Source organism: Ursus arctos, unplaced genomic scaffold (assembly GCF_023065955.2).
Source record: "Ursus arctos isolate Adak ecotype North America unplaced genomic scaffold, UrsArc2.0 scaffold_14, whole genome shotgun sequence".
Taxonomy (NCBI): Eukaryota; Metazoa; Chordata; class Mammalia; order Carnivora; family Ursidae; genus Ursus; species Ursus arctos.
Genome location: NW_026622808.1, coordinates 23,526,123 through 23,598,211, shown reverse-complemented (window position 1 = coordinate 23,598,211; position 72,089 = coordinate 23,526,123). Strand labels below are relative to the sequence as shown.

Below are 72,089 nucleotides of genomic sequence, written 5' to 3'. Positions count from 1 at the left end.
TTACATGAAATAAGATAAGTATAAAAAATAGAAGAGTAATAATTTAGTGAATTCAACATGGGGCCAAATCTAAATTAGATTGCAAACGACTCAGGAATAAAAGAATATGAAAAAGTCTTTTCATGTGGAGAGAAAACAGTATCTAAAGTTTTACTTTCGTCTCACATAAAGAGATATGGGACAAGTGTGCTTATGGAAGGTAAAGGTGATTCTTGGTCAAACATAAAGAAGAATCCCTTCCAAGTGATGGCATTTTATTTTACAAATAGATCCAATAATAAAGGCCACAAGGAACAATAAGGACTACAGAGACATGAACACTAGTTGGAAATATGTAAAATTGGTGATTTGTGAGCACTAAGTAAGAAGAGGACATTCATTTTCATTTTTGGGAAAGCTGGTATTGACAAGTGAAGAATATTAATGTGACAGATCATTTTTTTCAGAAAAAAAATCCTAGAAAAACCAATGGAGTGAACATAAGATTAACTGAGACTTTACCACACAAAGGTTATACACTCTCACACATTCAACACAAATACGTGTACACATACATAAAAAATCACAAAGGCAAGTAGTTAAATTGGTGAAATGAAGAACAGTTCTTTGCTTCAAATAATGTAATAAAAAACAGGAATAAAACTACTCTGACCCCACTATGCAAATACCAAGGACTCCCACAGATAATTATCTTTTTTATAATAATATTTTTATTATATTATGTTAGTCACCATACAGTACATCCCTAGTTTTTGATGTAAAGTTCCATGATTCATTACTTGCGTATAACACCCAGTGCACCATGCAATATGTGCCCTCCTTAATACCCATCACAGGCCTATCCCATCCCACCCCCAAAGCATTCAGTTTGTTTCCCAGAGTCCATAGTCTCTCATGGTTCATTCCCCCTTCTGTTTACCAACCCTTTCTTCTTCCCTTTCTTCTCCTACCAATCTTCCTAGTTCTTATGTTCCATAAATGAGTGAAACCATATGATAATTGTCTTTCTCTGCTTGACTTATTTCACTTAGCAAGATCCCACAGGTAATTTTCAACCAAGAAAATGAGTGGCTAGCAACCCAGACCATATTCAGGCTCACAGGTAATGAGGTAATTGTAAAGGAAGCTCATTAGCAGACCATTTTTCACATAATACATGTAAAACATTACATTTGAATACTCGAGAGAGAGGAGGTACTGTGATATGTAGGTTTCATGTACTGCTCTTGCGAGGTCATGTACCTGCGAGAATTCTTGCCTCTGGATTTTTCTGCTCAGTATAGACACGTAGACTAATATGTCCCATCTTAAAAGAGAAAAAACTTATACTCACTTCACTGTATATCCCTCTACAGCTCATACTTGACTTTTCTACTCTGGTTAACTGCAAAGATCTCTGGTCTCATGTACTACTTTTATGCATCCTATCCGCTGTCTGATTGGGTTTCTGTTATTATCACTTAGTAGTTAAGTTTGAACCTTGCGTTTCTGAGTTCAATATTCACTTCTATTTTTAGCATCAGAAATACATAAATGAATCCATCAATGCATTTTTTAATCAAGCCAGCAAACAGCCACAGCAAACTCTCAGCTCTGGATTGGGCTGGATGGGTCCTCAGATGACTTCAGGTAAATGTTCTTGACTTTCATTCTCTTGACCTTCTCCTGCAGTCCCTACTGAGCAGTAAAACTTATCCAGATGGGGTCTCAGAGAGGAAAGTCTCTACATGAAAATCAGAATACCTGTCTGGTTTGATGGAGGACGAAGCTCTGTCCCCAGACAAGAGAGCAGGAATGAGTCAGACTTCAGTGCCCCATCCAGACTTAGGACTGCCCAAGAAACGACCAGGTACTGTCCAGCCCGAGGTTGCCTGTGCTGTGGGACTGCAACAGGAGAAGTATTTACAGCTGCTCTGGTCTGCTCATTAGGATCATTTCCCTCCTGTTCCTCCAACCTTTAAGCACGTGATTTCCCTGTGGGATGCTAGTGTGGACAGAAAGGAAAATTTTCCTGTTGAATTTCTGTTCACAGGATACCAGGTTATAGACAAGGTGAAGTCAGTTTTTCTTTCTCTTTTTCTATGACTTCTGCCATACAGAGATCTAAACTCCCAGAACCTTATCTCATTCTTGAGTGAACATTTTCTCCTGTTTAAGGCTGAGGAATCAATCCTGACTAGGTCCCTTCGGTCCTTCAAAGAATTGACCTGGGCTGCAGAAACACCCTTGGTATCTCCAGCAAATTACTTTCCCCTTTCTCAACGAAGATGATAAGTTTGTTCTTTTTTTTAATTTTTTTTATTATATAGTGTTAGTCACCATACAGTACATCCCTGGTTTTTGATGTAATGTTCTTTTAATATAAAACCCTGGCCTTACATTCCTTGGCTTCATGACTATTTTGCCAAAACAATTGGGAATTTCATACTTCTATCAAAAATTCAGAGCTAGGAATTAAAATGTCACTATAAAATTTTTGTTAATTGTAAGAGATATATATAGATATTTTATGTATCATAATCCAAGTTTAGCACTTTATAGCAATTTTCTGATGTAATTTTTATAAAAGTCCATTCTGTGAGGAAGTACTAGTGTGACTCCATTCCCTATGGAGACAGGAGGCTTGAAGAATTTAGTGAAATCTTCAAAATTATCATTGCAGAAAGAGATGGGTGCTGATTGTAGTCTCTCCAAATGCTCCCAGTTTTCAACCTCTGTGCCAGTGGTCCCAAGCAGAGGTGATTCTTTGCCCCTGGGCGTACAGGCAATGTCTGAGGGACGCTGCTAAACGCCTCCACTGAGCAGGACAGCTCCCAACACAGATAATGACCCTGCTTCAAAGGTCAGATTGAGAATGTGAGAAAATGTACTCTAGACCAGCACTTCTCTAACTTCAAAGTGCATGTGAATCACCTAGGATTCTAGCTCAAATTTAGATTCTGCTTTAGAAGATGCTGGTGGGCCCAGGAGTTCAGCATTTCTAACAAGCTCCTGAGTGACGTTGATGCTGCAGGTCGTGGTCTGTGGACCATTCTCTGAGTAACAAGACTGTGGCCCTGTGATAGAGTAAGGTGCAGGTGGTTCTTCTCACACACACACACACACACACACACACACACACACACACACACAATAGTGTTTGCATAAAGTTTTGAGAGACAAGTGTATCCAGTCATTCTCTGGGCTGTGATAAATTATGCATCTGTTTCTTTTATATAAGGACACTTGAGTGGCACCAAATGCAATACTTTTGGAAAAGACTTTCTAGTAGGCAGAATAAGAGCTTCCTGAAGTCGTCCACATTCTAATACCTACAAACTTTGACTATGTTATTTTGTATAGGAAGAGGGAGTTTAAGGTAGCAAATGGAATAAGGCTGTTAATGAGCTGTCTTTTAACTAAGATTGGCCAAGATTATGTAGAGGGAACTAATATTATCACCATGTTCCTCTAAATGTGGGAGAGGAAGGCAGAGTGGTTGGATCAGAGAGAGATGTGAAGATGCCACATCGCTGACTGTGAAGGTGGATAAGGGGCAATGAGCCAAAAACTCCTTGTTATGAGAAACTGCAATAGGAAAGGATAGTCTCTCCTGGAACATCCAGAAGGAACCAGACACTGCAGACATCTTGATTTTACCCCACTGAGACTTACGTCAGGCTTCTGACTTCCAAAACAGTAAGAGCATAAATTTGTTTCTTTGAAGCATCTACTATGGTAATTTCTTACAGCAGAAATAGTAATATAATATAGACATTTATCCAATATGATTGTTTTGGAGGAAAGAGAATTCTCTTGAGTAAGGGCATTTTGTTATGAAATCCAACTCTAATTATTAGGAAAAAATAAATAAAGTTAGTGTGAAGCCTTTGTTCCATTGCTTAAATGAATTTAAGCAATGGAACAAAGTGAATTTCCCATTTCTAAATTATAGATATGACTTTATGCATGTATGTATTTAAATTTATTTACTTACTTACTTAAGCTATGATGTTTTAAGAAATCTCAAAGCCCAGTGTGCAGCTTGAACTCATGACCCATTTCAAGAGTTACCGCTCAGGGTGCATGGCTGGCTCAGTAGGGGGAAGGCATGACTCTTTTTTTTCAATTAACCAATATGTAATTAATTTTTGATGTAGTGTTCAACAATTCATAAGTTGCGTATAACACCCAGTGCTCATCACAACATGTGCCCTTCTTAAACCCATCACCAGTTTCCCCATCTCCCCACCCTGTTCCCTTCTCTAACCCTCAGTTTGTTTTCTGGAGTCCAGAATCTCTCATATTTTGTCTCTCTCTCTAATGTATTCCCCTTCAGTTTTCCTTCCTTCTTCCCATGGTCCTCCAAATTATTCCTTATATTCCATGTATGTGTGAAACCATATGAGTATTATTTTTCTCTGTTTGACTTATTTCACTTAGCATAATGCCCTCCAGTTCCAACAATGGTAATGAAAATGGCAGGTATTCATAATTTCTGGTGGCTGAGTAATATTCCATTGTGTATATGAACCATATCATTTTATCCATTCATTTGTTGAAGGGCATCTTGGCTCTTTCCACAGTTTGGCTATGGTGGACATTGTTGCTATGAACATTGGGGTGCAGTTGTCACTTCAGATCACTGCCTTTATAACTTTGGGGTAAATACTTCATAGTGCAATTGCTACGTCATAGTGTAGCTCTGTTTTGAACTCCTTGAGGAACCTCCATACTGTTTTCCAGAGTGGCTCTACCAGCTTGCATTCCCACCAACAATGTTGGAGGTTCCCCTTTCTCCTTACCTTGCCAACATTTGTTGTTTCCTGTCTTGTTAATTTTTGCCATTCTAACTGGTGTAAGGTGGTATCTCTTTGTGGTTTTGATTTCTATTACCCTGATGACAAGTGATGTTGTGCATTTTTCTATGTGTCTGTTGGCTATTTGGATGTCTTCTTTGAAGGAATGTCTGTTCATGTCTTCTGCCCATTTCTGGACTGGATTCTTTGGCTCTGTGTTGAGTTTGAGAAGTTTCTATGGATCTTGAATACTAGCCCTTTATCTGATATATCATTTGCAAGTATCTTCTCCCATTCCATAGGTTGCCTTTTAGTTTTGTTGACTGTTTCCTTTGTTGTGCAGAAGCTTTTTATCTTGATGAAGTCCCAGTAGTTCATATTTGCTTTTGTTTCCCTTCCCTTTAGAAACATATCTAACAAGAAATTAATGCAGGCAAGGTCACAGAGTTTGCTGCCTGTGTTCTCTTCTAGGATACTGATGGATTCCTGTCTCACATTTAGGACTTTCCTCCATAAAAATTAGTTTATCTTTGTTTCTGGTGTACAGAATGGTCCAGTTTCAGTCTTCTGCTGTCAAATATTCCCAGCAGCATTTATTGAAGAGACTGTCTGTTTTCCATTGGATATTATTTCCTGCTTTGTTGAGGATTAGTTGACCATAGAGTTGATTGTCCATTTCTGGGTTCTCTAGTCTGTTCCATTGGTCTATGTGCCTACTCTTGTGCCAGCACCATACTGTCTCGATGATTACAGCTTTGTAATAGAGCTTGAGTCTGGCATTAAGATACCACTAGCTTTGGTTTTCTTTTTCAACATTCCTGTGGCTGTTTAGGGTCTTTTCTGGTTCCATACAAATTTTAAGATTATTTGTTCCAGCTTTGTGAAAAATATTGATGGTATTTTGATAAGGAATGCAACGAATGTGTAGATTGCTCTGGGCAGCACAGATATTTTGCAATGTTCATTCTTCCAATCCATGAGCATGGAATGCTTTTCCATCTGTTTTTGTCTTCCTCCATTTTTTCATAAGTGTTCTATAGTTTTGAGAGTACAGATCATTTACCTCTTTGTTGAGATTTATTTTTAGTTATCTTATTGGTTTTGGTGCAATTGTAAATGGGATGAATTCCTTAATTTCCCTTTCTTCTGTCTCATAGTTTGAGTATAGAAATCCAACTGATTTCTGTGCACTGATTTTGTATCTTGCCACATTGCTGAATTGCTGTATGAGTTCTAGCAATTTGGGCATAGAGATTTGAGATTTTTCTAATTTTTTGAGAGAGGCTTGTATTGCAACATACTTCCTCTTGGGACCACTTTTGCTGTTTCCCAAAGGGTTTTGAACAGCTGTGTTTTCATTTCCATTACTTTCTATGAATTTTGCTAATTCTTTAATGTCCTGGTTGACCCATTCATTCTTTAGTAGGATGATCTTTAACTGCCAACGGTTTGAGTTCCTTGCAAATTTCCCCTTGTGATTGAATTCCAGTTTCAACACATTGAAGTCTGAAAATATGCATGGAATAATCCCCAAATTTTGGTATCTGATATGACCTGATTTGTGACCTAGTATGTGATCTATCCTGGAGAAAGTTCTATGTGCTCTCAAAAAGAATGTGTATTCGCAGCTTTAGAATGGAATACTCTAAATGTATCATTGAAGTCCATCTTTTCCAGTGTTTCATTCAAAGCACTTTTTGTCTTGTTCTTCTGCTTAGATGATCTCTTGTGAATGGTGTGTTGAAGTCCCCAACTCTTATTGTATTATCAATGTATTTCTTTACTTTGTTATTAATTGGTATATGCAATTGGCTGCTTCCAAATTAGAAGCATAAATACTTATAATTGTTAGATCATCTTGTTGGGTAGACCCTTTAAGTATGATATAGTGTCCCTCTTCATCTCTTACTACCATCTTTTGTTTAAAATCCTATTTGTCTGATATGAGGATTGCTACCCCAGCTTTCTTTTGAGTTCCATTAGCATGATAAATGGTTCTCCACCACCTCACTTTCCAGTTGGAACATTTAGCCTATTTACATTCAGAGTAACTATATGAATTTAGTGCCATTGTATTACCTGTAAAGTCCCTGTTTCTGTAGATTGTCTCTGTTTCTTTCTGGTTTATGTTAATCTTGGGCTCTCTTTGCTTACAGAGTCCCCCTTAATATTTCTTGCAGGGCTGCCTTGGTGGTCACATATTCTTTCAGTTTCTGATTGTCCCAGAAGCTCTTTATCTCTCCTGCCATTCTGAATGACAGCCTTGCTGGATAAAGTGTTCTTGGCTGCATGTTTTTCTCATTTGGTACCCTGACTATGTCATGCCAGTCCTTTCTGAAGTGCCAAGTCTCTGTGTATAGTTCTGATGTCAGTCTAATATTCCTACCCCTGTAGGTTAGGAACCTCTTGTATCAAGCTGCTGACAGGATTTTCTCTTTATCTCTGAAATTTGCAAGCTTCACTATGATATGTTGGGGTGTTGATCTATTTTTATTGATTTTGAGAGGGGTCCTCTCTACCTCTTGGACATCCAGACCAGGATAGTTCTCAGCTCTGATTTGCTCAAATATTCCTTCTGGCCCTCTCTCTCTTTTTTCTCCCTCAGGCACTCCAGAAATTCTGATATTATTTCATTTTGTGACAATGTAGTTTTCTCAAAGCCTCCCCTCATGGTCCATTAGTTGTTGTTGTTGTTTTTTTTCTGTCTTTTCCTCAGCTTCCTTCCTTTCCACCAACTTGTCTTCTATGTCACTTACTCTCTCTTCTGCCTCATGATGGATAATCTTTTAATGTACTGTTAAATCCTAATGACTAGGATCTCACTGAGATTTTTGGTATCCATATTTATCAGGGATATTGGTCTGTAATTCTCCTTTTTGGTGGGGTCTTTGCCTGGCTTTGGGATGAAGGTAATGCTGGCCTCAGAACAAGTTTGCAGAAAATAGTATGGATGATCCTCAAAAAGTTAAAAATAGAGCTACCCTATGACCCAGCACTTGCACTACTGGGTATTTACCCCAGAGATACAAATGTAGTGAAAAGAAGGGCCACATGAACCCCAATGTTCATAGCAGCAATGTCCACAATAGCCAAACTGTGGAAGGAGCCAAGATGCACTTCAACTGATGAATGGATAAAGAATACGTGGTCCATATATACAATGGAATATTACTCAGCCATCAGAAAGGATGATTACCCAACATTTGCATCAACATGGATGGGACTGGAGGAGATTATGTTAAGTGAAATAAGTCAAGCAGAGAAAGACAATTATCATATGGTTTCACTCATATGCGGAACATAAAGAATAGCATAGAGGACATTAGGAGAAGGAAGGGAAAAATGAAGAGGGAGAGATCGAAGGGAGAGACTAACCATGAGAGATTATGGACTCTGGGAAGCAGGCTGAGGGTTTCAGATAGGAGGAGGTTGGGGGGATGGGTTAGCCCAGTGATGGGTATTAAGGAGGGCACGTGTTGCATGGAATACTGGGTGTTATATGCAAACAATGAATCATAGAGCACTACATCATAAACTAATGAAGTACTGTATGGTGACTAACATAACATAAAATAAAAATAAAAATAATAATAATAATAATAATAAATCAGAGGGTGTCACTGGTATGAAGAGAACAAGAGTGGGTATCAAGAAGAGAGGGGATATGAGTGTCATTTTGTAATTGGAGTTCAGACAAGACCAGTACAAAAGATGACATTTGAACAGATACCCTAGGGAAGAGAGGGTAGGAGCCACGAGCATGTCTGGGGTGGTGTGTGCTGGCAGAGGGAATGGCCTATGCAGAGGCCCTATGGATTATACTACTTTGAGCTATTGAGTCCAAAAGAGGAACCAAGTGTTCTAAGGGGAATAAGCAGGAGAGGGATGAAAGATGTCAGGCAATTTCAAAGATGTAGGTAACTTCGTTGCTGGTTAAACTTCAAGAAAAAGGAGTCACTCACCCGCACTATACACTTCTTGTATTTTTTAAATCTACTTGCAAAGGTGTCCTGTAAATTGAAATAGAGCCCCTCCTCAGTACCATCTGATGATTGAGTTCTTACGTTTGTATTATAAGAGTCATCTTGGATATATTACACTGTGAACACAAGATTTTGGACTCTTCTCACTCCACAAGGCACACACACATGCACACACACACACACACACACACACACACACACACAGACTTACACTCCAATTCATTGCTCCCTAGGCTGTGTTCTTACCATGACTCCTCATCCCCAGCCTCAGGGATGAACCTGGAGCGGCAGTAACTCAGGCTGTTCACATCACTGATCACTCCCCTAAACAATGTAAAATGCTACCTGACATTCCAATTTGCAAGCTTCCCATGGACAGACATATTTACCTATACAAAATTTAAAATTTTTATGAACAATATATCCAACCAATAGTCAATAAACAATAGTCTGTCAACTTCATTTGGAACCCTGGTAACTGCAGAACAGACATAGAGTTTATAAATATATTATAATTGGGAATTTAATAATGAACAAGGTGATCAAGTACGTAAATATTTGCTCAAATTTAGTAATGGTTTAAGAAAACAACAAGAAATCTATTGCACACTCATCAGCTTGTGAGACAATGTAAAGATCTCTTGTGCTGGTTTAGTTAGAATTCTTAAACATGTAGCAATAGAATTTTCTCTAATTCTGTTGGCAGAAATGTGAACTGTTACAATGGGGAAAACAACTAAAGACAGCTATAAATATGAAAATACACATATTCTTCAGCTCAGAAATTCTCAATCTCTATTGAGAATCACTATTGTCATCGAACTTTACATCAGAAACTGGGGATGTATTGTATGGTGACTAACATAATATAATAAAAAACATTAAAAAATAAAAATAAAAAATAAAATATCAAAAAATAAAAAATAAAAAAAATAAAAGAATAATTGTGTGCTATCAAGATGGGTCACTAATTCCAGATTTAATGTCCAAAGACTTGGAATAAAAAAATGTGACAGAATGACCTTTACAACTGGAGAGCAAGCACTCTGTAAGTGATAATTTTGTTCTTACATAAAGATATATGGATTAAAATATGCTTATGAAGTTAAAGACAGTCTTTGGTCAAAAGACAATCTTTGGTAAAGAAGAGATGATGGGCAAAGATGACACAACTGTTAGAAATGGATCTCATCGCAAAGAGACAAAAGGACCCCTGGGGAATGACAGAGATGCAGAAACAAATGGGAAATATGTATCAAGGTGATTTGTTAGCACTTAGAGTACAAGTTACCATTAATTTTCAATTTTTTTATCACAAGGATTGGCAAGTGAAGAATATTAGTGACAGCTCTATGGTTCAGGATCGATAATAAATCAAAAAAGCAATAGAGAAAACACCATATAACCAAGTGATTGATTTGAGTCCACACTACTAATACACAATTCCCCACATATACATCTATACATAGACACTAGAACTCAATGCAAACAGCAAAGTTGGTAAAATAAAAACAAAAACCAGCTCAGTTTCTTGTTTGAAAGAATGCAATCAACAACGGGAATAAAAAACCCCTAACCCCACTGTACAAATGCAAAGACCTGGTAAAGACAATGAACAATACAGAAAACCAATGAATAACTAATCCACAAATATGTTCAGCTTCTCAGGTAATGAAATCATTGCAAAGCAAAGCTCCTTCACATTGTTTTCCTCGTCAGATCATTGCTTTCATGTGAATACCCAGAGAAACAGGGGATGCTGTGAAAAGTATGTCTCATGAATTACTATTGCAAGGTCCTATCTGTAAGCAGTAAATCAGTATAGGTCTTTCTCATCAGTATGGAAACAGAATCCAATATGCCACATTTAAAGACAAAATGAAATGCCCTGACTTCATCGGACATCCCGCCATCCCTAATATTCCTATCCCCTTTAATTGCAAAACTCACTGGTTGTGTTCTATTTTACTGGAAGTACTTTATGCCTCCCGCCCCCTGACTTCATTGCCAACAATCACCCATGTGCTGCTGAGCTCAATGTTCACTTCTTTCTTTAACATCATCAATGACTCCATTAATCAGCTCATCAGGCAAAAAAATGAGCATAAAGATCTCTAGGTTCTAGGTTAGGCTGGTCATTGTCCGCTGACCTCAGGTCAATGCACCAGACTTGGATTGTCTCTGACCCTTTCCTGCAGGACCTGCTGGAGTCTGGGAGTCACCTGAATGGGAACTCTGAGGAAGGGGTCTCCGTGTGGCAGTCTGAATTCCTCCTGGGTGGGGATATTGGTGGCTAAATTCTGTCCCCACACAAGATGGCAGGAAGGAGGCTGCTGTCAGTCTCCTGGCCAAACGTAGGACTCCAGAAGCAACAACCAGGTCCCATCGAGGCCAAGGTGGCACAGGCAGAGGGACTGCAGCACAGGAGATATTTAGAACTTCCTCTGTCTGTTCATCAGGCACGTTTCCCTCCTGCTCCCCCAACCTCTAAGGACATGATCTCCCTATGGGACACTGGTGTGGACACAAAGGAAAGTATCATGGAGATTCTGTGTTCCCAACACACCAGCTTATAACCAAGTGAATCCAGAGTTAATTACTCCTTCCTTGGGAACTCCACTGCTCCCAGAGTTCAGACCTCCTGGCACCTTACCCAACCCTGACTTCGACTTTTGCCCAAAGTCTAGGACTGAGCAATCTGTCTGGATTAGATACCTTGGATCTCCAAAGTGTTGACTTGTGATGCAGATACTGCCCTACCACCTAAAGAAAATTGCTGTTTTCCTTTCCAACAATGAGAAGAACTGTTTATTTGATTTGAACCTTGAACCACTACACACCTCAGCTGTAGGACTCATTTGCCAAACAATTAGGAATTTCATGCTTGTAAATTAACAGCTGTCATTTAGTCCCTTGTTGTGAAGCATTTGTTAACTGTAAGAAATATATTTAGATTTTTTTTGCACTATAATATGATCTTGTAATGGTAAAGTAGATTCTTCCTGGTAGTCTCCAGAATGAACCAAGTCTTGCAAATGCAAATGTTTTTAGCCCAATGAGAGCCATTTCAGGCTTCTGATCCCCTGAATACTAAGAACATAAATGTGTATTAAAACACTAACATAATCCTTTTACATAGTAGCAGGAAATGAATGCAAACATTTATACAAAAAAAAATTGTTCAGGAAACTGAGATTAAGCAATTGTAGGCAAATGTTCAGTCCTTTGACAATTGGCCATGAAGTATGCTTTCACAAAGACTGCTTTCAGAGCCCTTTTCATGTCTTTGTTCCTCAGGCTATAGATGAAGGGGTTCAGCATGGGTGTGACCACTGTGTACATCACCGAGGCCACTGCACTTGCGTGGGAGCTCTGGGGAGCAGCAGAGCTAAGGTACACTCCTAGGCTTGTACAATAAAATAAGGAGACAACTGAGAGGTGAGATGCACAGGTGGAAAATGCTTTATACTTGCCCAGGGCTGATGATATTCCAAGTATGGTGGAAACAATCTTAGAATAAGAATAAAGGATCCCAGCAAAAGGCCCACCACCCAGCAGGACAGCTGCAAAATACATCACCACGTTATTAAGAAAGGTGTCAGAACAGGCAAGTTGGATCATCATATTGAGTTCACAAAAAAAGTGGGGGATTTGGAAGTGTGTACAGAAGGACAGCCGCAACATCATTAAACTTTGTAACAAGGAATTCAGGATGCACATGATCCAGGACAACAGAACCAGCAGTCCACAGAGCCGGGGGTTCATGACGACCGTGTAGTGCAGGGGGTGACAGATGGCCACAAACCGGTCATAGGCCATCACGCTCAGCATAAAGAAGTCTAAGACACCAAAGACTATAAAGAAATAAATCTGTGTGACGCAGCCTGCATAGGTTATAACTTTGCTCTTTTTCTGTATATTCACCAGCATCTTGGGGATGGTGGTGGAGGTGAAACAGATTTCTACAATGGACAGGTTGGCCAAGAAGAAGTACATGGGAGTGTGGAGGTGAGAGTCTGAGCTGGCGGCCAGGATGATGAGCAGATTTCCAAACACAGTGATCAGGTACATGGAGAGGAAAAGCCCAAATAGGAGGGGCTGCAGTTCTGGTTCCTCTGATAAGCCAAGAAGAAGAAAATCTGAAATTTGTGTATTATTGCCTGGTCCCATGTGATGGAGGTGACTTGAAGGAAAGAAGCAAACGGCATGACTAATTCTTATACAACCATTTATTAGTCATAGATTCCAAATGTTACTCTTTATATTTTGTAGTCTAGAAATTCATTTCAATATGTTGTGCATGGATATGGTCCCCTTCAATGAATCTCTTGTATTCCAATCCCTTTGTTCCCCAAAAGGCCATGTATTCCACAGTTTTAATTAAAAAATTATCCCCAATTTCAGAAATATAAATTGAGTGTTGGCAATGTTTTAGGCATTCTATAGGCAAGGAGTATAGGTTCTAGAAAAAAAGAAGTCCCTATCACGCAATGATGGAGAAAGAATAAATTAACAAATAAGAAAATAAATTATATTTCTGATGGTAGCAGGTGGTAATATGAAGAAAAGGAAAAGAGGGATAAAGCAGAGAGTGAATGGGGCATGTTATTTTCATGAGCATGGAGACCAATTCTGCAAACAAGGTGACATTGGAACACAGACCTCAAGTAAGAGATGGTGGCAGATCAAGGATTATGGGAAGTGTGTTCCCAGCAGAGGGAATGGCCAGTGCAAAGGCCCCAAGGAAGGCACTTGTTTCCAATGTTCAAGTCAAAGAAGAAAAGTCTATGCTGCAAGGGAAATGAACAGGAGAGGGACACTGAGGAGAGAAGCTTTCAGACTTGCTGAGGAGGGAAGTGGCCTCTCTGCTACCTCTGAATCTTCAAGGCACAGGGACTTTCCTGTCCACACTGCCTGTCCCACTGCATTCATCATATTGCAAAGGCATCCCATGAATTGAAGAAGATCCCCTTCTTAGTGGCCTCTCTTGATTGAGTTCTGGCCACTGTGTTGTGTCACCTTGGGATTTATGAGTCCTGGCATCCTGTTGTGGGGACTGCTCACACTCTAAAGTCACACACGCACAGGACACCATGGCCCCCTTTGTTGCTATTCCCTGTCTTTCTCAGCCCCCGCCATCTTGATTATACCAGGAATGGATCTAATCCAAGCAGCCAGATCACCAATCTTTCCCCTGTGAAGTGCAGAAATGCTGATTCTTAAGCCTCCCATGGATAAATTATATATATATGTTAAGAAATATATATTAATAGTGTACACCCCCCAAAATGAGAAAACAGATTAAGCAACACTTCACAAAAGGAAGTATACACAATACAACAAATGTTGGGCATTTTTATATCCAACATAGAAGACTTATTTTTCCTATATCTCCTGCATCATTATTTGGCTGATTCATTTCTATGGGGTCTGATAGGAGATGAGGTTAGCCCCTTTTTCCCTTTTCTTATGTGACATCTCTTATTGACATTCTTGGGCTTTGGGTATTGATCTCTCCTTTGACAGACCCAACGGGCACACTCTAACCCTCATTCTGGATTTCATCCAATGTGCAAAGGCATTCCCAGACATTGGTCTATAAATCCTGCCCACACCATGACAATTCTATCTTTTTGTTCTCAATAATTTGCTTCATATCATTCTGTCTGTGGACAACATATCATACACACATTTATTTCATTGCGCTCTGTCCTCACTGTTACGATTCATGATTCAAAAGTGCAGGGAATTTGTCTTCTTTGTTCACTTGGTTTTTTTCAGTAAGTTATGTGGATATATGTGTTTAATTTAAAAAGACCCACAATATCAAAAGTTATAGAATGAAAAGTATGAAGGCATCACAAAACCTGGTTAAAATGTAAAATGAGTAGTTTTAAAACACCTGTCCTAGGTGAATTTGTATGAAAAACCAAAATGGACTGAAATAGGATATAAAATTGCAATCATTAATGATATCAACATGAATTAATAATTAAATTGCTCAAGTCATAAACACAAAAGAATGTAACATATAATGTTCCTAGAATTCTCAGTTTTTACTTGTTAAATGAGTTGGAAATTAGGTCTCAATGTATAAGGACATTTACGACATGGCAAGGTTGTAATCCAATTTCACTGGAAAAGGTTGAATTGTTAAATAAATAATGGCATAAGGGACATCTATCTGGAAGAATATGAAATCCATCAGATCTTACCAAAAAAAAATTAATAACTTAATCAGGGAAACCAAAAAACATAGGGATCCCTCACTCTGAGCTAAGTTGAATTGGCTGTCAGGTGATGACAGGTCAATGTTCTTGGATTCCATTCTTTCTGACCCTGTCATCCATGGTCTACTGGGGTGTTGGACTCACCTGGCTGGGGTGTCTGACAGGAAGGTGTCCTGTGGAAGTCTGAATTCCTCCGTGGACAGCAGATGATATGGCCTAAAGCTCTGTCCTCAGCCAAGACAGCAGGAAGGAGTGAAACATAGGCCCCCAGTCAGAATTAGGACTTGGAACAAACAGAGGAGAAGCATGGTCCTTCCCGTCCAAGGTTGCACAGGCTGACGGACTGGAGATGAAGAGGTATTTTTAGCTCCCGGTATCTGCTCATTAGGCACATTTCCCTCTTGTTACTCCAGCTTCTATGCACATGATTCCCAAGTGGAAAAGTTCTCTGGACAGAAAGTATGCTTTCTTAATGAATCTTGGTTCTCAAAAGACTAGATTAGACATCATGTGAATCCAGCTTTTTTTTTTTTACCCCTTTTTCCTTGATCCCTTTTCCTTGTTCTCTTCTTGCTCTGTGAATCTCCTAGCATCTTACTTACCTCAGCTCAAAGCTATAATTTTCTCCAAGTCTGAAACCCTGTAACCCACCTGGGGCACCTGGGTGCCTCAGTTGGTTAAGGAACTGCCTTCAGCTCAGGTCATGATCCCGGGGTCCTGGGATCGAGTCCCACATTGGGCAACCCCTGCTCTGCGGGGAGCCTGTTTCTCCCATTACCTTTGCCTGCCACTCGGCCTGCTTGTGCATGCTCTCTCTCTTTCTCTCTCTCTCTCTGTCAAATAAATAAATAATTTAAAAAATCTTAAAAAAATAAAACCCAGTAACCTGCCTGGATTAGGTTTCTTTATCTTCAAGGCATTGACTTCTGGTGGGGACCCAGCCCTGCTACCTCCACACATGGTCTGTTCTTCTTCTCAAGAAGGCAGAGAAGTGGGTTCTTCTGATAACAAACCTTGGCCACAACGCACTTGGTTTCAGGAGATGTTTGCTGTTATAATTAGGAATTTCTTACTTTATACAAGTTAAGAGCTGCCACATAGTCCTTTGTCATAAAGTCATTGTTTATTATAACAGGTGTGTTTACGTCTTCTCATGTATTACAACATGACCTTCACATCTCATATGGATTGTTTCATTTAATTTTAATAAACATCTTATCCCTGAGGAAGTACATTTATGAACTCCATGCTTGGTGCTGTCTAGTGACCTGTCCACATTTAATATCCAAGTATGTGGTGGCCTTGAGTTCATTCTGTCAGGATGCTTCCACTTCTCAAGCTCTGGGGCAGTGGTTCTCAACCGGAAATGAGCTTGCTTCTGGGGAAATCAGGCAATGTCTGAAGGGGTGTTGCTAAACACCTATAATCCACCTAAAATACGCAATTTTATTATCCTGCCACAAATGTCAACCATGAACACTGAGAAATCCATCCAGACCAGCATCTCTCCAACTTCGGTGTGCCTGTGAATGCACACGGATCCCACAGCAAGTGTAGAATCTGATCACAGGTCCCTGGGTGGCCCAGAGATTCTGCATTTCTAACAAGCTCCCAGGTGATGTTGCTATCTTGGTGTTAGGAGTTATTGGACAGTTAGGTAGTCTGGGCCAGGGTCTCCAACAATAAAAAATGGAGTCAGGACAGCTAAAATAAAATAGCACTGAGATCCTGTTCTCCAGCTTAGACAGAACCTCACTGACATTCTTCTTCACAGCCCTTGAAGAAACAACTTCTTCAAAATGTCCTAAATAAGACAATTAACCACAAAGCATTTGTCAATATCATAAGGGTAAGGGGAAATTAGGCCATATGCCCCCAGAGGACAGGAAAAAAAAAAGACCCATCTTTTGGGTTTTCAACATAGAGTATCATGTCATCTGCAAAGAGTGAGAATTTGATTGCTTCTTTGCAGATTCTGATGTCTTTCATTTCTTTTTGTTGTCTTATTGCTGAGGCCAGTACTTCTAGTGCTGTGTTGAACAACAGCAGTGATAGTGGACATCTCTGATGTGTTCCTGACCTTTGGGGAAAACCTCTCAGTTTTTCCCCATTGTGCATAATATTAACCGTGGGCTTTTTGTATATGGCTTTTATGATATTGAGGTATGTTCCCTCTATCCTTACACTGTGAAGAGTTTTAATCAAGAAAGAATGCTATATTTTTTATTATGTTCAGTTATCCACTGTATAGTACATCATTAGTTTTTGGTGTAGTGTTCAATGATTCATTAGTTGCTAAAATACCCATTTGCATCGGCATGGATGGACCTGGAGGGGATTATGCTGAGTGAAATAAGTCAAGCAGAGAAAGACCAAAAACAAAACAAAACAAAACAGATGGTAAAGCACACACATAAAGTAAATACCTGTAATTAAAAAATGCATACAAATGAATTGTTCCAGAATGTGAAAAAGTATTATCAGAGCCTGGGAGGGGTTTTGTCTCTCAAGATATAAAGAATATTTTCATCTGAAAAAAAAAAATAAAAAAGAACGCTATATTTTGTCAAAGGCTTTTTCTGCATCTATTGAGAGGATCATATGGTTATTTTCCTTTCATTTATTAATACAGTGATCACATTGATTTGCAGATGTTCAACCACCCTTGCCACCCAGGAATAAATCCCACTTGGTTGGGGTGAAAAATCCTTTTAATATATGTTGGAACCTATTGGCTAGTATCTTGGTGAGAATTTTTGCATCCATGTTCATCAGGGATCTTTGTCTGTAATTCTCCTCTTTGGTGGGTTCTTTGTGCAGGCTTTGGGATCAAGGTAATGCTGGGCTCAAGGGAAAGAGTTTGGAAGTTTTCCTTCCATTTCTATTTTTGGAAACAGCTTCAGAAGAATAGGTAATAGTTCTTGTAAATGTTTGGGAGAATTCCCCTAGGAAGCCATCCAGCTCTGGACTCCCGTTTCCTGGGAGATTGATTATTGCTTCAATGTTCTTGCTGCTATGGTTCTGTTCATGTTTTCTATTTCTTCCTGTTTCAGTTTTGATAGTTTATATGTATCTAAGGATGCATACACCCCCAAATTCCTAAAACTCATGCAGGAATTCAGCAAAGTGGCAGGATATAAAATTAATGCACAGAAATCAGTAGCATTTCTATACACTAATAATGAGAAAGAAGATAGAGACATTAAGGAGTTGATCCCATTTGGAGTTGCACCAAAAACCATAATATACCTAGGAATAAACCTAACTAACAAAGTAAAGAATCTGTATCAAAAAACTGTAGAACACTCATGAAAGAAATTGAGGAAGACCAAAGAAATGGATAAACATTACATGCTCATGGATTGGAAGAATAAATATTATTAAAGTGTCTATGCTACCTAGAGTAATTTATACATTCAATGCAATCCCTATCAAAATACCATCAACTTTTTTTTTTTTTTTTTTTTTTTTTTTTTTACAGAGCTGGAACAAATAATCCTCAAATTTGTATGGAAGCAGAAAAGATCCTGAGTAGCCAGAGGAATGTTGAAAAAGAAAACCAAAGCTGGAGGCATCACAATGCCTGACTTCAAGCTATATTACAAAGCTGTGATCACCAAGACAGCATGGTACTGGCACAAAAACAGACACATAGATGAATCGAACAGAACAGAGAACCCAGAAATGGACCCTCAACTCTATGGTCAACTAATCTTTGACAAATCAGGAAAAATACCCAATGGAAAAAAGACAGTCTCTTCAATAAGTACTGGCTGGGAAAATTGGACAGCTGTATGCAAAAGAATGAAACTGGACCATTCCCTTACACCATTCACCATCAGAAGGAATGGTTACCCAACATTTGCAGCAACATGGATGGGACTGGAGGAGATTATGCTAAGTGAAATAAATCAAGCAGAGAAAGACAATTATCATATGGCTTCACACATTTATGAAACATAAGAAATAGCAGGAAGATCTGTAGGAGAAGGAAGGGAAGAATGAAGGGGGGGTAAACAGATTGGGGAATGAACCATGAGAGACTATGGACTCTGGAAAACAAACTGAGGGCTTCAGAGGGGAGGGGATGGGGGATTGGGATAGGCTGGTGATGGGTATTAAGGAAGGCACCTATTGCATGGTGCCCTGGGTGTTATATGCAAATAATGAATCATGGAACATTACATCAAAAACTAAGGATATACTGTATGGTGACTAACATAACATAATAAAAATTATTATTAAAAAAATGGATGAAAGACCTTAATGTGAGACAGGAATCCATCAAAATCCTAGAGGAGAGTATAGGCAGTAAACTCTTTCACATTGGCCACAGTAACTTCTTTCAAGACATGTCTCCAAAGGCAAGGGAAACAAAAGCGAAAATGAACTTTTGGGACTTCATCAAGATAAAAAGCTTCTGCACAGCAAAGGAAACATTCAACAAAATTAAAAGGCAACCTACAGAATGGGAGAAGATATTTGCAAATGACACTACAGAAAAAGGGCTGGTATCCAAGTTCTATAAAGAACTTATTATACTCAACATCCAAAAAACATATAATCTAGTCAAGAAATGGGCAGAAGACACGAACAGACACTTCTCCAAAGAAGACCTGCAAATGGCCAACAGACACATGAAAAAATGCTCCACATCTCTTGTCATCAGTGAAATACAAATCAAAACCACAATGAGATAACTCCCTACACTGGTCACAATTGCTAAAATTAATAAATTAGGAAACCTCAGATGTTTATTTTTTTAAGGATGCAGAGAAATGGGAACCCTCTTATACTGTTTTTGTGAATGCAAACTGGTGCAGCCACTCTGGAAGACAGTATGGAGGTTCCTCAAAAAGTTGAAAATAGAGCTACCCTATGATCCAACAAATGTACTACTAGGTATTTACCCCAAAGATACAAATGTAGTGATCCTAAGGGGCACCTGCACCCCAATGTTTATAGCAGCAATGTCCACAATAGCCAAACTATGGAAAGAGCCCAGATGTCCATTGACAGATGCATGGATAAGGAAGATGTGGTACATACATAGAATGGAATACTCCTCAGCCATCAAAAAATAAATTCTTGCCATTTGCAATGACGTGGATGGAACTAGAGGGTATTATTCTAAGCCAAATATCTCAGTTAGAGAAAGACAGTTATCATATGACCTCACTCATGTGAATTTAAGAAACAGAACAAGAGCATAGAGGAAAGGAGGGAAAAATAAAACAAGATGAAATCAGAGAGGGAGACAAACCATAAGAGACTCTTAAGTATAGGAAACAAACCAAGGGTTGCTGGAGGGGAGGTGGTTGGGTGTTGGGGTAAGTGGTTGACGGACATTAAGAAGGGCTGGTGATGTAATGAGCACTGGGTTTTATAGAAGACTGATGAATTACTGAACTCTACCTCTGAAACTAATAATACATTTTATGTTAATTAATTGAATTTAAATAAAATTAAATTTAAAAAAATAAAATCTCCAAATTCTAGCATATGCTATACACATCCTGGTGATATTAAGATAGTACTTCAGAAAAGGAAATGAGTTGGAGAGAGAAAGACAGAGAGATTGAGAGGGAGTGATTGACATTTTCCTTTCCAACTAAGGGTAATTTTCAACAAATATGATTTCTGATTCAGAGTGACCTAGGTTCAAATCCTGTTTTGACTACTTATTAATTGTGTGGTGTTGGGTAGCTTAGTTAAAATTCCTGAATGTACTTTTATAACTGCAAAATTAGGAAAAGATTGTCTCCCTCTGTCGGGGGTAGGGAGAGGGAGAGGAGATACAAGGACCTGGAACACTGTAAGTTCTTGATAAATATTGCCTGCATTTTATCTCATTCCATCAATGATGTAGGCTTATTGTGAGCAGAGTGAGAAGAAACAAATGACCATGAATTAAAATACAGACTTTTGGTGGTCCCTGGGTAGCTCAGTCATTTAAGCATCTGACTCTTGATTCTGGCTTAAGTCATGATCTCAGGGTCCTGAGACTGAGTCCTGTGTTGAGAGTGGAACTTTCATAAGATCCTCCCTCTCCCTCTGTCCTTTCCCACCCTGCTTGTACACTTGGACCTGCTCTATTTCATGAATGAATGAATGAATTAATGAATAAACAAACAAACAAACAAATAAATAAATAAATAAATAAATCGTTAAAAAAAAGAAAGGACCATCATCATAGAGCCAATAACCTAATAAGTAAACAGATGCATGACCAAGGCCTGATTGGCATGACTCACCACACCCTGATTACTTAAGATAGCTCTGCAAAAGAGCTCATAAAACCCCTTAACATAGAAACTCTGGGTCCCAGCCTCTTGTGCTCCCTCACTCTCTGGGAGCTTTATACTTTATATTGAGTTTATGCTCAATAAACTTTGCTTTGCTGTCTACCACTCTTTGTCTGGCCTACCTTTTCATTCTTCAAAGTGGTGTGATAGGAACTGCAGGGAACTAAGGGAATAGAGATGCTGTAACACTGGTGTGTGGATCACTCTTTGATTAACAAAGCTGTGATCCTGCATTAGAGGTAACTATGGGGAGTTTTAGGTATTTGTCACCAAATATTGTCATTGCAAGAAATTTCGAAGAAATGGTATATTCACTCATTCTCGAGGCTGTGTAAATTCCGTGTTTATTGCTTTCATAACTGAACAGAATAATTCACTTATGATAAAGACTTTGTAGTAGGCACAAGATGGCCCTCCCAAATATGTCCATGTCCTAATCCCCAGGGCCTTTAATGTGTTATTTGTTGTAGCAAAGAAGGGTTAAGGTAGCAGATTGTACAGGTTGCTAATCAGCTGCCATTAAGATAAAAAGATTAGATATGATTGTACAGGTGGGACGAAGGTAATCACAATTGTCCTCCAAATGTTGACAAGGGAGACAGAAGAGTTGGTGTCCGAGAGACATTGAAAATGCTGCCCTGCTGTCTCTGAAGGTGGAGGAAGAGCCAGGAGCCCAGGAATGCAGATGCCCAGCAAGAGAGACTGGAATTGGAAAGAAAACGGATTCTCTCTTAAGCCTCTAGAAGGAACTCAACCATGCGGACATCTTGCTATTAGTCCAATGAGACTCCTTCCAAGTTTCTGACTCCAGAACTGTAAGAGCACATATGTGTTTGTTTTAAGCAAATAGTCTGGGGATATTTTACAGCAGCCGGAGGATTCTCATACTGACAGTCAATAAAATTATTTTAGAAAACTGACTTTAAGCCTCTCAATTCACTCATCAACTTCCCTTGGGAAAGGGCAGTTTGTATTTAAGGAACCCAAATAAATAGAAAAAGAGAATTGAATCAATTTGGCAATATTCTGCCCCATCAGCTGGTACAGTGAATTCCTCATGGCATGTGTGGTCTGACACTGAGGCCTTTGAAGCAGTGACACGGGAAAGGAGCTTATGATCAAAATTAGGGTTACCCATTGTAATTTACAATTTTATGTCTATATTTCTGTATCGTTTTATTTCATGTTGATTCAACTGTTCATTCATTTCACAACCACTGAACTGGAATGTTTTCTTTGGAGTAAAAATTAATTTCCATGCATTTCATTATTTTCTTACAACATTCAAATGAAGTTACTTTTAGTATTCCACACTGCTTTCAGAAATAAGGAAAGAGACCCAGAGATCTGAAATTTTTAACAATTACCTAATAAAGCAGATAAAGCTTACAAACAGCCCTAAATTAGAGACAAATAGAAACTTACACCATGTGCTCTTCATTTTCATGTAGCTCCTATAAGTCATCAAATTGTACCCATTAAAATTGCAGTTTATTGTGTGTAATTACATGCCAATGATTTAATTAGATGGGCAAGTATCTATGGTGCATGGCTAGGGAAGAATCTAGAGCACAGGTGGCTGACTCTCCATTGAAGGTTTGGGAGAGAGCTCTTCTAACAGGGAAGGAAAGCAAGTGTTATATGGATATAGGAACAGTGACATAAAATTCAAATAATTCACATCAGTTCATTTAATTCACAAATAGAAGAATAACTTACATATAGAAATGTAGTAATAAGACCATAAGTTGACTGGTACAGAGAAACACTACAGCCAGGTACAACACCGTGAATGAGCCTTAGAAACACATGTAGAGATTCACTCCTGACCCCAGACCCACGAGGAGCCCTGCAGAGATCAGAAATGCCTCCCAGAATATAATGCTAATTGATTGTGAAGGGATTACTGATGAGGAGAACAAAGGCAAGAGAAATGTAGCTAGAAGGCAATCTCCTTACAACCCACAGCCCCTGATGAATCCCTGAGACACTCAGAGTGTGACACTCCTCCAGGAGCTCATGGCTGCCTTGATGTTGATGTTTTATCAGAGACTAAAAGCAGCTGTATCTTGACAATAGCCAGACTTCCAAGGTCCTGTAAACTAGAAATTTACATTATCTCCAGCTCCACCCTCCACAAACTCCAAAGTACAGAATCAGTCACAGCTCACAATCCTTGTGTGTCTCTCTCTACCCACGGGTCCTGTCCCTGTGCTAAAGTAAAAGCACCTTTTTGCACTGTAAAATGTCTCAAGAATTCTCTCTTGACTTTCGCACTTGGCCACCCACATGATAGGGGTGTCCCATTTGACAAGGACAGCTTGTTATGTACCATAGGTGACTGACACAGTAATCCAAGTGAACAGATCTGAGGCAGTTAAAACAAGGGCTGCATTTTATTTGTGGCACATGATCTGACAAAAGAGGACAGCAGTCGTGATCGTTCTGTTACTCAAGTTTCTTTCCATTAACGTTATGAACAAGTGATTGTATGTGGGCTCCCTTCTGAGTCACTGGGAGAGTTTGAAGGACATGCATGCTTGTGCAGAAGAACTGGTGATTCTGAATCACAAGACCAGCAGGGCATCAGCTCTCCCATGAAGTGTCTTCTGGTCATGCAGTTGGAAGAGATTTCTGAGCAGGAAGGAGGCAGAAAATGGATGATACTGATACTGTTCGTTTGCCATCCCTTAGCATTTGTGACAAATTTTAGGAAAAGGGAGACATTTTGCGGACCAATAGAGTCATATTAGCCCGTAACATTGGCAGTGTTCAAGTAGGAAAGGAAGATAATTCAGTGATGAAACATACAAGACACTAACCAACCCTTCAACTCAATAAATAAAGAAGCCCCCTCAGTTGTGGACACCAATCTTCCATGCTTCAATAAATAGATGCAAAGCATGAACTTTGATGTGAAAGAAGAAAAAAGTAAAAAAAGGAATATTTTGTTTAGTAACGAAATGAGTGTTTTGAAATTTTTCTTCATAGTATTTATAGTCATCCTGACACTTAGAACATATCAGGTCGATCTGTTTATTGAAATTTGACTTTCCGTAGACTCCACTGGGAGAGAAATGTTTGCTCATCAGTGTTGGTGGCTACCATAGTCTTTCTGGACACTGAGCTGAATCACAGGATAAAATCAGGAGACCAGTCAGGAAACACAGGAGAATGTTTATAGAGTAGGTGCCTGACTTTAATCTTTGAACTTCTGAGGCATCCATTTCATAGACAACCATGTTGAATAGACATATTGTCAGGTGTGGGATGCTATTATCAGATAAGCCCTGAGACTACCCCAGCCATGAAGTACCTCTTCAGAAAGACCTGGGTCACCTCCATACGGACATATGAATGACTCTGCTTTCCTCTTCAGCACCCAAATTCTACTCATATAAAATTGTCCTGGAAAATGTGAAACCAACAAATCCTTAACCACCCTGGCCATGTTCCCCAATAAAGACAGATCCCTCCGCACCACTCTCTTTCCCTCTCAATGCCTCTCTCACCCCTCTGAGACCTCTCTGAATGGTCTTTGGGATCGCCTGTGCCCTCCAGGACCTGTGAAGAATAAACCTGGTTTTGTTAGAGTCTCTGATGGGTGATGCTGAGGCCTATCTTGCAGTCACAGTAGGAGCCCAAGGGCTGGTGCAGCCACAGCAGAGGCTCTGGTCAGGGAAGCATCTGTGAGAATGTCCACAAGCACAGGTCGCAGGGGGTGCCCAGGCTTTCCTAGCCTTTGCATCCCTGTCAGGAGCCTGAGATGTAAACAGAACAATGTTAGAGTCCACATTCTCAGGAAGACTAATGAGGGCAGATACGTAAAAAGGTTGACAGACTCAAGGTAAAACTATGGTTTTGTATTTCCATCTTCAAATACATTATGTGAAGGGCTTAGTGGCCAAGTATAGTTTCTTCCACATAAAAAATATAATTCATGATTATTCTTTTGTGAAATCTGGAGAAAATTTACTTGGCATGGTATAAGTCATTTGAAATGAAATTATTTTTAAGAAATCCATCTTGCCCTATGTAAGATACAGAAATATCTAGCCATTTGTGCCCAAAGTTGGAGAAAATATTGGAAGTTTATGAAAATAGATAAATGGGAAACTGTCTGTATATCATACATAGCAGAAGCTAACTAAAGTGAGTTACTTAAATGTATGGAGAAATTGAATTCAAACAAATGGATATCCAGGAAATAAGTAGGAGAAGCAGATTCCACTTCCACAGCCTGATGGGAGAATGGGAGTTCCTCACTCTGAGGATGTGAGCCCTGCAATCATGGGCACTTCTTCAGCCTCAGGACAATTGGCACATACATCATTGGAACCCTAATGATTCTTTTCAGAGCCCTCTTTATGTCTCTGTTCCTCAGGCTGTAGATGAAGGGGTTCAGCATGGGGGTGACCACCGTGTACATCACCGAGGCCACTGCACTTGCGTGGGAGCTCTGGGTAACAGCAGAGCTAAGGTACACTCCCAGTACTGTGCATGCAATAAAATAAGGAGACAACTGAAAGGTGAGACGCACAGGTGGAAAATGCTTTATACTTTCCCTGAGCTGATGGTATTCTGCATATGGAGGAAACGATCTTAGAGTAAGAGTAAAGGACCCCAGCCACAGGAGGACAACCCAGAACCACAATTCCAAAATATATCACCATGTCATTAAGAAAGGTGTCAGAACACGCATGCCCGACCACCTGATTGATTTCACAGAAAAAGTGGGGGATTTCCATGCCTGTGCAGAAGGACAGCCGCAACAGCATTAAGCTCTGTAACAAGGAATTCAGCACACGGATGATCCAGGACACCAGAACCAGCAGTCCACAGAGTTGGCGGTTCATGATGACTGTGTAGTGCAGGGGGTGACAGATGGCCACGAAGCGGTCATAGGCCATCACCATCAGGAGTAAATTCTCCAGGAATCCAAACACACTGAAAAAAAAATCTGGTTGATACAGCCTGCATATGTTATGGTTTTGTCCTGAACCTGGATGTTCCACAGCATCTTGGGGATAGTGGTGGAGGTGAAACAGATGTCTACAGAGGACAGGTTGGCCAGGAAGAAGTACATGGGGGTGTGGAGGTGGGAGTCAGACCTGACGGCCAGGATGAGAAGCAGGTTTCCAAACACAGTGATCAGGTACATGGAGAGGAAAAGCCCAAATATGAGGGGCTGCAGTTCTGGTTCCTCTGATAATCCTAGGAGAACAGACTCTGAAATTTGTGTATCATTACCTGGTTCCATCTGGTGGATGTTACTATCAAGGAAGAAAAAAAAAAAATAACAGAACAATTTTCAGCAAATGGATGTAATTTTTTTTTTTTATTACCCTTTATTTTTTTTCATTATTTATGTTTCTATTTAAATTCCAGTTAGTTAACATGAAGTATAATACTACAGTCAGGTGTGCAATATAGTGTTCAAAACATCCATACGACACCTGGTGCTCAGCACAAGTCCTCTCCTCAATTCCCATCAACTATTTTCCCATCCCTCACCATCTCTCCTCTGGTAACCAGCAGTCTATTCTCTGTAGTTAAGAGTCTGTTTCTTTGCTCGCTCTCTTTTCTCCCCCTTTGCTCGTTTCTTTTGTTTCTTAAATTCCACATATGAGTTAAATCATATGGTATTAATCTTTTTCTGAATGACTTATTTCACTTAACGTAATACTCTTTACCTCCAACTGTGTCGTGTAAATGGCAAGAATCGTGTTCTATGGATGACTCTTATTTCATTATATATATATAAAATATACCACGTACTCTTTATCGATTATCAGTTGAAGGACACTTGGGCTGTTCCCATAGTTTGGCTATTGTAGATAATGCTGCTATAAATATTGGGGAGGATATATGCCTTTAAGTTAGTATTTTTGTATTCTTTGGGTAAATACCTAGCATTGAAACTGCAGGATGAAAGGGCAGTTCTATTTAACTTTTTGAGGAACCTCCCTACAGCTTTCCAGGATGGCTGCATTAGGTTGCATTCCCACCAACAGGTCAAGAGTGTTCCTCTTCTCCACATACTCACCAACAATTGCTATTTCTTTTGTTGTTGTATTAGCCATTCTGACAGGTATGAGGTGATCCCTGGTAGTTTTGACTTGTAGCAAATGGGCATTATTAACAAAGTAACATGCTACAATTTATATTTTGCAATCAGTAAGAAATTTATATTCTTTGTATAGATCTGATCCTATTTAAAGTATGTTACCTGACATCTCCAATTAGGAATTCCTGTCCATTCAGCCTTTGCCCTAAGAGGGCAGGTATTACAGTTTTAATGAGAAATGCTTTCCTGCATTTGAAGAATATATGTTGAGCACTGACATCTTCTAGACAAAGAGCAGAGGGTGTTGAGAAAGAACAGTCCATACATCCTTTGGGTAAATACCTAGGAGTGCAATTGCTGGATCATAGGGTAGTTCTATTATTAACTTTTTGAGGCAACTCCATACTGTTTTCCAGAGTGGCTGCAACAGTTTGCATTTCCACCAAGAATGTAAGAGAGCCCCCTTTCTCTGCATCCTCACCAACACCTGCTGTTTCATGTGTTGTTCATTTTAGCCATTCTGAGGGGTGTGAAGTGATATCTCATTGCAGCTTTGATGTGTGTTTCCCTGATGATGAGTGATGTTGAGCATCGTTTCATGGGTCTGTTAGCCACCCGTATGCCTATTTTGGAAAATTGTCTCCTCATGTCTTCTGTTCATTTCTAACCGGATTATTTGTTTGTTTGGGGTGTTGAATTTTTAAATTCTTTATATATTTTGTATACTAACCCTCTATAAATATGTCATTTGGAGATATGTCCCCATTCTGTAGGTTGCACTACTATATATTTACCCAAAGGATACAAAAAAAAAAAAAACTAATTTGAAGGAGTACGTGCACCCTGATGATTTGCTTAGCAGCATTATCAACAATAGCCAAACTATGGAGAGAGCTCAGATGTCCACTGACCGATGAATGGATAAAGAAGATGTGAGATATAGATAGATGATAGATAGATAGATAGATAGATAGATAGATAGATAGATAGATAGATGATAGATAATAGATAGATGATTGGTAGATGATAGATAGATAGATAGATGATAGATAGATAGATAGATAGATAGATAGATGATAGATATTACTCAGCCATCAAAAGGAATGAAATCTTGCCATTTACAATTACTTGGATGAAGCTACAGTGAAATAAGTCAGTCAGAGAAAGACAAACACCATATGATTTCACTCATGTGTGGAATTTAGGGAAATAAAGCAAGCAAACATAGTGGCTAATAAAAGGTAGGCAAACCAGTAACAGACCCTTAAGTATAGAGAACAAACTGAGGGTTGCTGGAGGGTGGTGGGGAGGGTGATAGAGGTGATGGGGATGAAGGAGGGCACTTGTGGTGATGAGCACAGAGTGATGTATAGAAGAGTTGAATCACTAAATTCTGCACCTGAAACCAATATGGCACTGTTCGTTAAATAATTGGAATAAATAAAAACTTGGAGAAAAATGAAAACTCCAAACAATCCAATGATGGAGAAAGAATATATATTTAAAAAATCACATCCCATATGAGGTGGTGACAGGTGCTGTGAAGGAAAAAAAAAAGTTGGTAAAAAAGGAGTGTATGTGGAGGATGCTGTTTTGATAGGAGTTCAGGAAGACCTGCAAAGAAGGTGAGATTTTAATAGAGGCTTGCAAAAAACACTAAGCAGAAGCAAGGTGGAAATCTGAATCAGGTGTGTGCCCTGCAGGGAAAGAGGAGCAAAGGCCCTGCAGAAGACACTTACTGCAGATCTGCAGATCTCAACATGCAGTCAGTGTGGTGAGGGAATGAGCAAGAGGGAGAGAGAGGAGAGGTGGTGGCAGAGAATGTTGAGGACCGAGGTGGCTTTCCTGCTACTGATAGGACTTCAAGACACAGGGAGTCCTTCCTTCACATGGTGTTCTTTGCATCTTATTAATTGTGTTCCAAGGTATTCTGTGAATAGAAATGAATTCATTCCTTATTTCCATCCATTTTTTAACAATCTGGCATTTAAGGGTCATACACTGGAGTATATGAACTTGCGTACCATTGTCCTGAGGACTGCTCATGCCCCACAACACACACACACGCACACACACACACACACACACACACACACACACATCACTGGCTCACACATGAACACAGTGCAATACGGCCTCCCGCCACTATGCTACTCTCATGCTTTTCCCGCCTTTAGCCACAATACTGTTGAAAGAAGCGGTAGAAGGCAAGCTGTCAACACGAGATTACCTTTACCCTGAAGACTGTGTAAACAGTACTTAAAATCTAGTTAGGAAGCCTCTACTGGACATGGAAACATGAGCTCCATTTCAATATGATTATCATGTGTTCTGCATTTCTTTTTTCTTTTTTTAATTGAAATTCAATTACCCAACTTACAGTACATCCTTAGTTTCAGACCTAGTGCTCAATAAATTATCAGTTGCATATAACACCCAGTGCTCATCCCATCACATGCACACCGTCATGCCCATCACCAGTTGTGGCCTGTATGTAAAGAAACATAAGAAAGCAGTTCCAAAATCACAGCGAGGAAAGAAATGGACACAAGAGGGAAAAGAGATCTAATAAGCTCAGGCAGTCCCTGAGAGACTGATGAGCAGAGAGCTTCCCTGGTGCTGGCAGCATTCCAGCCCCAGTCCACATCCCCTGATGCCCAGAATAATTAACAAAGCAGGAAAATAACAACGTTTCTAAACAACAAAGCATTGGTATCATCATGATTTCAAGATATTTTACTGATTGAATAACCTTCTAGAAAAAAATGTGCAAATGGAATAAATCACAATTCACAACAGAAAATATACAATGTACGACAATAGAAGGGGATTTTTAAAGATGAAATAATAAAAGACTTTTCAGAATGATTTTAAAGGCAAAACGTTTGGAATCAGAAAACCAGGTTTTTTGTTTGTTTGGTTGGTTTTGTCTTTTTTTAAAGATTTTATTCATTTATTTGACAGAGAGAGACAGCCAGCGAGAGAGGGAACACAAGCAGGGGGAGTGGGAGAGGAAGAAGCAGGCTTCCAGTGAAGCAGAGAGCCTGATGCGGGGCTCGATCCCTGGACCCTGGGATCATGCCCTGGGCCGAAGGCAGACCCTTAATGACTGAGTCACCCAGGTGCCCCAGAAAAACCAGGTTTTGAATGTCAGATCTACCACATATATGCTGCTTGAACTTGGGAGAGACAAGCAATCCATTCCAAATGAGAATATCCTCACTCAGATAGTGGGGATAGCAGCACCCATCCTCCTAGGGTGGCAGACAGCAGTCGTCAGTATGTGTAAAAAGCTTACAGTACATTTCCTTCCTGTCACTGAGTGGGTGATTACAACCAGTGAAAAGATTTGGCTGAGTTTTTCTTCTACCTTACAAATCTCTCCATCATTTTCACACCTCCTGGTAATGAAGTATTACAAAGTGAAGCTAGTTAGCATATGGCTATTTGTATATGAAATACAATTTTTCATGTGAATACTCAGTGTGAGAGAAGATGCCGAGAAATGTATGTCTCAGGAACTGCTGTTGCAAGGGAACAGCTACCTGCACGGGTCTGGGTCTATCTATAAATACGGAACATGCTCAAAACTAATACTCTGTTTTCCTGCTCCCGTTAACTGCAGACTCCTTGGATATGTTCTAATTTCACTGGAACCACTTTAGGTCCTCCCCATTTCTTCCCCCGTCTCATCCAACTGCTCTTTCATTCCCAGCACGTATTGTCAACAATGATGACTGTATTGCTGAGTCCAATGGACACTTCTCTTTTGAACACATAAGTTACAAATAATTGAGTCTACTAGTCTCAGGTGACCTCAGGTAAAAGTTTTCAGGTTCCATTCTCTCTGATCCTTTCCTGAAATACCTGCTGAGCTCTCAGACTCACCTGGGTTCAATCTATAAGATGAAGGTCTCTGTGTGGAGGTCTGAATTCTACTTGGATGATTGATGATGGAGACCAAAGCTCTGTTCCCAAACAGGACAGAAGGAAATAAATGCAGCATGGGTCCCTCTGCGAGACTTAGGAACCCAAAAGCAACAACCATGTCCCGGCCAGTCCAAGGATCCATGTGCTGAAGTTCTGAAGCAGAGGAGATATTTACAGCTCCCTGTGTCTGCTCACTAGGCGCTGTTTCCATTGTTACTCCCACCTCAGAGCACTTCATTCCCTGTGGGCCACTGGTCTGGACAGAAAGGAAACTTATCCTACTGAGACTCTGTTCCCAAGAGAAGAGATTAGAAGTGAATCCAGTTTTGTTTCCTCATTCTCATGAACTTGCCAGCCTTCCAGAGATCTAACATCCTTGTACTTTACCTTAACCTTGAGTTGATATTGATTTTATTTAATTGAAAGGTTACATTGTCATTTGTAGGTTTGGGGAGATGTTAATAAATAATCTATGTTGTCCTCTTCATGTATGGTTTTGAAAGAAAATCTCAATTCTCATGTAGACTCTGAAATAAATTCTGTCTTTGATTCTTCAAAGGGAGGGCCCATGAGTTGACAGTAAATATACCTCTGACAAAGTCTTTTAGTAGCAGAATAATGTCCCCAAAACATTTCCACATTTTATCTACAGAATCTTTGGATATACATTCTGTCATGGCAAAGGAGAATTTAGGTTGGAAATGGTATTAACACTGCTAGTCAGCTGACACTAGGGTAAACTTATTCTGATTATCCAGGTGAGCTCAATAGATCACAAGGGTCCTCCAACCGTGGAAGAGGGAGGCAGAAGATGGAGTCAGAGAGAGATCTTGAGGTGCTATATTTTGACTTTGAAGAAAAAGGGAGGACAATGAGGCAGAGAGTATAGGTGGCTCTAAAGCTGGAATAGGCAAGAAAACCTATCCTCCCCAGACCTCCAGAATGAACTCTTCTCTGCAGACAGTGATTTTAGCCCACAGAAACCTATTTCAGACTTCAGACTTCCAGAACTATCAGAAAATAAATGTATTTGTTTGAAGGCAGCAGCATGGTCATTTGTTACAACCACAATAAAAATCTAATCCAGGGGCATCCAGGTGGCTCAGTCGGTTAAGCATCTGCCTTTGGCTTGGGTCATGATCTCAGGGATTTGGGATCAAGCCCCTCAACGGGGCTTTCTGCTCAATGGTGATTCTGCTTCTCTCTCTCTCTCTCCCTCTCAAATAAATAAATAAAATCTTTTAAAAATCTAATCCAGACCCTTATCTAATATAACTTTCTCAAGGGAAAGGAATCAAGCCTTGGATCTTATTCATTTATATTCTCTTGGATAAGGATATTTAGTATTGAAATCCTGCTTTAGGTAGAAAAAGAAATATGAAGTCACTTTGGAGTTGTTCAACCCCAATAGCTGATATAGAAAATGTCCCATGCCCTGAGCCGTTCTGACCTAAAGGCACTAAGGTAAAAAATATTGAATCATTAAGGCCACTCATTCCGTATTAAATTTCGTGTTCAAATTTTTACAGTACTTTACTTTCACATTAATCCAAATGTTCATTCTTTTCATTCTTATCCTCTCCCCTTTTCTCTCAAGTTCACCTGTGACACAAAAGATCACCTAATAATGAGTCTATGTGTGTATGCATATGAGTACCCATGTTTACTTGAAAGAAAAATGTGTATAAACACACACACATTCATACCTCCCACCTTTGAACATTTTATTAGGATTGTACAAAATACGACCACATATTTGTTTATTCCAACAGTATGCCTCTGAAATTAGTCTTATTATCCCATTTTATCTTCAGAAATAAGAAAACTGAGGCTCAGGGGCATTAAATTTTAATTAGTTAACAGAACCAAGTAGTTAAAGCTTATCGTGCACTTCTGGAATTACATACAAACAGAATCACATGGTTTCACTTATATGAGGGACATAAGGAATAGCATGGAGGACTTTAGGAGAAGGAAGGGAAAAGTGAAGGGGGGGAAATTAGAGGGGGAGAAGACCCATGAGATACTAGGGACTCCAGGAAACAAACTGAGGGTTTCAGAGGGGAGGTGGTGGGGGTGGGTTAGCCTGCTGATGGGTATTAAGGAGGGCGTGTATTGCATGGAGCACTGGGTGTTATACGCAAACAATGACTCATGGAACATTACATCAAAAACTAATGAAGTACTGTATGGTGACTAACATATCATAATAAAAAAGAAGTTATTAAGTTTAAAAAAAATAATGTGCTCCTATATTTTATATGACTCCTTTAATGCAGCAAACTGCACACTTTATTTAAAAATTATTTTAATTATAGTTGACACACAATATTACATTAGTTTCAGGTGTACAACATAGTCATTCAACACTTTATTTTATGCTGTGCTCACCACAAGTCAAACTATATACTTTAAATAGGTGCAGTATTGTATATAATTATACTTAAGTGGTATAATTAAGAGGAAAAAGTCTAGTGGAACATGGATCTAGAGCACTGGTATAGCTGATTCACAGTGAACACTGATGGAAGATATCTCTCCTAACAAGAACGAAAGCAGTGTCTAGATGGATATGGGACCAATTAAATTAAATTAAAATTAAATTAAAGCAATTCACGTTAGGTATTCCTTCTCTAAATCACTATCAGGTACTGAGTTTATATACGAAATAACAAACAAAGCCCAGCATGAGTAAAAGAAGAGGAATAATAAAGATTAGAGCAGAAATCAATGACACAGAGACTTAAAAAAGGAACAGAAACAAAATCAATGAAAGCAAGAGTTGGTTCTTTGAAAAGTTAAAGCAAATTGACAATCACTTAGCAACAGTCATGAAAAAAAGAGAGAGAGAAAAGACAAATAAAATCAGCAGTTAGAAACAGAAGTAACAACTTTTGCCATAGAAATACAAAGAATTGTAAGAGAATACTATGAAAAAGTGTAGGTCAACAAAATGTACAACCTAGAAGAAATGGAGAAAGTCCTTGAAATATACCATCTTCTAAAGCAGAACAGGAATAAATAGAAAATCTGAGCAGAACAATTATAAGTAACAAAATTGAATTGGTAATTCAAAGCCACCGATAAGTACAAGTTTGGGACCAGATGGATTCACGGGGAAAGTCTACGAGACATTTAAAGAAAAGTTAATACCTAGTCTCCTCAAACTATTCTAAAACACAGAAGAGGAAGGAGAGCTTAAAAATGCATTGCATCAGGCCACCATTACCCTGACACCAAACAACACTAGGACACCACACACACATAATGCCCCCCCCCACATACACATACATGCACACACACATGCACACACAAGCAATGACAAAAACAAAAACAAAATCCTCTAGGCCAACATCCTTGATGAAGACAGATACAAAAATCCTCAACAAAATGCCAGCAAACTATGTACAATAATATATTAAAAAGATCATTCACCACGATCAGGCAGGATTTTTTTCAGGGATGCAAGGAGGTTTCAATATTTGCAAATCAATCAATGTCATACACCACATCAACAAATGGAGGCTGAAAAGTATATGATCATCTCAATAGATGCAGAAAAAGCATTTGACAAGATTTAACATTCATTCATAATAAAAACTCTCAACAAATTAGGGATAGATGGAGCATACATCAACATAATATAGGCGCCATATATGAAAAACCCACACCTAACTTCATACTCAATGGTGAAAAACTGAGAGCTTTTCCCCTAATGTCAGGAACAAGACAATGATATCCACTCTCACCACTTTTATTCAACAGAGTACTGGAAGTCCTAGCCAGAGAAATCAGACCAGAAAAAAGATTAAGGGCATCCATATTGGGAAAGAAGTTAAACTGTCACTATTTGCAGATGACATGATATTAAGCATAGAAAATCTAAAGAATCTACCAAAAAAAATGCTAGAAGTAATAAACAAATTCAGTAAAGTACAAGTTACAAAATCAATACCCAGAAATAAGTAACATTTCTATAGACAATGAAGTAGCAGAAAGAACAACAACAACAACAACAAAAAAAACAAAAAAAAAAAACCACCATTTACATTTGCACCCAACAGAATGAAATACTTAGGAATAAATTTAACCAAAGATGTAAAACATCTGTACTCCAGAAAGTATAAAAAACTGATGAAAGAAGTTGAAGATGACACAAACAAATGGAAAGATGTACTACACTCATGATTGGAGATTAATATTGTGAAAATGTCCATATTAAACAAAGCAGTCTACAAATTAAATGCAATCTCTATCAAAATACCAATAGCAGTTACACAAAACTCAAATTAATAATACTAAACTTTGTGTGGAACCACGGAAGACCCTGAATAGTCAAAGCAATCCTGAGATAGAAGAACAGAGCTGAGGTATCACAATATGAGGTTTCAAGATATACCACAAGGCTGTAGTGATCATAACAGTACGGTACCAGCATAAAAATAGACAGATAGGTCAATGGAAAAGACTAGAGACCCCCGAAATAATCCCATGATTATACAGTTAACTGATATGTGACAAAAGAGGCAAGAATATGGGGAGAAGATAATCTTTTCACTAAATGGTGATGGGAAAATTGGACAGCTATGTAAAAGAATGGAAGTGGACCATTCTTTAATTACATACACAAACATAAACTCAAAATCCATTAAAGAACTAAATGTGAGACCTAACACCATAAAAATCTTAGAGAGAGCATAGGTAGTAATTTCTCTGACATCAGTTATAGCAAAATCCATCTAGATAAGTCTCCTAGGATTTGGGAAAGAAAAGCAAAAATAATTGGGACTACATCAAATTAAAATCTTTTACACAGCAAAGGAAACAATCTATAAAACAAAAAGACAACTTACCGAATGGGAGAAGATATTTTCAAATGATATATCTGACAAGGGGTTAATATCTAAAATACATAAAGAACTCCTACAACTCAACACCAAAAACAAACAATCCAATTAATAAATAAATAATATGTTATTTTTGTGTTGTTTGCCTGCTTGTTTGTTTGTTTGTATGTTTTAGTAGACTCATTGCCCGACATGGAGCACAAAGAGGGTTTGAACTCATAACCCTGAGATCAAGACCTGAGCTGAGATCAAGAGTCAGTCAGTTAACAGACTAAGGCACCCAGGCATTCCAAGAAATTTGGTTATTGATATGGATATTGATAACAAAAAATAATAATTGTACTCTGCCGTCACTGTTTAAGTGTTTATACACATTATCTCATGTAAGTTTTCTAATAACATTTGTGTGATTAGTATCATTCCGCATTTATTAGGGAGGAGGAGGCGGAGCTTATGGTAACCAATTGACTCAGTCAAGGTCCCAGCTGTGGTGAAAAGGCTCACCCCTTCTGAGGTCTGTGCAGGGCTGCCTGATTCAGATGGTCTCTCAAGCATCAGGTTATGTTGCCTCCAACCATAGCTTAGTATCATAACAGTTTAATCCCTAACACGTAATTGCACACTTCTAGAAGTCAGCTCCCCAGCTAAGAAATGTTCTGTCTCTGGGGGCCAAAGCCTTAGAAATTAATCACAACCTGCACTGAGATTTATTATGGTTTCCTTAATATTATAATTTCACTTCATTTGATTGCTACAAAGTTTAGCACATTTTCATATTTATACCTTAATTTGCATGTATTCTTTCCATATTTTTGGTTTGCATCCTCAGATCATTTCTCATCTTAGGTATTTATATTCTAATTTGTTTAAAAGAAATTTTTGCATGTCTGCATTTCTTATTTTGTAATAGGCAATGTGTTCAACATATTTTCCCTAGTTTCACTTTGTTTTGAAATTTCTGTTATTGTCAGACTTACACGTTTTCATGCCCTGGGATTCCTCAATTGTGTCCTCAGTTCTTTTACTTCCAACTGGTATATGTTCAGAAGATTAATCTAATCTTTCTTCAAGAATTCCGATGATATTTCACATTTAGTCATTCACATTTTAGTCATTTTATTTTTCTACAAGTTCACTTTTTTATGCCAACAAGTGTTGGTGTTAAGATAAAATTTAATGTAACTAGTTGTTACTAGTTACAAATGATCCAGCATCATTTCTTTCAAATGCCTTGCTTTCCTCATTGATTTTGATTACACTTTTATATGACAGGTTTTTATTTTATAGGATTTTTGTTTTCTTATTCTCATATCTTGACACCAATTTAGGCTTAAGCCAATTTCACAATGTTTTGATAAACAGAATTTCATTACACTCTTTAGTCATGAAGAGGTTAGGTTGTCTTTCCAACTTTGATAATCTGCTTTTTCTAAGTGTAGGACACTGATTTGATAAGAGTGGCAATATACTCAGATTAAAACATCAATATAGGGTGATCAAGTGCCTTGGCTTACTGTTGCTGTGGTAACAGTGACCACAGACTTAGTGGCTTAAAAAGAGCACAAAGATATTACCTTGCAGTTCTGGAGATCAGAAGTCCATAACAACTCTCCCTGGGACAAAAATCAAGATGTCTGCAGGGTTGCATTCCTTTGTAGAGACTCTAACGGGTAACTTGCTCTCTTGCCTTCTCCAGCTTCTAGACACTGTCCCCAACCCCTGTTCCATGGCCCCGCCCTCCATCTTCGATGCCTGCAGTGGCTGGCTGAGTCTTTGTTATGTCTCATTTCTTAGACTCTTATTTGCTGCCTCCTTTTCCTATTCATGGACCCTTGCCATTACATTGGCTTCCTATTGATAACCCCAGATAAGCTCTATTTTAAGGTTAGGGGAGTAGCAATCCTAATTCCTTCAAGAACTATAATTCATTTTCCCTTGTAACCTAATATTTTCACAGGTTCTGAGGTTTGGGATGAGGACATTTGGAAAGCCATGATTCTGCCTAACATACAACATAACACAAATTTGCCAAGATGTATGTGAGCTGAAATATGTTAGTGGAGCTTCTAGGAAAACATGTATTTTATCCGAATGGGGGAAACAAAGTTTTCAAAATGGCGAAAGAGGAGATTTTTCACACCTTTTCCCCAAGGAGCACCAGTTTTGACAATAACTGATGATGAGAGTCCTTCGTGGAAGTACAAATGTCCAACAAAGTAACTCAAGCCCCAAGTTGGAGCAAAATACACCCAGCATTCATCTAACTTTACATCAAAAACCAGGGATGTACTGTATGGTGACTAACATAATATAATAAAAAATATTTAAAAAATACACCCAGCATTAAACACACTGAAGAGAGTAAAAGGAACAACTACACTTTACCCACATACCCTCTATCCCAGAGCAGCACATTCAGTGCCACAGGAGCTCTTCTTGGCCAAGGACTTCTCCTGGGGATGAATGTGAGAGTGTGCAAGTGAGCGCCTGGCTCCCCGCCCATGCAGGATGCTGCCAGTGACACCCACTTCATTCCCAAAACACCCAAAAAACTATCCCAGAGGCAGAGCAATCCTGGACTCACTTCCTGTCCCAAGATACCTTTTGTGGTGTCATCATGAGCTTGGGAAATGTGGAACTTAGATGGTCCCAATAGTCCCCATGGATGGAGCACCTGCTCTGTGCCAGAGAATTTCCTGTGAGCTCTAAAATATTACTAAGTTCTCAGACTGAAACCTTAGATGGAATTTCTCCTGTTTAGAGATAAGGGAATAAAGGCTTGGCAGGTTCATTTCCTGTTATAAGAGAAAAGAGACATGGGTAAATTTGTCTGACCACCTAAGGTCAAACCTGAGGTGTACAGGGGATTCTGGGAGAAGAACACATCTGACTCTGACACTGGACCAGAGCCACACAAAAGTGACTACAGACCAAGACAGGGAATATCAATGGCTGGGAACTTCAGATTCAGACTCTCTGGGCCACCTTAGACATACCAAATTAGTAACAGCACTTCCCAAGTTATGACAGTCAAAAATTTCTCCAGATAATTTCAAGTGTCCCCTGGAGGCCAAATCATGTCTGGCTGAGAAACACTGTCCTATATTGTAACATTCCAATCAAAACACATCATTTCTTAATGATGCAGTTCGTAATTCTGGGTCAAGCACTCAACACTTCCAAGTCACATTTCTACAAATATGCAATGAGGCTCATCATTTTATGGTCCTCATAGAATGGCTTTTGCACAAAATAAATCAGGTTATCCATATAAGATTGTGAGCTCAGCCCATGGTGCATTAAAAGGTCTAAATTGATCCCTTATAACTACCAAATCTTTTATAAGTGAATGACTAGATGTCAACTTTTAACTTCTATTCAAACACTGAACTTCTAATTGATTTGTCAAAAGAATTATGAATCCAAAGATTGTTGTACCCATGGTTTTGTAGCAAAGTAACATGCTTTTGCTTTTTGGAGAAGGAAGAACAATTTTCTGGTGCTATCGGGAGTTGTGCTCCCACCACAACTCAATATTTTGGAGACATAGGGAGCATAGCCAAGAGAGGTGTCCTCAGTCTTAGATTAGGAAAAAGCAATCACTCAGGTCTGTGGACAGTTTCAATCTTAGAGCCCTGGAAGCCAGGCAAGTTCAGGAAGGAGTAATAAACATTGCATGTGTCTGAATTCTAACCTGGTCTCATGGGAACAGAGAATCTACAGGAATTAATTCCATTCAGTGCAGATAAGTTCCCATGGGTAGATGTGCTCAGGGGTTGGAGTAACAATGGGATATGTGTCTAATGAGGAAGGACAGGGTACAGATACAGCAAACATAAGGAGCTGTAAATATCTCCCCTGTTGCAGCCCCTGGGCACGTTCAACCTTCAGGTGGAGGAGACATGGTTTTTGTGTTTGGATTCCTACATCTGCTGGGGGACCCATGCTTCACTCCTTCCTGCTGTCCTGTCTGGGAACAGAGCTTCATTCTCCATCATCAACTATCCAGAGTAGAATTTGGACCTACACATAGAGACCTTCCTCTCAAAGACCCCATCTGGGTGAGTCTCAGAGCTCAGCAAGTATTTCAGGAAAGGTCAGAGAGAATGGAAGCTGAAAGTTTTTACCTGAGGTCACTTGAAAGCCTAAACAGCCTAGCCATAGCCAGTTTGTTGGCGTGGTGAATTCATTCATTTATATTCAATTTTTTGAATATTTTAAACAAAGAAATGTCTGTGCACTTAGCAATACAAGGATTACCGTTGACAATTAAGTGGTGGGAGTAAAAGTCCAGTTGGATGAGACTAGAGAAGGAATGGGAGGCACTCTCTTTAGGAAAATGTGAACACTTCCAAGGAGATTTGCAGTAAAAGGGAATATGAAAATAGACTACTAGGTATGGAGGTGGGTGCAGTGCAGTGAGGACATTTAAATATATTTTTTAAATGGTGTATATTGTAGCATGTTCTATATTCATTAGAAAGACTGTGGACTCTGGGAAACAAACTGAGGGCTTCAGAGGGGAGGGGGTGGGGGATTGGCATAGGCCAGTGATGAGTATTAAGGAGGGCACATATTGCATGGAGCACTGGGTGTTATATGCAAACAATGAATCATGAAACACTACATCAAAAACTAATGATGTACTGTATGGTGACTAACATAACATAATAAAAAAAATTAAAAAAAAAGAAAGAAAGAAAGTTCCAGACCTGGATTCTTAACTCTAGGAAACACTGAGGGTTGCTGGAGGGGAGGTGGGTGGGGGGATGGGGTAACTAGGTGATGGGCATTAAGGAGGGCACATGACATAATGGGCACTGGGTATTCTATGCAACTGATAAATCACTGAATTCTACCTCTGAAACTAATAATACACTGTATGTTAATTAATTGAATTTAAATAAAATAAAATTATTTTTTTTTAACGTAAAGAATGTCCAGACCAGTGGAGGGAGCCACTACCTTGCAACAGCTGTTCTGGAAATATACATCTCACAGAATCCTCTCTCACATTAGGTATTCACTTAAAAAGTTTATTTACAGCACATAAAGGCAAATTGTAAAGGGCTTTAGTTTGCACTTATTTCATTACCTGGAGGTGGATTATATTTTGGGGTTTATTAGCCATTTACTTTCTCCGTCCCAAATCGCCTGTTCACGTTTTTTGCTTTGTATACTGGGGTCTGACCATTCTCGTTGTTGTTTGTTTGTTTTTCTTGCTGAATCATTTTTTTCTTCTGTTTGATTGCATTCTTTCCAACAAATAATTACAAATGTGTAAGCTGAGTTTGCTATTTGATGTTTAATTCTTGTGTGTATGTAGAGATGTATTTGCTGGGTAGTCTGAGAGTTTATAAACTTTGACCAGTCCAATCTATCCATCAGTCATGTTTTGTCCCCACCCATTGCTTTTTATTTGCGTCTAAATAAATTGCCTTTTGGTATGCATTGCTTTCTAAGTTCACATCTGTGCCTGCTTACTGCTGCCCTTTGCCTTTTCTGGTTAGATCTGATTTCTAAACTAGCACTCATCTTCTGCCATCCTGTCCAACCAATTCTTCTGCATTCAAATTACACATTTTCACAAGCATGTTTGACTCTATTTAAGTTTATTTAGGATGACATTATAATTTTAGATACTGCTCTCTGCCTATTTTTAGGATAAATTATGATTTTAAGGTATATTGTCCTATTCTTTTCATTAGGTTTTTGCCTATCCCATTTTGATTTAGAGATCTGCTAATGTGGTGAAATTGTTATTTTAGATCTTTTCTTGAAGAAGTTAGTCTTTTTATTTTTATTTCTTTAAAGTTGTTTTATTTATTTTAGTAATCACGGCACCCAATGTGGGACTTGAACCCATGACCCCGAGTTCAAGAGGTACACGCTCCTCAGACTGAGCTAGCCAGCACCCAGAAGGTAGTCTTTTTAAATTCAACTGAGATTAATAAGATTGTTTTGAATCCACCGTATTTTTGCCAGCTTTTGTTACCCTTCTTGTTTTTATTTTATGAATTTATCTTCTAAAAACGTGTTTCTATCTAAATGCACACCTTTTCCAAACAACAAAAGTGCACAAAGGAGGTGAGGTCCTGCTCATTTGGATCCTGTGTCAAACAAAGCAAGGAGAGTGGGTGACATAAATGTGTGTGTGACTAAGGTCCTCAGCAATATTCATATGAAGGATGGAAATAGGTTTCTGAGGTGTGTCTGATTTTATAGAGTATATTGTAGGGACGCCTACACGTGTGGGACCAAAATCAGAAACAGGAGTGGAGCGTGCCCAGGGGTTTGTCAGAGACTGAAACTCAAAGCCCAGGAATTACAAAGCAAAGATGCCCCAGGGGTGCCTGGCGGGATCAGCTGGAAGAGCATTCAAGTCTTGCTCTCAGTGCCCTGAGTTCCAGCCCCACATTGGGTTTTAAATAAATAAAACTTATTTTTTTAATTAAAAAAAGAAAAGATGCCATAAAGACATGTGAGAGAAAGGCTAGCCTCATCTGTTCCTTCTTGAACCATATGAGGACAAGGGTGGTCAAACACATAGGAATAAATATGGAATAAAAACCAGAACAAGGGCCTGATGTGGGTACTGTAACAAAGCAATTGGGGAAATAAAAGTACAGTGAGTGTGCGGTGCCTGAATCTGGGGGAACCCCAGCACCCACACTTGGCTGCCTACTCCCTCTGCATCCTGGACGTTCTAATGGGCTCTTCATTCACAGTGCTTTTCCATCATTGCCCGGAAGGGCCATCCTTTTATTTTTTTTATTTTTTTAAAGTATTTTATTTATTTATTCTGGGGGTGGGGGCAGGAGCAGAGGGACAGGGGCACACAGATTCCCGCTGAGCTGGTAGCTGGACTCAGGGTTCCATCCTAGGACCCTGGAATCATGACCTGCTGAGCCACTCAGGAACCTTGGAAATGCCCTTCTTTTTAAAATATTCTTGCATTTACTGATATGGATAAGTTTCTTTTGATTTTATCTCAGAGCAAAGCATGCCTTTTACATGTGATCCAGCAGCTGTGCACAGGCAAACACAGAAATAAACACATTTGTGCACACACACACACACACACACCCATGGGACTCAACAAGGAGAACCATGAAATGCTTTGGTATGAACTCCGACCACGTATGATGCACTCTTATATTTTCCATTGTGCCTTATTTATCTTATTCTATTTATTCTTATGAATCACAGTCTGACCCACAAATGGTCCCAACTGAGGATGTGGAAAACATTTCTCTCCCATGTCCTCCATTCCTGTGAGTAGCTCCCTGCTTCTGTTCTCTCTCTCATCACTGGCAACTTCTGTGAGCAGAGGTTCTCTCATTCCTTATGAACATTTATTTATTCCCACTGTTCCCAACCAAACTATGTCTGGGGATAAAGTGTAAGAGTCTGTATAACGTGCCCCAGGGCACCCATAGTCTAGCAGAGAAACATACATGGAATTAAATAAAAGTTACACAGTGATAACCCTTACATCTAAATTACTGCAAGAGGAAGCATCCTTTTTCTGTGGGAATGTTAAAATAACAGAACAAAAACAAAGGATTCATGAAGGAGATGACTCCTTATAGTTTGAAAGAGGTGATGGGATTTTGAAGATAGAGAGGAGGTGAGTGATCCCAAAGAGACCAGTGGGCAACTCCCAGCAAAGGGCAGCAGGTGTATGGAGGCTCTGAGCCTGGAGACTGGGGCTTCAGGTGAAGCTACAACTCAAGTTCGGTGTTTGTGACATTGATGTCGATGAGGCAGTGGGAGTGGGAAGCAGGTAGATGGGCCAAGGGAGGCAAGCCAAGTGTTGGAAGTTATGGAATTTGGGGTTACCTCTCCAGTGGGGAGTCACCAAGAAGGGGTTAAGATGCAGAGTTGGGACAGTAACTTAAATGCAATATAAAAGATTTCTCTGGGTAAATGTGAATATTGGCTAGAGGACGCCAGCCTGTGATAGGTGGAGAGATGACAAGGGGCTGAAATAAGGGGGTGGAACTGGGGACCCAGAGGTGGGGAAGCAATGGAGACATTGAGAGAAGAAAAAACTCAGCCAAATCTTATCACCAGTATTAACCACTTATTATCAACAGGAGGGAACTATGCTAAGGACTTTCCGTATGTTCACTAAATCTCTCAACCACCTGAGAAGGATGGACAGCTCAAGCCCTACGATTTGGGGGAGGATATTAACATTTATTATAGTTTGGTTGGTGCTCTAAATTCAAACAGCAAATATGCATAGATCCAAAATTCAAAACCCTAGTTTCTGATTATAAAGTTTTGCATTTTTTATCATTTAGAAAATTTCCTTTACCAAATCATCTTTTAAAATCCCCCACTTCTGTTGTACTGTGTGTGTTTCCTTTAGTGAACTGTGGGTGTCTTCCCTTTATTTATTATTCTGGTGGGATGTTCGATGGGTCAGATGTCTTGATAACGTAAAATCCTCCCTGCCTTTTCTTTTGGATAAATGGCCTTTTGCTTCTTTATTACTCTGGGCATCAAGACACTGTAACTGGGGTTGGAGTGTTGCCAGAACCAAGGACATTTGCTCCTCCTCACCATCTCTAGGGGGTCACATGAGCTTATTGGATCTTTGTCCCTACTTCCTTCCTCTAAGTTTTTGGAACTGACTTTTTATGTTTCTTTAACTACTGGGCATAAAATGATCACATTAAAATGGAAACACATGTTTACATGCTCATAGGAGACATTACTACTAGAATTTGGATGCACATTCACATTTTCTTTTTAGTTTTTTTAATTAATTAATTATTTTTTTATCATATTATGTTAGTAACCATACAGTACATCATTAGTTTTTGATGTACTGTTCCATGATTCATTGTTTGTGTGTAACACCCAGTGCTCCATGAAACACGTGCCCCCCTTTATACCCTTCATGGGCTAACCCATGTATACAATGGACTATTACTCAGCCATCAGAAAGAACGATTACCCAACATTTGCATCAACATGGATGGAACTAGAGGAGATTATGCTAAGGGGCACTTTCACATTCTTAAGGGAGAGACAATCTGATGTCAGCAGCTTGCCTTGGATCCCTGTTTTCTTAATTATTGTGGTGGAGGTGACAATAGGCTGGCAGTGATATTTATTTATTTATTTATTTATTTATTTATTATTTATTTATTTATTATTATATTATGTTAGTCACCGTACAGAACATCCCTAGTTTTTGATGTAAAGCTCCATGGTTCATTTCTTGCGTATGCTGGCAGTGATTTTAAAACAAAAAATGAGCAAAGGAAAGGCAGAATGGTGAAGGGGAGTGGTAAATAAGGCTTCTAGTTAAGGAATGAATGAGTCATGGGAATAAAGGGCACAGCCCAGGGAATGTAGTCACCGATAAGGTCACAGTGTTGTGTGGTGACAGAAGGCAGCTCCACACGTGTGAGCACGGCGTGGTGTTTAAACTGACGATCACTGCGTTGTACACCCAAAACTAATGTGACATGCATGTCAACCATACTGACGTTTTAAGAATTAATTTGAAAAAAACCCAAGTCTCTTCTCAGAGTTTGCATTGGTTGTTTCCCCTGACGGGCAAACACCTCCTGGATAAATGTGTCTCCTCCTGAATGAGGCCCCTGTGTAATGTGGGCTGGCCTATCCAAGCACCCGAGAAAATTAACACCTGCCTCCACTGTTTTATTTTTACTGGCTTTTCTTCATAGCACCCCTCACAGTCTGATTTCTATCAACTTTTTCTATCCCCTTATCTTCTCCATCACTGAACTCTGCAGACTTTTGTTTCTTGAAACCTATACTCTTCACCTGGACATTAGTCAGAACTGAAATTTACTCTCAAAAGTGTGACAGAATTTCTCATTAAAGTATAGAACATACGAGTACTTGCGTAAAAGGCGAAGTGTGGGATGTGCATTCCTATTCAGAACTGGGATGCAGAGTCCCAACAGGGGACAAGTTCCATACAAAAACTATGGGTATTGACTTTTTGGTGAGATTTTATTTATTTATTTGAGAGAGAGAGAGAGCAGGAGCAGGGGGAAGGGCAGAGAAGAAGCAAAGTCCCTGCTGTGGGGAGAGCCCAAAACAGGGCCTGATCCTGGGATTCCAGGATCAAGACCTGAGCTGAAGGCAGATGTTTAACCAACTGAACCACCCAGAAACCCCAAGATATTGAATTTCTTTTTTTTTTAAGATTTTATTTATTTATTCCACAGAGATACAGACAGCCAACAAGAGAGGGAACACAAGCAGGGGGAGTGGGAGAGGAAGAAGCAGGCTCATAGCAGAGGAGCCTGATGTGGGGCTCGATCTCATAATGCCGGAATCACGCCATGAGCCAAAGGCAGACGCTTAACTGCTGTGCCACCCAGGCGCCCCCAAATATTGAATTTCTGATTGCAAAGTGAAAATTGCAGAATTTCAATGTTACTTGTAATGTTCAGTATTGAAAAATTAGTCTGTTGCTTTTTTGTTCGCTGGTAGTCTTCTCCACCATATGGAACCAGGCAATGATACACAAATTTCAGAGTTTCTTCTTCTGGGATTATCAGAGAAACCAGAACTGCAGCCCCTGCTATTTGGGCTTTTTCTCTCCATGTACCTGATCACTGTGCTTGGAAACCTGCTTCTCATCCTGGCCGTCAGCTCTGACTTCCACCTCCACACCCCTGTGTACTTCTTCCTGGCCAACCTGTCCTTTTTAGACATCTGCTTCACCTCCACCACCGTCCCCAATATGCTGTGGAACATCCAGACTCAGAGCAAAGACATAACCTATGATGGTTGTATCACTCAGATATACTTTTCCCTACTCTTTTCAGGCTGGGATGCCTTTCTCCTGAGTGTGATGGCCTATGACCACTTTGTGGCCATCTGTCACCCCCTGCACTACAAAGTCATCATGAACCCCCTGCTCTGTGGACTGCTGGTTCTGGTGTCCTGGATCATGAGTACCCTGAATTCCTTATTGCAAACCTTAATGGTGTTACAGCTGACCTTCTGCAGAGAGGTGGAAATCTCCCACTTTTTCTGTGAAATCAATCAGGTGGTCCCACTTGCCTGTTCTGACACCTTTCTTAATGACATGATGATGTATTTTGCAACAGTGGTGCTGGCTGCTGCTCCCCTGGCTGGGATCTCTTACTCTTACTCTAAGATAGTTTCCTCCATTTGTGGGATCTCAACAGCTCAGGGCAAGTATAAAGCATTTTCCACCTGTGCATCCCACCTCTCCATTGTATTTTTGTTTTATTGTACAGGCCTAGGAGTGTACCTTAGCTCTGCTGCTACCCAGAGCTCCCACGCAAGTGCAGTGGCCTCGGTGATGTACACAGTGGTCACACCCATGCTGAACCCCTTCATCTACAGCCTGAGGAACAGAGACATAAGGAGGGCTCTGAAAAAAGTCCTTGGGGTTCCAGTGATGTGAGGGCCAATGGTCCTGGGGCTGAAGAGGTGCCCATGATTGCAGGGCTCACAACCTCAGAGCCAGGAACTGCTATTCTTTGATCAGGCTTTGGAAGTAGAATCTGCTCCTTCTATTTATTCTCTGGAATTGCCATTTGTTTGAAATCAACTTCTCTATACATTTGCATAACTCACTTTATTAAGCTTCTGCTCTGTCTGAAACACACACAGTTTCCCCTTTCTCCATTTTCATATGTCCCCAGTGTTTTCCAACCTTTATATCACAAGTGCCTGGAAATTTCTGTAACATACGTGGGGCAGGTTGGATTTTTTAAAAATAATTTCATTTTAAATGACTTATCTCATGCCAAGTAAAATTTCCCTAGATTTCCTAAAAGAATAATCATGAGTTGTATTCTTCATATGGAAGAAACTATACTTGGCCAAGAACCCTTCACATAACCTTATTGTAGATGAGAATACAGAACCCCAGTTTTCACCTAGACTGTCAGTCTTTTTATATCACACCTTCACTCCTCTTCCTGATGATGTGGATTCTAACCTTGCTCTGTTTACATCTCAGGCTCCTGAAAGGGATGCTCAGGCTAGGAAAGCCTGGGCACCCCCTGCGCCCTGTGCTTGTGAACATTCCCACAGACGCTTCCCTGACCAGAGCCTCTGCTGTGGCAGCACCAGCCCTTGGGTTCTTACTGTGACTGCAAGACAGGCCTCAGCACACCCATCAGAGACTCTAACAAGACAAGGTTCATCATCACAGGTTCTTGTAGGGATGGGCAGAAAGGTCTAGGGGGCCTGTTATTTGGGGTCCAAGGGCAGAACGACTAGGGGTTTGCAGGTTCACTCTTTATTGACCAGTTTAAAACATCAGAGTGAAATTCTGGCACAGAAGGGAAGGCACAGCCACTCATGTGTCAGTATGGAGGTTATCAGGGTTTTGGAAGAGGTGTTTCATGGCTGGGGCAGCCTGACTGCTTCTGGTAATAGTGTCCCACACCCGACAATGTGTCTGTTCAGCATGGTTGTTTCCGAAACAGAGGCTTCAGAAATCAAAAGCTTAACATCAGGTCTTTCTCTACAAACATGTTCCTGTGCTTTAAAACTAGTTTCCTTGTTTTATTCTCTTATTCACCTGGGTGTCCTAACGCCTGCCATAGTCACTAGCAAATGCTGATGAGCAAACATATAGTTCCAGTGGAGTCTACATGGAAAGAAAACTTGATAAATAGTTTGACCTGTCAAGAGATGACCATAAATATGAGAATAGATTTTCTTTGGGTATACCCCAGTAGTGAGATCCCTAGATTGTAGGGTAGTCCTATTTTCAATTTTTTTAGCCACTCCACTCTGTTTTCCAAGTGGCTGCACCAGTTTGCATTCCCACCAACATTGCGAGAGGGTTGGCCTTTCTCCACATCCTTGCCAACATCTGTTGTTTCCTGTGTTGTTAATTTTATCCAGTCTGACAGGTGTCAGGTGATATCTCATTGTGATTTTCATTTGCATTTCCCTGCTGATGAGTGACATTGACCATCTTTCCATGGGTCTGCTGATCACCTGGATGACGTCTTTGGAGAAATGTCTGGTCATGTTTCTGGTCACTTTTAATCGAATTACCGGTAATTTTTTTGCTATAAGTTCCTTATATATTTTGGATATTAATCCTTTATTGGATATGTCATTTGCAAATATCTTTTACACTCAGTAGTTGTGTTTTTGTTTTGATGACTGTTTCCTTTGCTGTGCAGAAGCTTTTTATTTCAATGCAGCCATTTACAACACGGATGTATCTAGAGGGTATCGTGATAAGGGAAATCAGTCAGTCAGAGAAAGACTGATACCATATAATTCACTCATATGTGGAATTTAGGAAACAAAACAAATAAAACAATAAAAAAAGAGACAAACAAAAATCTAGGCTCTTCAATATGGGGAACAAAGTGGTGGTTGCCAGAGGGGAATTGGGGAGGGGTTGGGTGAAAAAGGAGATGGGGATTAAGAGCACACTTATCGTTATGAGCACTGCAACGTATAGAATTGCTGAATCAGTCTATTGTACACCTGAAACTAACAGTACAATGTATGTTAATTATACTGGAATTAAAAAATAAAAAAATATTTAAGATCTACCAGGGTGCAACATTTCAAACCACCATTTTATTAATAATCAAAATGTTTATTTTTTTGTTGTGCATCTATTTACTGAATATTATTTATTGATGATTGGTGTCCACAACTGAGGGGGTTTACTCACTGAGGTGTCAGATTGCTTAGTGTATCTATGTCTTATCCCAGATTTGTTTTCCTGTTTCCACTTGAAAACTTTTAATGCTATCTGCTAATATGACTCTCTTGTTGTTCCATGAAATAACTCCTTTTTCCTAAAATGTGTCACAAATAGTATAGGGTGGTGAAGGAACAATATCAGTATCATCGATTTCATACCTCTTTCCTGCTCGGAAATCCCATCCACTTGCATGATCAGAAGACACTTCACACGAGAGCTGGATATTCTTCTGGTCCTGGGGTTCAGGGTCAACAGTTCTACACAACAAGCATGTCCTTCAAATACTCCCAGTGACCCAGAGGGGAGCCCACACCTCATCACTGCTCATAGAGTCCCTGGAAGGAAACTTGAATAATGACGAACTGCTCTCCTTAATGTCAGATCATACACCACAAATAAAAACCAGTGCTCACTAACTGCCTCCTGTCTGTTCGCTTGGATTATTGTGTTAGTCAACTATTGCTGATAACAGGCTGTCCTTGTCCTAGGGGATATCATTAATACCGCTAACATCAGATGACATCTGCTGGGAAGGGTTTCTGGTCTCTGCTGAGCTCCTCGCGGATATGGAGTCAGCTGTCAATCTCTACATTACGTTTCTAAGGCTCACCCATGGTGTCATGTGAGGCTGTAATGCTCTTCTGTCTCGGCCACTCTATGGGCTCTCATTACTGCATTTCCACTGTTAAAAAAGTCACAGAAAAAATTTGTTTATCATGTGAGTTACTTAAATTTAATTCCACTGTTGGTACATCGATATTAACACCTGCTTTCTTCCCCATTAGAACTGCTGTCTCCCACCCCTCTTACATGAGAGTCAGCTGCCTATGTTCTAGATCCTACCAGTAGCCATGCACCATTAGATCTGTTCCACTGAATCAATCATTGGAGTACAATTATCCACATTAACCTGTATATGTAAAGGGTACATTGGTGAATTAAAGGAGCTCCACAAAAATGAAGAGTATGCAGTGCGAGTGGTATGTGTAATTTAAGAGCGCACATAAGTTTTAACAGCTTTGTTAGGTAATTACTAAAAATTTAAGCTTCCTGAACATCATATTCCTCTTTCTGAAGGAAATGTGGGAATCTAAGGATAACTTCAGACTCCAGGAAACAAACTGAGATTTGTGGAACGGAGAGAGAGGGGTGGGGGGACGGGGTAACTGGGGGATGGGCATTAAGGAGGGCACGGGATGTGATGAGCTCCGGGTGTTATCCATAATGGATGAATCCTTGAATGCTACGTCAGAAACTAATGCTGTACTACATGCTGGCTAATGGAACTTAATTGTCGGGTTTGGCCAGCAAACCCCGAGACGGCGAATGAAAACATTATTCCACACACATTAGTAGGAGAAAGGAGAGGCCTGGGGACCAGATGATCTAGTGGCGCAAGGCCCTGAGCAAAGCCTTGTCTCCAGTTTCATTGACGTCCTAGTAATACATCAGACACAAGTGCAAAGCAAGAAGGAAAGTGTAACTTTAATGGTCAGGTTAATAATATATGGATCAGAAGGGGGAATGAAGCATGAGAGACTACGGACTCTGAGAAACAAACTGAGGGCCTCAGAGGGGAAAGGGGTAGGGAATGGGATAGGCTGATGATGGGTAGTAAGGAGGGCACGTATTGCATGGTGCACTGGGTGTTATACGCAACTAATGAATCATCGAAATTTACATCAAAAACCAGGCGTGTACTGTATGGTGACTAACATAATATAATTAAAAAATATCATTATAAAAATAATAATAATAATAATAATAATAATAATAATAATAATATATGGGGTAGTGTGTGATAAGGTGGGGGCAAGGAGTCCACGAAGTACGTGACCACCGCAGGTGCCTGTTTTTCTTCAAAATTTATACATTTACTCTCGAGATGAGAACCTTGAGCCTCAGTAAGAATCTGGCTGTTTTCAGCCAGGAAACTTGAAAGGAGGCCCAGTGTTCTGGGCACTCCTCCTTTGCTTTTCAATTAGTCCCATCCAGGGAGGCATATACAAGTCGGGTTTTGTCTATCCAGACACTGAGAATTCCCACACTTAATAAAATAAACAAACAAACATAACTTTATAAGAACATTGTTAGTAATGAATAAAATGTGTGGAACTTCCTATTTTATCGCAAAGAAAACATTTGAGGGTAACGGTTGTGTCTTGTGTATGTGTGTGTTTCCATACATTTTCTTTCAGATAAGCTCATCACATGCGTACACACACAGATGCAGTTATGATCTCGTCTTTCATGTTGAAGCAATCTTGAGAAAGCTGGAGAGCATAGCACTGAGAAGAGGGAACTTTTCGATTTATGTGAAATAAAAGGATGCAGAAATACAAACAAAGATCTAAACTACAATGAGTGACCTTAGTTTTGATCACAAGTTTCTTCCCTATGTCACTGCCTCAAAGCTTCAGAATCAGACTACATTCCTATTTATGCCACAAGGAGCTCACTGTACTAGCTTACGCGGCAGAATACCTCCATAGGATTTAAGTTTCCTTTCTACCTACTGTGGGTTTTTAATACAAATTGCCCTTAACCAAGGGAAGCTGATGAGTAAATTGAGAGGCTTAAACTCAGTTCCCTCAAATAATTGTGTTGACTGTGTCCAAATGAGATTCCTCCTGCCGTGGTAAAATAACCTCACGCTAATTACTTAAAACAAACACACATGTGCTCTTACAGTTCGGGAGTCAGAAACTTGCAATGAGTCTCATTGGGCTAATAACAAGATGTCTGCAGGGTTGAGTTCCTTCTAGAAGCTCAAGGGAGAATCTGTTTCCTTTCCAGTTACAGGCTCTCTTGCTGGCCGCCTGCATTCCTGGGCTCCTGGCTCTTCCTCCACCTTCAGAGACAGCAGGGCAGCATTTTCAGTGTCTCTAGGACACCAACTCTTTTGTCTCCCTCATCCACATTTGAAGGACCATTGCCATTATCTTCATCCCACCTGGATAATCATAGTCAATATTTTTACCTTTTGTCTTTTTAAAAATGTGTATTTATTCTTGTTTTTTTATTTGAACTGTATTTAACATACAGTGTTTTATTCATTGCAGGGGTATACTATAGTGATTCTACAATTTTATACATTTCTCCGTACTGATTAAGATCAGTATACTCTTTTATTTAGTTTTTATTTGAATTCCAGTTAGTAACATACAGCAAAATATTAGTTTCAGGTGTACTATGTAGTGATTCAGCACTTCTGTAAAATACCTGGTTCTCATCACAAGTGTTCTCCTCAATGCCAATGAACTCTTTCACCCACCTCTTAAGCATTTTTTAAATTATGTTATTTTTATTTCATTTTATTTTTAATTAGGCCCTATGCCCAGTGCAGAGCCTAACACAGGGTTTGAACTCACCACCCTGCAATCAAGACCTTAGCTGAGATCAAGAGTCAGAGACTCGGCCAACTGAGCCTCCAAGGTGCCCCTTGATCATTTTTAAGTGCACAGCTCAGCGGGACGACATGCATTCACGTTGTTGTGAGCTGGCAGCACCATCCATCTCCAGAACTCTTTTCTTCTGGTTAACCTGAAGCTCCATACCTAAATATCTATTTTTTAATTACAAAATATTTTATAAATTTAGAAGAAACAACAGCTCTCAATTTATCCTAAAGCACTGAACTCTTAACAGTTTTAGAAAAAGTGTCATGGAAGCCAAGGACTGTAGTCTTCCTGGTTTTATGTCAAAGGAATACAGTTCTTCACCTTGTTGAAGGGGGAAGAGCAATCTTCTGGAGATATCAGTGCTTTGTCCCACCGTGAGTCAATATTTGGGGGACCCAAGGAGCTTAGTAAGGAAAAATTCTTCACTCTTAGATGTGGAGAAAACTCAGGATTGGGATAAGGTGCTAGGAGGTTAGCTCTGTGGGGGGCAGGTGAGTTCAGGGAAGAGTAATCAGTGCATTCACCTGACTTCTAAGCTGGTCTCTTGGGAAGAGGCAACTATAGGAAAAAAAAAAGTCCATCTCTCCAGAGGGGGATAATGTGCCCAGGGGTTGGAGTACCATGAGGGAAATATGCCTAGGGAGCATAGGGAGCTGTAAATATCTCTTCTGCTATTGTCTCTCAGCAGGTGCAACCTTGTGCTGAATGGGATAGGATTATTTCTTTGGAGTTCCCAGGTCTGGGTAGGAGACTACTGCTGAATTGTTTGAGAACAGAGCTTCATTGTCCATCATCCACCATCGAGGGAGAAACTTGGACTTTCTCACAGAGACCCCCATGCAGGTGACTCTAAAAACCCAGCAGATTCTGCTGGAAAGGGCCAGCGAGAATAGAAGGGTGAGAAATATTTACCTGAATCCACCGGAGAGGTGAGCCATCCCTGCCCAGCACCAGGACATCACTGCGGTTTTTGGCTTGCTTGAGTAACTAATGAATACATTTATTTATTATCCTAAAAACAAAAGTAAACATTGAAATCAGCCATGCAAGGGAGATTGTTGAGGATGAAGTCGTGGTGATGGAAGAGCAGTGATGGGTGGCAGAAAGTGGTCCTAATGAGTAGAACACAAGTCCAAGAATCTTTGCAAGTAAGGGGAACAGATATAAAGGTCTTAGCCAGGAGGGTTATGCAGTCAAGTGAGGGCATTCCTTTCATGCTTTTTAAGGCAGGGAGTATTTGAGTGTGTTCCCATATTGATGAGAAAGACCCAGACTAATGGATCAAGAGACATATATTTCACAGTGTCCATTTTCATGCTGGGTATTCCAATCGATTTAAAAAATGTAATAAGTGAAAAGGGGATATACTAAAAAAGCCATACATTGCAATTATTTCCTTACTGGCGAGGATGAGTATATTTCTGGGTTTCTTAGACATTTGCTTTTACTGTTGCAAATTGTCTGTGTCTGATCTGTGCTTTTGTTTGGTGGGTTTGGAGTGTTTATATTCCTGTGTTTTTATTCCATTTTTCCAAACATAAGACTTGGAGTTTTTCTATCACCTTTGCTATTCGACCTTCAGTTCCTTTACGCGTGTGGAGGTGTATTCGAGGGTAGTAGTAAAGTTCATCCATTTTGTGTGCTCAAACCTATCATTCGGTCATATTTCCTCCCTTCTCTTGCTAGCTTAAGTGTAGAAAGTGCTGCATCATTTGAATTAATAAATCACCTTATATACATATTTCCGACTTGTCTTCACATTTCTGTTATTCCTCATTCTCCGTTTCAGCGTTTTGTGATTAGATCCATTTCTCAAAGTCACGTCACCTGCAGCCATCATTTGAAGGGTATTCTTTATTGTTTGACTAGCATTCACTTTCCTAACAAATATGAATTAATATATCATGTATAAGATGAAATTATAACCTTAGATAATGCTTCCTAAACTAATATTAATTAAAATATCTTGTATAAAATGAAATTGTAACCTTAAATAATGTTTCTTACCTACTCTTTAAGAGGCTTTTTGTTATATTCTTTTATTTCTAAGTTTTTATGTTTTTCTAAAGTAATCTGTACCCCAACATGGGACTCGAACTCACAAGCCCAAAATCTAGAGCCACAGGCTCCACCGTTGAGCCAGTCAGGGGCCCCATTTCCAAGTCTTTAGCACTTTAATCCTTGAATTAGTGATCCACGCTGATGTCATTACATTAACACTATTTTATGCCTCTCTATAAATTAGTTATACGTTGTCATTGTGTTTCAGACTGTCAGTTGAGATAGCTCCCTGCCTAACCTAGTCTCATTTTCACTACTATCCTTGTTCTAACCTCTTAGTTTCTTTTTAAACCGACGTTTCTATATTATGCACACATAATATTCATACCCTTTAATCAAATTTATTCATAGAATCCTATGCACATTGTAAATAGCCTTTACGCTCTTGTGCAGTGTTTTGTTTTGTTTGTTTTTATAGCTTGTCTCTCTCAATAGCACCTTACAGACTTGCCTCCATCAACCAGTACAATGCTAATTCATTATGTCAGTGATCCCATAATATTTTAGGCTATGGCTGTGTTATTTATACTTTTGAGGATTTTTCATATTCTTTCTCATTAACTTGCTGTTACACCAATTACACAAAAATATTTTGAGATTCAGTTAAAATGCTTGTACTCCACTGGGATCAATTTTGTCCTTCAGGGAACATTGAGCAATATCCAGGGACATTTTAGGCTGTCAGACAGGGAGGTGTCACTAGAGGCCAGAGATGCTCTAAACATCCTACAAGGCCCAGGACAAACCCCAGCACAGAGAATGATCTGGGCCTGAATGTCAATAGTGCTGAGATGAGAAACCTTGAGGTAAATAATGCATATCTATATTTTCAATTCTGATAGTTGTTTTCAGATTATTTCCCCAAAACTGTATAGCACATCACATCTCTGCAATGAAAATTAAAGAGTACCACTTTTCTACCTGTTTAAAAGTTCCAATCCCAACTGATGTAACAGCTCTTTAAATTTTTTTGTATAATAATATTTTTTATTATATTATGTTAGTCACATACAGTACATCCCTAGTTTTTGATCTTTACATTTTTGACAAGCTGATGGGTGTGGAAGGGATTTCTTCTTGGTTTTTCTTTTCTTTTATTTTTTCTTTTTATTTTTTATTTATCTTTTATTATTATGTTATATTAGTCACCATACAGTACATCTTCAGTTTTTGACGTAGTGTTCCATGACTCATTGTTTGCGTAGAACACCCAATGCTCATCACAACATGTGCCCTCCTTAATAACCTTCACTGAGCTAACCCAGTCCCACCCACTCCCCTCTGAAACCCTCAGTTTGTTTCCCAGAGTCCATAGTCTCTCATGGTTCCTCTGCCCCTCTGTTTCCCCCCCTTCATTTTTCCCTTCCTTCTCCTAATGTTCTTGTTCTTTTCTTAAACTATTAGTGAGTGTGTGCAAAATTCACTATGTGATCACCATTTTGATTTGCTCATTATTATTATACCCATACATTATATGCCCATTTTCTACAGTTTTCAGCATTTCGAATAATGTTTACATATTATTGTCTCTCTCTCTCTCTCTCTAGAAACATCAGTCGAAATGCTGAAAACTGTAGAAAATGGGCATATAATGTATGGGTATGCGAGAGAGAGAGAGAGCGAGAAAGAGAGAGAGAGAAAGAGCACCCTAATGAGGAGGGACAATGTCAGAGGGAGAGGGGGAGAACATTAAGCAGGTTTCATACCCAGCACAGAGCCTGACCTGGGGCTCAATCTCATGACTCCAAGATCAGACCTGAGCTGAAATAAAGAGTCACAGGCTTAACTAAGTGATCCACGCAGGTGCCCCCACAGATGATTCTTTCTCTGTTGAATTCTATGGAGATATTTTGGCTATAAAAATGTTTTAAATTCTATTACTTAATGTATAACTTCTTCCTTCTCTGTTTCTTTCCTTAATTAAGATGGTTTTGCCTATAGATTTTATGTGGTTTTTTAAATAATTATTTTGGGGATTTTTTGGGGGGGTAATTTTAAGGACTTGGGATTTTTTATATTTAAAATTTTATTTTTTAATTTCAGTATAATTGACACTCAGTATTATATTAGTTTCGGGTGTCCAATATAGTGATCAACCATTTTATACATTACCGAGTGCTCATCATAAGTGTACTGTTAATCCCCTTCACCTATGTCACCCATATCCCCACCACTGTCCCTCTGGTTAACCAGCAGTTAGTTCTCTATTGTTAAGAGTTTATTTTTTTGTCTCTTTTTTCTTTCTTCATTTGTTTTGTTTCTTAAATTCCATATATGAGTAAAATCATATGGTATTTGTCTTTCTCTGACTGATTTCACTTAACATTATACTCTCTAGATCCATCCATATTGTTGCAAATGGCAAGATCTCATTTGTACCCCTTAATATCCTTTAAATACTCCCCCCACAACTGCGTTGTCACAAGTACCACTTTGTTCTCTGCATTTGTCTGTTTGTTTGTTCTGTTTCTCAGATTATACATATAAATGAGATCACATAGTATTTGTCCTTGTCTGATTTATTTCACTTAATATAGCACCCTCTAGATCCATCCATGTTGTTGCAGGAGGAAAGATCTCATTCTTTCTTATGGCTGAGTAATATTCCAGTGTGTGTGTGTGTGTGTGTGTGTGTGTGTACACACATACCAATCTTCTTTATCCATTCATCTATCACTGGACACTTGGCTGCTTCCATATCTTCACAATTGTAAACATTGAAACAATTGATATTGGGTGCATATAGGTTTCAAATTAGAGTTTCATTTTCTTTGCAAAGCAGCATTACTTGACCATGGGGTGGTTCTATTTTTAAATTTTTGAGGAATCTCCATACTGTTTTCCACAGTGGCTACACCAGTTTACATTCCCACCAGCAGTGTAAGGGGTTCCCTCTTCCCCACCTCTGCACCAACACTTATTATTTCTTGTCTTTTATATCAGCCATTCTGACCGGCAGGAAGTGATAGTCTCATTCTTGCAGATGTCACAAAAATATAATTATTTTATTTCCTTTTCATATGTTCACTGATCATATGTAAAAATGCAACTCATTTTTTGAGGGTTGGCCTTGTAACCAGTTACATGGCTGAATTAATTTATTATTTCTAGTAATATTTTTGTGGAATCACTAGGGCTTTCTACATGTAAGATCACACTGTCTGCATACATAAATGTATTTCTTCCTTTCCAGTTTGGATGCCTGTCATTTCTTTTTCTTTCTTTAATTGCTCTTTAGAACTTCCAGTGGTATGTTGAGTACCAGTCAGGGAAACAGGCATACTTGCCTTGTTCTTGATCATACAGGAACAACGTTCACTATTTTGCCATCGAGTATCACATTTCCTGTGGGTTTTTCATAAAAGGGTTAACTTGAGATAGTTTCCATCTATTCCTAGTTTGTAGTGTTTTTATCATATTCCATACACAAATATAAACATTAATTTCTTGAGTGTAGAATATAAACAATAATATATCTGCCAGGTTAGTAAGGCATAATTGTGTCCTGCTCTTTCTCTCTTATTTTGGTAGTCATGTCAATGACATGGAACTAGAGAATGATACACGAATTTCAGAATTTCTTCTTCTGGGATTTTCTGAGGAACCAGAATTGGAGCCCTTCCTGTTTGGGCTGTTCCTGTCCATGTACCTGGTCACCATCCTTGGAAAGCTGCTCATCATCCTGGCCGTCAGCTCAGACTCCCACCTCCACACGCCCATGTACTTCTTCCTGGCCAACCTGTCCTTTGTAGACATCTGTTTCACCTGCACCACCGTCCCCAAGATGCTGGTGAATATACAAACAGAGAGAAAAGTCATAACTTATGAAAGCTGCATCATGCAGATGTACTTTTTCATACTTTTCATAGTTTTGGACAACTTCCTCCTGACTGTGATGGCTTATGACTGCTTTGTGGCCATCTGTCACCCCCTGCACTACACGGTCACCATGAACCCCCAGATCTGTGGACTGCTGGTTCTGGTGTCCTGGATCATGAGTGTCCTGCATTCCTTGTTACAAACCTTAATGGTGTTGCAGCTGTCCTTCTGTACAGAGGTGGAAATCCCCCACTTCTTCTGTGAAATTTGTCAGGTGATCCAACTTGCCTGTTCTGACACCTTTCTTAATAACATGGTGATGTACTTTGCAACTATCCTGCTGGGTGGTGGTCCTATTGCTGAGATTCTTTACTCTTACTTTAAGATAGTTTGCTCCATACTTAGAATATCATCAGCTCAGGGCAATTATAAAGCATTTTCCACCTGTGCATCTCACCTCTCAGTTGTCTCCTTATTTTTTTGTACAAGCCTAGGAGTGTACCTTAACTCTGCTGCTCCCCAGAGCTCCCACGCAAGTGCAGTGGCCTCGGTGATGTACACGGTGGTCTCACCCATGCTGAACCCCTTCATCTACAGCCTGAGGAACAGAGACATAAAGAGGGCTCTAAATGTATTTTTCAAGGGGAAGGCATTAAAGGGCCATTTTTTAAGAAGTACCTCTGATTGCAGGCTTAATGCTTAACAGCCAGAAATTGTGATTCTTTAATCATATCATGAAAGAAGAACTTAATCTATTTGTCTCCTGGAGATTCAATTTTTCTAAAGTTCAACTGCTTTATTAAACTTTCTGCTCCTTCTGATAGCCAACAATTTTCTTGTTGTTTTCTTAATTTCCAAACTTAGTCTGAATCATGAGTCAAAACAGTTTAGGGATTTGTATTTGCCTCAGGGAGTGATGAACTGTCTTAGTTTTATGAAATAAACTACATTTGACAACTGAAGGCATTTCTATAATTTTATTGTGGGAATTTTTAGAGGAACATCTGAGATCACAGGTTTTCACTCTGTGTCTACCATTCCTTTCTATGTTACTACCTTAAATGCTCTCCCTGATAATAGAGACTTTAGCCTACTGGTTCGTTTTGTAGCTAATCATGGGGCTTTGTGATCGTCATTACAATCTTGTTCTCTTATCAGCTCAGCAGCTGCAGTATCCCTGGCACAGAAGAGTAAGGCAGAAATTGCTTATGCAAACACCCTTCAAGTGTAATCTACAGAAAGACCAATTTGCATAAACAAAGTGACTTAATATGGGCTTGGTATCAGAGAAGACCTGAGACATGATCAAGTAAAAATTTTCTACCAAGCCATATATATATATATATATATATATATATTTTTTTTTTTCGGAAAACGTGTCTTTGGTGATGTTCACCTACTCATCTACTGAAGTGTGGGTTCTTTGGTGTCCATGTTTAGAGGGTTTTATTAATTGTAGTGAGAATTTAGTGGCAGACTTTATATTATTTAATTGGAGGATTTTGCTGTTTCTCTTTGAAAATTTCCAGTGATGTCTTCAAACATTACTCCTTCCACTGCCCTAAACTTGGTAACTCCTCCTTTAAAAATGTTTAAAAATGCTGTCATAAATGTTATGGTGTGAGTGAGTGAATGATAAGTGTATTCACTCTATCATTAATTTCTTTATCTTTTTTATGCTCTAAACTTTCTTCCATCCTATGATCAAAGGATGACTCAGACAACAGCTGGAATTGCCCAAAAATGCTCTGGGTATGGAAACTTGTGACTGAGGTCCCACAAGTTATTCCTGCAAAAACAAACATATTGGTCTTTCTAAACTCTGATACCTGGTTGGGAATCTCAATGGTGTCATTTTTAGCAAAGTTATCTGAAATAAATGAGCATAACCAGGCCATTACGAATACTCCTTTCAAATATCAGAACAAATGTTGAAAATAAGAAGCAATAGATTATTTTTAATATTCTCAGTTCTGTTTACATTGATTGTTGTATCAGTCAGCTATTGCTGTATAACAAGCCATACCAAAAGGAAACACTATAAGACAATACTTTTTTTTTTAAATCACATGGGAGTCTATGATGGGGAAGTCCCCTGGTCTCTTCTGGTGTCCTCATGAGTTGCTGTCAGCTGTGGGTCAGCTGGAAATGCTCTGCTAATCCTGGATGTGTTCTCACATTTGGGGGCTTGCTGGTGATAGGCTGGTCTAGGTTGGCCATCGTTAGAGCAACTGGGCTCTGCTCCACATGTTGTCTCCTCCTACAGCAGGCTAGACTGGACTTGTATGCATGGCAGAGGCAGGGCTCCAGAGAGCAGCAGAAACACACGAAGGCCCCTTGAAGCACCCTATCACTTTCATACACTATTAGTCAAGGCAAATAAAATGTTAGTTCAGTCCAGATCCAAAGCTCGAGAAATAGACTCCACCTCTGAATGTGAGGAGCTTCACAGTCACATTGCCAAGTACAAGGATACAGAGATAAGTGGTGAATGGGGGCCACCTCTGCAAAAGGTCTTCCAGAAATGTAATTTTCAATTTAGTAAAGTTTTATTGCTACAGGACACAAAGTCAATGTACAGAACAATATAGTACAGTATAATACAGTGATTCAACAATTCTACACACACCTCTGTTCTCATCAAGGTGAATGTGTTCTTAAGGGTTGAGTAAGCAGGATTTTCTATATTTAGTTCAATATATATATATATATATATATATATATATATATATATATATATACATACATATATATATATATAGGAGACCATTGTGAAAAATTTCACTCCACCAAATTGGACACAATAAACTTTTTTCTTTCTTCTTTCTTTCTTTCTTTCTTTCTTTCTTTCTTTCTTTCTTTCTTTCTTTCTTTCTTTCTTTCTTCTTTCTCTTTCTTTCTGATTTGGATGCCTTTTATTTATTTATCTTGCCAGGTGGCTCTAGCTTGGACCTCCAGTATTACCTTAGATAGGAGTGGTGATAGTGGACACCCTTGTCTTGTTATTGATCTCAGAGTAAAAGTTTTCTAACGATTAAACATTTGAGTACAATGTTATTGTAGGTTTGTCATATATGGTTCCTATACCCTGTTTGTTGAAGTTTTTTTTTTTTTTTTAACTCACGAAAGGATGTTGTTTTTGTCAAAACCTTTTCCACATGTGTTGAGATGATCATATGATTGTTATATTTCATTATATTAATGGAGTATAGCACAATTACTGACTTGCTTTATTTGAACCATCCTTCTATCCCAGGTGTAAGTACCATTTGATTGTGGTGTATATATTCTCTTCAATATGTTTAAATTAATTTTGCGAATATTTTTTTTCAAAAATGTTGTGTCTATGTTCATCAGGGATATTTGTCTATGATTTTCTTTTTTATTAAGATTTTATTTTTTCATTTGAAAGAGAGAGAGAGGCAGAGAGAGCACAAGCAGGGGAGAGGCAGAAGGAGAGGTAGAAGCAGACCCCCTGCTGAGCTGGGAGCCAGACATGGGGCTCCATCCCAGGACCTGGAGATCATGACCTGAGTGGAAACCAAGAGTCAGACCTAACTGACTTACAGACTTAACTCAGAATTAACTGAGCCAGCCAGGCATCCTGCCGTTGCTTTTATAGTTTTGCATCTTCTCCCTTACCCCTTTTCTTTGGTCTAACTAAAGTTTTGTCAATTTTGCTTAGCTTTTCAAAAACTTGGCTCTTATCTTTGTTAATATTTTCTAATGGTTTTCTGGTCTATATATCATTTCTGTATGCTCTGATATTTATTATTTCTTTCCCTCTGCTGCTTTGGACTTAGTTTGCTCTTCTTTTTCTAGCTCTTTGAAACATAAAGTGAGATTATTGACTTAAGATCTTTTATTTTTTAACACAGCCATTTATTGCTGTAAACTTCCCTTTTAGAGCTGCCTTTTCAACATCCCATTAGCTCTGATAGGCTGTGTTTCAATTTGCATTTGATTCAATTTTTTAAATGTCTTTTATGGTTTCTTCTTTAACCCATCAGCCATCCACAGTCAGTGTGATTTAATCCCCATATATTTGTGAATATCTCAGATTTCTCTACCCTTATATTCAGGGCAGCGTTTCACGATAGTCAACATATGGAAACAGCCCGGTATCCATTGACAGGTGAGTTAATAATGTAGGCATATTCGTACAATGGAATTCTACCAAAAAAAAAAAAAAAGACCACCTTTTTTCTGTTAAAACAAGGATGGACCTTGAAGGCATTAGGGTCAATGAAATAATCAGACAGAGAAAGACAAATAGTATATGATCTCACTTACATGTTAAATACAAAATCCTGAACTCATAGAAAACACAGAAAGTAGTTTGATATTTGCTGGTGGCTGGGGTTTGGGGAAAAGAGAAGATGCTGGTGAAAGCCTACAAACCTTCTGTTATAATATGAATAAGTTCAGGGAACGTAATATACAACATGGTCATAATGGGTAACTAAATTTGTTGTAACTTGCATGTTGCTAGCAGAGTGCATAGTAAATGTTCTTACAACAAAAAGAAATGGTAACCCTGTGAAGTGATGGATGTATTCACTGACTATTGAAATCATTTCACAGTGTATATGTATATGAAATCACCAATCACAATTTTATATGTCAATTACATCTCAATAAAACTGGATAAATTAAGAAAAAAATATTCCATTGTCTCTGTCTTCTATTTGTATTTCAAATGTCACCTCCTTCCAGCAGAACCCTCCCTATAAAATATAAAACACAGTTACCAGGATGAAAACTATTTTCAATATGTCACTGGGAAGATCAATCAATAGGAAAACAGTACCTACATAAGGATTCCAGGAAGATATCATCAGTGATACAACAGTTCTTAGCTCCATGAATCAGTGAGTTAGATACAAGTTCCCTGGTCTCTCTGAGGAATCTGGAAAGAAAAACTTTTATTTCTTTGATCTTTTCCTAGATTAGGAATGGTGATCTAGAGGCAAGGGGCAGAGAGGAAATATTTACATTTGGAGGGAAGCCTGGCCTTTTGAAGTAGAATTTCCATAACTGTCCAGTGGACACATGATTCAGTCTCACTGTCTTCTCAGAGATCATTCCACTGCTGAAGGTTAGAAGGGGAAATGAAATGCTTCAAATTGAAATTTACACCAATGAGAGACTGTTTGCTGTGATGGCCCCAGATCCCCATCTTTCTCTGTAGCCATGTCTTTGGCAATGTGTGCAGCACTCCCCATCAGGTGGTAGAGACTATTCTTCCACCTTTCATTTGGGCTGGATTAGGATATTTATGTGCTATGGCCAGCAGGGTATGATGGGAGTGACCATACAGCCTTGGTGCATTTCTCTGCTCTGCCTTGGAACTCTGTCTCCAAAAAGTGAATTAAGCCAGGTAGACTGCCAGAGGAAGTGAGCACATGTGGAGCAGAGGCCAGTTGTCCAAACCAAGGCCACCCTGGATCAGCCACAGCTAGCTAGCCAGTCCCCAAGTATATTAAAATGCCCTGGCAAGATCTCAGAGCCCCCTCGGCTAATGCACAGCTGACTCAAGACTCTTAAGGAGACCAAGAGGTATTTAAACAACTCATCATCATACAATTCCACTTGATAATAAAGACATTACAGCAGATCATTCACTTTCCAGTTGGCTTGATATGCAGTGACATTCTTTATTATTCTGATATTCAAGTTTATCATGGATAACTGGTAAAAAGCGACTCTAATGAGGACCATTTTGGGGAGCCAAGTAGATAAAGACTTGCGTTTTTGTGAAGAAAAATTGGTCACCCAGAATCATGTAACTAGGTGGGAGTTTACTATGTGCCCGGCACAGTCATCTTGATTTTAGCCCAATATATTCATTGTCACTTTGACCTCCAGAACTGGAAGCACACCAATTTGTTTCTTTTAAACCCTCAGTGTGGTCATTGCTGATAGCAGCCAAAGAAAGTAACAAAGACGTTTCTCCAATAAAATTTCTTTGAAGAAACTGAATTACACCCCTCAATTCATTCACTTAGCTTCCTTGGGTAATGGCATTTTGTGTTGAAACCCTACCTTACGTAGAAGAAAAATCTAAAGTTATTTTGGAGTCATTTCAGCCCTATTAGCTGGTACAGAGAATTGCTCCTTGCATAAATGTGCATGTGGTTCTGTAATTAGGACTCTGGGCATTCAGATAGGAAAATCGATTCATTGTGAGCATTAAGGCCAGCTGTTGTACTCTAAATTGTTTGTCTAAATATCTATATTCCTAAAATTTCATGCGAATGGGAACATTCAATCTTTTCACTTCTTTATGAGTTTCTCTCAAGCTTTCTTTCAATACCGTAGATAGTTTATAATGGGCTACAGAGAGGGTTATGATTCTTGTGCACATACAAATATGCATGTGAGTATATTTTCTTGAAATAAAATGTACATGAATATACGTATATTTGCATACACACAACCCTTAGTGTTGAACATCCTTTGGACCCAACAAAGTATTTCCACACACTTCATCTAGCCTTACAACATCCCTTGAAGTTATGTTTATGATTCCACAATGCCTTCTGAAGATAACGAAGGCTAAGGGATTACACCCTAACAATTGCATAAGGAGCTCGTAGAGTTTACTGTGCACCTTCTGGAGTTCCATGGAAATGAAGCCATGCAGTATGCACCCATGATTTTTCAATAACTCTTTCAATTCCTAAAGTTGTACAATTCAAATATGCACAGTTTATCACATGTAATAATTCTCCAATAAATTAATTAAAATTTGAAATTCTACTGGGTCTGGAACCCAGTTAGCTGAGTAATACCTAACGGGATGGGAGAGCTCTCTCCCAACTGTGAAAAAGCAAAGGATGTTAAAATAGTGGAATTGACTTAAGATAATTCACATTTGATAAACTCATTTTTTGGTAAACTAGGAGATTGGCTTACATATATAAAAGGAGTAAAGGAGTAAAGTGTCATTAATTGATTCAAGACAGAAGACCACTTCAGCCACACACCTCATGCATGAGCCTTAGAAACATACTCTGTAGGGGCACCCGGGTGGCTCAGTTGGTTGAGTGTCTGCCTTCCACTCAGGTCATGATCCCAGGGTCCTGGGATAGAGTCCCACATCAGGCTCCCTGCTCAGTGGGGAGCCTGCTTCTCCCTCTGCCTTCTGGTTCCCCTGCTTGTGGTCTCTCTCTGTCTCTATGTCTTTGGCAAATAAATAAAATCTTTAAAAAACAGAAACAAAAACAAAAAGAAATTAATCTATACATTTGCACCGGATTAAGGACTCATGAGGAGCCCTGCAGAGATCAGAACAACTCCTTACCCTGCAATCCCTTGCTTAATAAAGATGTTATAATAAGCCATCTTATCTTAGGTTGCTTTGTATGCAGCAATAGCTAACTGGCATAACAATCAAATCAGGCAGGACTCCTGGCATTTGTAATAATCTGATTTTTTTATTCTAAGCATTTGTTCTGGTACTTGAGGGTAGGCTTCATGATTACTCTGTTCTTCAAGTTTATCTCTGTATTAAAAAATGACTCCATTGAGGCCCCTTTGAGGTAACATGGAAAGTGTGGAAGGACATGCATGTGTGTCCAAACCTCATGCCTCTGAATCATACACCTGCACAGGAATCCAAGCCTGCGGGTGAGTCATCCTGTGGTTATGAGGATGATATGTATACAGTGGATGATACTGATGCTGTTCTCTTGCTGTCCATTTAGAGGTTACGGCAAAATTTCAAATGAGTGGGAGATAATACATTTAGGGAAATGGAAGGAATCATATTTATATGGAGCACTGGAAATTTTCAACCAGAATCCAGAAAATAATTTAATAAAACCCCCAACATGCCACCAGTCTTTCATCGTAAGGAATACACCTTCCAGATGGAATCTGATATGCCATAATTCAATAGGTAGATGAAGTGCCTGAGAAAGAAGTATTTTGCATAACAATAAATGTGTGCTTTAATATTTTGCTTCATCATTCTTGAAGTCAAGTGTGATTCTAAGGCCATGTTCTATCAATCTATTTTTTTTTCCATATTTGTCTTCCAGCAGCTGTGGTGGCCAAGAGTAGATTTTCCACAGAAGTAGTATTCAGTATTCAGTATTCAAACTAAAGAAATAATACTCACTCTGATACACTTTGTTCAAGAAGAAATTATTCTTATCAGATTCATGTCATCTTTTGAATAAGTGAGAATGTCCAAATAGTTCACATCTGAGGTTAGGAATGACATTGAGAGAGTAGGAAAATGACAAAGGAAAGATCGCTTGGGTATGAACATTATCACGAAGCTTAATAAAGTGAATTATGTAAATTATGCAGAGAGGTTGAAATAAAAAAAATTAAAATTCCAGGTAAAAAATAGAAGAGGCATGTTCTAATTCCACAATCTGACCAAAGAACCTCAAAATTTGGCTGAGGCTTTGGGCCCTGCCGTCATGGGCACTTCTTCAGCTCCAGGATGATTGTCCCTTTCAGAGCTGCCATCCCAGAGAATCTCATCAGAGCCTCCTTTATGTCTCTGTTCCTCAGGCTGTAGATGAAGGGGTTCAGCATGGGGGTGACCACCGTGTACATCACCGAGGCCACTGCACTTGCGTGGGAGCTCTGGGGAGCAGCAGAGCTAAGGTACACTCCTAGGCTGATACAATAAAATAAGGAGACAACCGACAGGTGAGATGCACAGGTAGAAAATGCTTTATACTTGCCCTGGGCTGATGATATTCCTAGTATGGTGGAAACTATCTCAGAGTAAGTGTAATGGATCCCCAAAAAGGGACTACCAACCAGCAACATAGCTGCAAAATATAGCACCATGTTATTGAGAGAGTTGTCAGAACATGCATGTTGGATCATCTGATTGAGTTCACAGAAAAAGTGGGGGATTTCCATCTCTGTACAGAAGGACAGCCATAGCACCACTGAGGTTTGTAACAGGGAATGCAGGGCACTTATGATCCAGGACACCAGAACCAGCAGTCCACAGAGCTGGGGGTTCATGATGACCACGTAGTGCAGGGGGTGACAGATGGCCACAAAGCGGTCATAGGCCATCACAGTCAGGAGAAAGACATCTAATCCTGCAAAAAGCATGAAAAAATACATCTCGCTGAGGCAGCCTTTGTAAGTGATCACTTTGTTCTGAGTCTGGATGTTCCACAGCATCTTGGGGACGGTGGTGGAAGTGAAACAGATGTCTACAAAGGACAGGTTGGCCAGGAAGAAGTACATGGGAGTGTGGAGGTGGGAGTCAGAGCTGACGGCCAGGATGAGAAGCAGGTTTCCAAACACAGTGATCAGGTACATGGAGAGGAAAAGCCCAAATAGGAGGGGCTGCAGTTCTGGTTTTTCTGAAAATCCCAGAAGCTGGAACTCTGAAATTCCTGTATTGTTTCCTGGGTCCATGTGGTGGAGGTGACTACCAGCACAGGAGAAAATAACATGACTAATTTTCACACAAATGCACAATGCTCAAATTCTGGAAATGCTACAATATATATTTTCCTGTCAAGAAACTAATTTCAATATTTTTGAATGGATCTGGGCCCCTTGAGGGTTTTCCCACTTCTTCTGTTTAGGAATTTCCATCCCACTATCAGATTTCCCCATAGGTCAGGTACTATACAGTTTGATAAGAAATTATTCATGCATCTGAGGAATATATGGAGTGTCACCCATGTTTCAGGAACTCCTAGTCATAAAATAGAGGGTGTCAAATAGCAAAAGCCCCTACAATTCACTGGTGGTTATAGAGTGGGTGGGGTGTTAGGTTGGGTGTTCAATCAAGATTGGGTAAGAAGGTGACATTTGAACAGAGACCTCAAGGAATAGAGCGTGGAAGACAGGCGGTCTAATTGGCAGAGGGAAAGGCCAGTGCAAAGTCCCTGAGGACCTGCTTCTGTCAGAAAATCAAGGCTCAGAAGGAAGTCAGTGTGTTGAGGGGAATGGATAAGAGGGAGATTGATAAGAGGTGGTGGCAGTGAAATTCCTAGAATCATGTGGCCTCATAGCTGCCTAAAATTCAAGACACAGGGACTTCCTCGTCCACACTATGTACTTCTTGCACTTTATGATCTTATTGCAATAGCGTCCTGTCAATCGTACATCCCTCCTTAATATCATCTGTTGATTGAGTTTGGCCGATGTATTATAAGGGTCAGCTTGTAATAGAGGAACCAAGTATCCCTGCTCTGAGGACTGCTGTCACTCACCAAGGTGCCCACTTGTATATCCACAAACACACATACACACATACACACTGTCACATACACACAACACAGCACACCACATCCTCCTGGTGTGTGTTACTTCTACGTCTTTCTCACTTCCCCTCTACTCGCTTCAACACACTGTTTAAGAAATGAATGCATACACATCATATTACCTTTCCCATAAGGAATGTATACATAGTACCCAGAAATTCCTATTTGTAGCAACCCAGGGACAAATCATCTTGGGGCTCCATTTTGGAATGGCCACTTTCTGACCTGTCTGTAAAGAAATATAAATCATTGTGTTCAATAAACAGAGAGAGCAGGTGGGGGAGAAATGAGATGGACTTAGGAGTAAAATGAACTAATAAGCTCAGTTGTCCTGAGAGACTGTGAGGAAGGAAGTCTTCTTTTGTTCTGCTGGCATCCCATCATGCTTTTATCCCATTTATACCCAGCAAAAATAATAAAAGAGCAAAAACAAATTTGTTCTTGGGGTGCCTGGGTGTCTCAGTCAGTTAGGCTTCTGCCTTTAGCACAGGATATGATCCCAGGGTCCTGGGATCAAGCCCCAAGTCCGGCTCTCTGCTCAGCGGGGAGCCTGCCTCTCCTCTCCCTCTGCCTGCCTTTCTGCCTCCTTTGCTCTCTCTTTGTCAAATAGATAGATAGATAAATAAATAAACAAATAAATAAATAATCTTTAAAATAAATAAATAAATTTGTCCAAAACACAAAGTAGTGACATCTTTATGATATGAAACACCTTACAGATTGACCATCACAAGAGAATAATGAGTAAAGAGAATAAGCCAGCACACCAAATATTTGGGCATTTTTATTATCAGGTAGCAGATACCTTAGACTTGTTTTTCCTGTGCTTTTTTCATATTTATGGGAACAATTGGTTTTTATTTGGTCCAATAGAGGATGAGGTGAGCCCCTTTAACACTGTTCATGTGACATCTTTTTTTGGTTTATTTCTTATTCTTAGGCTTTGGGTTTTAGTCACTTTCTTGAGAAATTCAGGAGCACAATTACTCATGGTTCTGTTCCTTGTCCACAATGCAAAGGCCTCCCCAGACTCTGTAAAGTCTTAGACATACCCTGGCAGTCTCTCCTCTTACTCTGAATACTCTTCATGTGACTTGTCCGAAGACAGTATTTTGGACTCACGTTTATCTCACTGCGCTCTTGTCTGTCACTCTGATGTAAGGACCAAAGGAGCAGGGACTTCCCCTGCACTATTCATCTTTCCTTGTGGGTATGAATATATATGCACTTGTATAGAAACAAATTCAAGAAAATGAAACATTATGAAATACAAAGAATGACAGAGGAGCTAAAATGAGGTTAAAAGGAGCAGACTCAGTACCATGAAGGGAGTTTAGAGAACGAAACAGGAAACAGGATCTACAGGAGCAGGAATTCCACAAAATCAACACGGACAAATGATAAAATGCCCCAAGACCTTGAAATAAAAACGTATTCAGAAATTTCTGGACATAGCTGATGCTCTTTTAGTATGTGTTGACTGAATCAGGAGTTAGGTCTCATTATATATGGACATTTAAAATGTGACAAAGCTGCATTTCAATTTAGTTGGAAAACACTGGATTGTTGGTGGAAGTTGGCACAAAGCGCTGTCTACATGGAAGGAAGCGCAGTGGCTCCTGGTCTCACACATCTCACAAACATCAGAAGGAATAAGCCCTCAGCGTAAGAGGAATCATTCCACTTTATCTGCACATCTAGAAAACACTATAAAACCCACAGTTGGGCAAACCATCCTAATTAAGGTGAGAAACTCAGAACTAGGATAGACATATTTTACTGAATAAAAATAAACTATTTTAGGTCCAAAAATATTTATCTGAAACTCAATAGAGAAACTGATATACAACAATTATTTGAAATGCTGGTAAGTACAGATAAATAGGCATATAATATGTGCACATACAACAATAACACACAAATGAATCAAATATAAGAATCTTTGCTTGCGCTCACCAATAGCTTAAAAAATTAGCAAGAACGCTCTTTCACACCCATCATCCCAAGAAAACACTCAAAGGGCTGTCACAGTGATCGGGTTGTAATTTTTAAACAGGTGGCAATGGGGTATGTTCTATTTTGCTGTCAGAATTGTAAAGTGTTACAGCACCTTGGGCAGGCTCTGAAGACAGTTACAAATATTAAAAATACAAATGCCCTTTGGGGTGCCTGGCTGACTCATTCAGTATAGCATAGGGCTTTTAAGCTTGGGGTTATAAGTCCAAGACCCATGTTGGGGGAAGAGATTACGTAAAAAGTTAAATATTTTTTTAAAAATGCATATATGCATGGAGCACTGGGTGTTATACACAAACAATGAACCATGGAACACTACATCAAAAACTAATGAGCTACTGTATAGTAACTAACATATCGTAATAAAAAATAATAATAAAAATACAGATATGCTTTAACTCAGGATTTCTCAGTCTGTGAACTACAGACATTCTGGGCCAGATCCTTCTCTGTGGTGGGCTGTGTCCTGTGCATTGTAGGGTGTTTATGGCGTCCCTGCCCTCCACACATCCCTCCTCAATGTGACATCCCAAAATGTCTTGGAACATTGCTTAATGTTCCCTGGGGGACAAAATCACCTTTGGTTGAGAAACATAGTTTTATCTCTTTAAAAATATTTTGTAGCATTGATATAACCATAATTTTATGGGGGAAAACATGAAAGACCACCAAAAATGTA

General features: G+C 39.4%; 3 protein-coding genes and 2 pseudogenes across 3 annotated transcripts; 2 read left to right on the top strand and 3 right to left on the bottom strand.

The window, feature by feature from the left end:
- Nucleotides 1–11,978: 11,978 nt before the first annotated feature.
- Nucleotides 11,979–12,931, bottom strand: LOC113249267 (olfactory receptor-like protein OLF4; annotated as a pseudogene).
- Nucleotides 12,932–25,584: 12,653 nt separating this feature from the next.
- Nucleotides 25,585–26,556, bottom strand: LOC113249268 (olfactory receptor 7A17-like; annotated as a pseudogene).
- Nucleotides 26,557–46,638: 20,082 nt separating this feature from the next.
- On the top strand, nt 46,639–47,571 carry LOC125283738 (olfactory receptor 7A17-like). Its single transcript, XM_048226527.1, has one exon. It carries the CDS (start codon nt 46,639–46,641, stop codon nt 47,569–47,571), a length of 933 nt encoding a protein of 310 aa, XP_048082484.1.
- An 11,235-nt stretch (nt 47,572–58,806) lies between these two features.
- Nucleotides 58,807–59,838, top strand: LOC125280940 (olfactory receptor-like protein OLF4). Its single transcript, XM_048211716.1, has one exon. The coding sequence runs from the start codon at nt 58,861–58,863 to the stop codon at nt 59,836–59,838; it is 978 nt and encodes a 325-aa protein (XP_048067673.1). The 5' UTR covers nt 58,807–58,860.
- Nucleotides 59,839–67,568: 7,730 nt separating this feature from the next.
- LOC125280941 (olfactory receptor-like protein OLF4) lies at nt 67,569–68,537 on the bottom strand. Its single transcript, XM_048211717.1, has one exon. It carries the CDS (start codon nt 68,535–68,537, stop codon nt 67,569–67,571), a length of 969 nt encoding a protein of 322 aa, XP_048067674.1.
- Between the last annotated feature and the right edge of the window lie 3,552 nt (nt 68,538–72,089).

Bases quoted from the DNA above. Each gene is read 5' to 3' on its own strand.
- LOC125280940 (XM_048211716.1), top strand. From the start codon at position 58,861: ATGGAACTAGAGAATGATACACGAATTTCAGAATTTCTTCTTCTGGGA.
- LOC125280941 (XM_048211717.1), bottom strand. From the start codon at position 68,537: ATGGACCCAGGAAACAATACAGGAATTTCAGAGTTCCAGCTTCTGGGA.
- LOC125283738 (XM_048226527.1), top strand. From the start codon at position 46,639: ATGGAACCAGGCAATGATACACAAATTTCAGAGTTTCTTCTTCTGGGA.